At 41.2% G+C, this 72089-nt stretch overlaps 1 protein-coding gene and 1 pseudogene across 1 annotated transcript; both read left to right on the top strand.

Moving 5' to 3' along the window:
- Window positions 1-929: 929 nt before the first annotated feature.
- LOC137079165 (alpha-2,8-sialyltransferase 8E-like) lies at window positions 930-20478 on the top strand. Its single transcript, XM_067447128.1, has 7 exons — window positions 930-1046; window positions 11857-11937; window positions 12021-12107; window positions 14732-14876; window positions 19130-19242; window positions 19341-19424; window positions 19673-20478. Exons 1-7 carry the CDS (start codon window positions 940-942, stop codon window positions 20163-20165), a joined length of 1110 nt encoding a protein of 369 aa, XP_067303229.1. The 5' UTR covers window positions 930-939; the 3' UTR covers window positions 20166-20478.
- Window positions 8864-8980, top strand: LOC137080290 (5S ribosomal RNA; annotated as a pseudogene).
- Window positions 20479-72089: the final 51611 nt, after the last annotated feature.

A 72089-nucleotide genomic window follows, 5' to 3' on the forward strand; every position in this document is an offset into this window, starting at 1 on the left:
TTTCGGTAATCTCGTATGGACGCAGATATTTCTATAAACGAGGAAAAAAAGATCGGATTGGGAAAGCGCTGGCTTCGTGTGGACGGGGCCTAAGTTATTAGATCTTAGTAAATCCGATCTCGTTCAGTAACTGTTGATTACCGAGTAAGGCAGTATCTTAGTTGTAAATGTGATATTACTGATTACTTTCCACATCACATACTCCTTAGTCATACATATCCATATACTACTCATTAGTCCTTTATCACTTCCTTAATAACACTTTAGTATGGAGAACACACATTCACTATTAATATGACTTTTTCATCAATAAACTCATAATTTACTGCTTATTAATAGTTAGTAAGGTAGTTTTTGTAGCGTTTAAGTTTAGGTATTGGGTCAGATTCAGGGATGTAGAATAAGGTCATGAAGAAAAAGACATTAATATGAGCTTTATAAGGGCTAATAAACAGACAATATGCATAATAATAATAATAAGAAACTAGCTAATGTTTAATAACTGAACCTTAAAATAACGTGTTACCACTTCCTCCATAGTTACTTATTAATGACGGACCATTTTTCTAAAGTGTTAGCGGAATTTCCACCTTCGAAAATAATCTGAAACCTTTCTCGACAAGGGCAATACCAAAGTCAAACGAGAAGAACTGCATTTTCACAGACAGCATTGCACAACATTACAAGTCAAATTTTACAGGGTAAGTCATAAAGTTTGAGGGGTGGAGTTATGCAATTGGTATGTGTGTGTGTGTGTGTGTGTGTGTGTGTGTGTGTGTGTGTGTGTGTGTGTGTGTGTGTGTGTGTGTGTGTGTGTGTGTGTGTGTGTGTGTGTGTGTGTGTGTGTGTGTGTGTGTGAGTGATTCAGGGGTTTAAGGCGACACACACACACACACACACACATACCAATTCTCATGTACACACTCACTCGTGTCTCTGATGGCTTCTGTCTCTCTCCAGTGGATTTTCACAGTGATGATGGTCCTGATCATCTTTCAGGGTGTGTGTGTGATGTTTTACTATACAACTGACACACACTTTTCCAGGTAAGAGCATTTATTATCCCAATATTTTATTATAATCCAATAATGGCTATTTAAATGAATTCAGATTTGGCTCGTGTTGCTAGTTCTTAAGAAGCCCGTAACTCATGAAGTCTAAAGCCTTATTATGACAGTAATTGTTTCTCGTGGGGTCGTTTTATTATTTAAGCTGGACACACACTGTGTGATTTCAAATTTTATTTCAAAAACGACTTGTTTAACATAAAATAGGTTATCGGGGAAGATGGCCTACTTCTCTTTTTCCCTAGGCTATATGTGCCCCAATAGATATTATATTAAGAAGATAAAATACGACCGTTATCAGCGTACAGTAGTGTGTTATCAGCTAAAGCAGATGATCTTTCATTTCTGTGAATGAGGTTTAACTTTCACTTTCCTGTGATCTGTAATGAACGACTGACTGATTTTGAGACTTCACCAACATTGCGTGATATATACTCGCCTTCCTTTTTCTTCATCACCAAATGATAAATGATGGAATATGGTTCACAATTACTGTAATAATAAAACTAAGTAGGGGTGAGCAGGGCAAAACCGTAGTTAGTTAGTTGTACACTCTCAGAAAAATGTACAATTTTGTTTATAGGGAAAAAAAAACATTTAACTTCATTTAAAGGTACTTAGGTACAATTATACCATTGTTTCCTCAACTTAGAGGAGTCCTAGAGAGCTGCTGTCCTCCAAACATGTGTGTGTGTGTGTGTGTGTGTGTGTGTGTGTGTGTGTGTGTGTGTGTGTGTGTGTGTGTGTGTGTGTGTGTGATGGGTAGGTTTAGGGGCTGTGTGTGTGTGTGTGTGTGTGTGTGTGTGTGTGTGTGTGTGTGTGTGTGTGTGTGTGTGTGTGTGTGTGTGTGTGTGATGGGTAGGTTAAGTAGCAGTGTGTATGTGTGTGTGATGGGTAGGTTTAGGGGCAGTGTGTGTGTGTGTGTGTGTGTGTGTGTGTGTGTGTGTGTGTGTGTGTGTGTGTGTGTGTGTGTGTGTGTGTGTGATGGGTAGGTTTAGGGGCAGTGTGTGTGTGATGGGTAGGTTTAGGGGCAGTGTGTGCGTGTGCGTGTGCGTGTGCGTGTGCGTGTGTGTGTGCGCGTGTGTGTGCGTGTGTGTGTGTGTGTGTGTGTGTGTGTGATGGGTAGGTTTAGGGGCAGTGTGTGTGTGTGATGAGTAGGTTTAGGGACAGTGTGTGTGTGATGGGTAGGTTTAGAGGGAGTGTGTGTGTGATGGGTAGGTTTAGGGGCAGTGTTTGTGTGTGTGTGTGTGTGTGTGTGTGTGTGTGTGTGTGTGTGTGTGTGTGTGATGGGTAGGTTTAGGGACAGTGTCTGTAGGTTTCCACTGAATGAAGCCCTAGCTTGACGCTTTGTCCACTCTCTTCGTCCGAATCCACATCAATAAATCCACTGAACCACTTGTGTGAAAATGTATCTTTTTACTCGATTAGCAACAAAACCATAATCACAAGAACATTACAAAAAATAAAATGATTAATTAACGAGAGAGAGAAAAGGTCAAAAAACTGTGAGGCTCCACTCTCTCCTTGCCTGACTCCGATCACCGGCAAACTTTTTTCCTTTCTTCTCACCATTCTCGAGTCTTAAAGGTACATGCGTTTAAAGGGAAAAAACGCCAAAACGGTCCTATATTCCTCAAATATCACTAATGTATTATAAATGCACTCTAAGTTATACACACACATTTTAGATAATTACACAATTAACTCCTTGCATAACTGTAAATATTAACTGTATCAATCTAATGCAAATATCCCTTTCAATTTCCTCCACATAAATGAAAAAAGGTAAATTACTATATAACTATGTAAAATAAATAATGTATTAATTGCATTTAGGCTTCTACAGTGTCTGTGTGATGGGTAGGTTTAGAGGCTGTGTGTATGTGTGTGATGGGTAGATTTAGGGGCAGTGTGTGTGTGTGTGATGGGTAGATTTAGGGGCAGTGTGTGTGTGTGTGATGGGTAGATTTAGGGGCAGTGTGTGTGTGTGTGTGATGGGTAGGTTTAGGGGTAGTGTGTGTATGTGTGTGATGGGTAGATTTAGGGGCAGTGTGTGTGTGTGTGATGGGTAGATTTAGGGGCAGTGTGTGTGTGTGGTGGGTGGGTAGGTTTAGGGGTAGTGTGTGTATGTGTGTGATGGGTAGATTTAGGGGCAGTGTGTGTGTGTGTGATGGGTAGATTTAGGGGCAGTGTGTGTGTGGTGGGTAGGTTTAGTGGTAGTGTGTGTGTGATGGGTAGGTTTAGGGGTAGGGGCAGTGTAGGGTATAGAATAAAACAGCGGTAATAAACACGCTAAAAAGCAATTATTTATCTTGATAGTACGCCAAAATGGCATATGAATTGGCGTATCATGCATATGGCATTTCATGAGATCCGTCTGCTTACTGAGAGTTTCCAGAGGTTTAGAGGCTTTATTGAAAATGTTGGCTCACCATTATGGAGATCAGTGTTTCTTTTAATTGGTCTGCTTGACTTTTTTTGTTTTCAGTGTTAACAAAGCACATGATCTATTCAAATCAAAAGAAGCTGTAAACGAAAAATGTTTCACTAAACTCATCACTGACTAAAAATGTTAAAGGGGTCATAAATTAAAAAGATAAAGTTTCCCTTGAGCCTTTGATATATAAAAGACCATGGCAATATAAGAATATCCTGTTAGTTTATAGAGCTGAAAACTTCCTTGTTAGTCAAATAAAAGCTTTTATTGACAGCTTGCTCAACAAAAGATCAAGCTGTGAATGTACTTCCCTGTGACATTAGAGTCCAGACAAACGCTGAAATTCTGAAGCCCCGCCCACCAACTCGTGCCTGACATAATAAATATCACAGGTGCTAGAGCTAAACCGGATCGAGCTTCCAAGCAATACACATGCCGCATAAGCTTCATTCAGATTACAATATTAGCAATGGAATGCATCTGTAAGGTTGCCAGAATAATAATCATAAGCCCCGTTTCCACCAAAATTACACGGAACAATTTGTACCAGGAACTTTTTTTACAGGAACTTTTCTCCCCCCAGACCTGCAGCTGTCTGCGTTTCCACCGCGATCTAAAGTACCGTGAAGATTAGGCAGATTAGTCCGGTGATGTAGGACTGCGCGACTGCTCCTCCAAGTCAGTGACGGACAGTAATCATTTTTGCGCAACACTATAGCCACGTTTACAAGCACACTTTTTTTTCATTCCGATTGAAAGATTTAGTGGACTGTTTACATGAGACCTTATCTAAACCGATCTGGTGTTTACATGTGATGACTTTCAATCTGAGGACTAATACAGTATTATATAAGCTATTATTATTTGTTGTAAAGTGTAATAATCATCTCAGAAAAAAATCAATTCTTCTGTCAGGCGCAGTTAAAGTAAAAACTGCCTGGGGCAATATACGCTGTGTCATTACTCCAACATTATCTTCATAACTTACGAAATAAAAAGTTTACCCCTCAGAAATATGAGCTTTCCTCTCTCGTCAACATGAGCGCGGCGCGCGCTGTCACGTCATGTAAGGACACACACTCTAAAGTAATCGGTCAGGTCGTTTACTTGGTGAAAAACAGACTGTAAAAAAATGAATAACGAGTATTGAAGAGATTCAAGCTGTGCTGCTTTTGCTGGTTATGTATAACGTTAGGTTTACTAAAGAGGTAATTAACAACGACAGAAAAGAGCAGCATATTCAGAAAGCTTGTAAAGCTAGATTTAAAATGACAATGTATATTATTATCAGCTATTACGGACATTGAACGTGAGATGGCTGAGACGAACGCACGCCATCAGACAGAGAGCAAGAGTGATATTTACTGAACGCAGAACAAAAGACTTTTAAAATGCCGGTTGAAATAAAATGCTCAACCAATCAGCACGTTCAGCGCCCAAGTCCCGCCCTCGAAAGTTCCTGAACTTTGAAAAAGTACTACCTAGCGAGCAGGGCCGTTTGGAGGGGGAAATATTTACCCGGAACTTCATTTAGACCCTGCGGTCGAAACACACCGAGTACCACCCAAAGTTCCTGAGTAACGTTCCTGCGGTGGAAGCGGGGCTATACACTGTGTGTTAATAGGCCAGAGGAGAACTGCCCCACGACTGAGTCTGGTTTCTCCTTTATGCTCTGATGGAGTTTTGCCGCTGTCGCCTTTGGCTTTGCCTGCTCAGTTGGGGACACTCAAATTTCTATCTAAGTTTTAGACTAAATATTCAAATAAAATGTATTACTAAATTAACTGTATCAACTGCATATGATCTGCCCACATTGTCACTATTTGATAAATTTAGATGAGCTGATAACGTCACCATTTTCTCCAGAATGGCTGTACAGCGGAATCAAATTTTGTTGGAACATTGTCCTGTTTAACGCTGTGAAGCTGCTTTGAAACAATCGTCATTGTAAAAAGCGCTTCATAAATAAAGTTGACGTGACTTGACTTATGTGAGTAAATAGTGTTTTTTACCTGACCTAGAAAAGACAGAAGAGTTGCTGACCACTGTTGCAGATCTTTATAGATGCATTTGATTAATTAAGGGTAATTTGCTTCATATAGATCTTGCAATAATGAGGATATACACTGCACAGGCATAACACTAAATGGACTGCATTTATAAATGGACTGCATTTATATAGCGCTTTTATCCAAAGCGCTTTACATTTTTGCCTCACATTCACCCATTCATACACCGACGGCGGTGTCAGCCATGTAAGGCGCCATCCAGCTCGTCGGGAGCAGCTGGGGTTAGGTGTCTTGCTCATGGACACTTCGACACTTGGTCAGGTGGAACCGGGGATTGAACCACCAACCTTTAGGTTTGTAGACAACCTACATGAACCACTGAGCCACTGCCGCCCCTATGAGCACTATGAGCACTGACAGGTGAAGTGAGTAACACTGATGATCTCTTCATCGCGGCTCCTGTTAGTGGGTGGGATATATTAGGCAGCAAGTGAACATTTTGTCCTCAGAGTTGATGTGTGTGAAGCAGGAGAAATGGGCAAGCGTAAGGATTTGAGCGAGTTTGGCCAGATTGTGACGGCTAGACGACTGGGTCAGAGCATCTCCAAAACTGCAGCTCTTGTGGGCTGTTCCCGGTCTGCAGTGGTCAGTATCTATCAAAAGTGCTCCAAGGAAGGACCAGTGGAGAACCGGCCACAGGGTCATGGGCGGCCAAGGCTCATTGATGACCGTGGGGAGCGAAGGCTGGCCCGTGGGGTCCGATCAAACACACGAGCTACTGGAGCTCAAACTGCTCCAGAAGTTAATGCTGGTTCTGATAGAAAGCTGTCAGAATACACAGAGCAGCTCAGTTTGTTGCGTATGGGACCAGTCAGGGTGACCATGGTGGTCATTATGTTATGCCTGATTATTGTATAGATCCCCGGGTACTTGTTGCCCTCTTTGGGCCACTTAAAGCCACTCTGTTTTCTCACCCTCTCCGAAATTTGACCTCCAGTATTCAGTGCCTCAGTTTTGTTTATATAACCTAAATAGTGTCCAAACTTGGAAATGCGTTTTTTTGAGTTGGGGGATTGAGGGTTTGATATGTAAAGAACAGCATCAGCGTATAGCGAGATTTTATGCTACTCTCCTCCTAACACAATGCCTTTTATAACAGAAATTTCTCTTATGAGCTGGGCAAGAGGCTCTATGCCTATGGCAAATGATAATGGTGTACAGCCCTGTCTGCTACCTCGATCTAATTCGAAAACCTCTGATTTATACCCATTGAGTCTAGTTGAAGCTTGTGGTTTAGAGCAGCGGTCCTCAAACATGTGCTGGGGACAGCTTCACCTTTGTACGTCTCCCTCATTAGACACACCCAGTTCAAGTCTTGCAGGCTCAGAGTCAGGTTTGTTAGGAGTAGAATACATGCGATACGTGCAGTGGTGAGGGACATTATCCATTTAGTTTGGCAGGGTAAATTAAGGCACACCGGACATCTGGTCAGTTGTAGATTTGTTTTTTTCACTTCTGTGAGTGGCAATCTGGCTTGTGCAACATTGGCTGTGAAGTCGGGGAAGATGGCGACTTGTTTTCTGTTAACTGTAATGGTGCCAGCTGTCGCACTTTTTTATTTCTAGTAATGCATGCCAGGTTTTCATCCAAGGATTTTTTGCGAAAAAAGGTTTAGCATTAAAGGTCCCGTTCTTCTCGTGTTTTCGAAGCTTTGATTATGTTTACAGTGTGCAATATAACATGAGTTCATGTTTCGCGTGTAAAAAAACACAGTATTTTTCACACAATTGACTTATCTGTACGGCGCTGTTTCCTCTGTCCTAAAAATGGTGATTTCCTTGTTCTATGAAGTCCCTCCTTCAAAAACGCGTAACGAGTTCTGATTGGGCCAGCGCTTCCCGCGCTGTGATTGGACAGCAGCTTAGCGCACGTTGCCCGGAAAGGTCACGCCTCTTATGATAACGGGGAGATACGCGCGCTCAATGTTATTGCAAAAATGTCTATATTGCCTTATCAATTTGAGCCGGAATCAGACCCGGAGAATATCGAAGAGGATCAATTATAACCTGCTCAGGAGAGACTTTTGCTGGATGTTTCAGAATGGTAAGCTGTCTATTCAGTAGTTTAAACTGATCATTACACACACCAACAATCGATGGTGTCTGAATGAATTACTACACTTTTATATGCTAAGTTTTTCGGATTAGTTTCAATTACCATCTAACGTTAGTTAACAAAGCTAATTTAAAAAAAAAAAATTAAGTTAATTTTTCATCAAATTTGATAAAAAATGAGACAAACCTGATATTATTTTAAACTTGTATCTGTTATTTAAGAGTTGAGAGAGTAATTAAATGCGGTCTAACCAGCAGAAGACACGAGCCGTTGTCACAAAGTGTTACAATGAGGCCCTATTTAGAAATATGATATTATATTCGAAACTTTTATGAATTCTATTGAGAAACCACGAGGAAAGTGTGAATATGAGTCAGTGTTCAGAAATTATTAATAATTATGCTGTATCTCTGTTTAACGGTTTGTTGTCAAACTCAAAAAAGTTTAATTTAAAAAAAATGCCATTCATTTATAAGAAACAGTGAACTGTATTTTATTGACAAAATATTTTAGTTTGTTTTGATTAGATCAGATAACATTTTAAGCTGTCCTATGGCCATGTTTCAATGTTCCCTGCATGCCATGGCTTTGCTCCAGATGCCTCCGCTTCTGTTTTTATACCTGAGCTGTGGGGAGGAGCATGAGATCTCGCACACCAACGGCCATTGGCCCATTCTGTGAACACTTGTTGAGTTGATAGGACTCCCAGAAGTGATCCCAAATACGGCAGTGACGTCAGCGTACTCCAGGGAACGAGGGTTACATTACATTTTGAGAGGCCAATGATTTTCATGATGAAAAAATAAATACTGTAGCTGCTTGAATTGCTAAACAATCTTTAACTGTCTTGACACAACGTTTTAAGGTAAAAAGATTACCTGCCATTCATTAGATGAACAAAAGTATTTAAGTTGATTTTACCTGGAGTGGATTTGTTGAGTTAGATGCGATTAAGTTGCCTTTTTTAAGTTAGTTAGCTCAACTTTATTTATTTTTTTGAATGACATGGTATAACAATGACATGGTATAATCTTCCTGTTGGCGCTGTCATATCTGAGCACTAATATATCAAATATCTGGCTTTTCTCTTCAGATGGAATGAAGTTTGTCTGCATGAAATGGAAGTTGTATTTCCAGTAAAACAGCTTCTGGACTGAGTACAGAGATGGTACAGAGAGCGGCTGGTATCAGTGCACTGATGTGTTTACGCTTTGTCTTCAACATCAGTAATACCAACCAGCAGCCATATCACCCTGTAGCCCAAGACTGGTTTCCCACTGAAGCTAAGCAGGGCTGAGCCTGGTCAGTACCTGGATGGGAGACCAACTGGGAAAACCAGGTAGCTGCTGGTAGAGGCGTTAGTGAGGCCAGCAGGGGGTGCTCACCCTGTGGTCTGTGTGGGTCCTGACACCCCAGTATAGTGATGGGGACACTATACTTTCTAGCATCTGTAAAACCGCATTCTATCATCTTAAAAATATATCTAAATTACGGCACATGCTTTCAATGCAAAATGCTGAACAGTTAGTACATGCGTTCATGAGCTCAAGGCTAGATTATTGTAATGCTCTACTGGGTGGTTGCCCTGCTCGCTTAATAAACAAACTCCAGCTGGTCCAAACCGCAGCAGCTCGAGTTCTTACTAGAACCAGGAAGTATGATCATATTAGTCCAGTTCTGTCAACACTGCACTGGCTCCCTATTAAACATTGCATACATTTTAAAATCTTGCTTATTACTTACAAAGCACTAAATAGTTTAGCTCCCCGGTACTTAAGCGAGCTCTTAACGCATTATACCCCATCACGTCGATTGCGGTCTCAAAACTCTGGCCAGTTGATAATACCTAGAATATCTAAATCAACTGCAGGCGGTCGATCATTTTCCTATTTAGCTCCTAAATTGTGGAATAGTCTTCCTAGCATTGTTCGGGAAGCAGACACACTCTGTCAGTTTAAATCTAGACTAAAAACACATCTCTTTACTATGGCATACACATGGAACATTATTAACTTTCATTATTCAGATCAATTGACTGATTGTTAGGCTGCATTAACTAGGTCAGCCGGAACCGGGAACACTTCCCATAACACCTGATGTACTCGTTACATCATAAAAAGAGTGACATCTACGCTAATGTTAGTCTCTCTGTTTATCCCGAGGTTTATCCCGGATCTGGGCCCTGTCCGGATCGGATAGTGGACCTGCCTGGACATGACCAACGCATCCTGGAGTGTCTGCTGAGCCGTGTCAAATGGTGTCTCCTCCGAATTTGCCTCACTGGCACGTCATGCTCAAAACCCGTCTTCGGCGCAATAATTCCGATCTTTCATGTATTCATACTCTTGTGTAATTGACGCCCCATCCTAAATAAATCTGTCTCTTCCGTGATACCCTGAAAATTTTGAATAATCCGATCTAATATGATTTCCGACCTGTAAGGTTGCCAGAATAATAATCTTACACGGTGTGTTAATAGGCCAGAGGAGAACTGGCACCCCGACTGAGTCTGGTTTCTCCCAAGGTTTATTTTTCTCCATCATGCCCCGATGGAGTTTTGGTTCCTTGCCACTGTCGCCTTTGGCTTGGCTTGCTCAGTTGGGGACACTAAAAATATGATTAAAGTTATTCAACTTATTATACAAATAAAATATATGAATTAGGTCTTATTTAATTCTATAAACTATAATACTGATCTGCCAACATTGTCGCTATATGATAAATTAAAATAAGCTGATAACATCACTGTTTACTCCAGTACGGCTGTACAGCCAAATCTAATTTTGTCGCAATATTATCCTGTTTGACACTGTGAAGCTGCTTTGACACAATCGTGATTGTAAAAGCGCTATATAAATAAAGTTGATTGATTGATTGATTACTGTCAAAAGAGCACCGTCTTTCGGATGAGACGTTAAACCGAGGTCCTGACTCTCTGTGGTCATTAAAAATCCCAGGATGTCTTTCGGAAAAAGAGTAGGGGTGTAACCCCGGCATCCTGGCCAAATTTGCCCATTGGCCCCTGTCCATCATGGCCTCCTAATAATCCCCATATCCTGATTGGCTTCATCACTCAGTCTCCTCTCCACCAATCAGCTGGTGTGTGGTGGGCGTTCTGGCGCAATATGGCTGCCGTCGCATCATCCAGGTGGTGCTGCACATTGGTGGTGGTTGAGGAGATTCCCCCTTATATGTAAAGCGCTTTGAGTGCCTTGAAAAGCGCTATATAAATTGAACGCATTATCATTATAGCCTCGCTGTAGTAATCCTGAATCAACATTCATATCAAGCATCATCTCCTTGCATGGAATATTTAGGATTTTAATTGTTTTCGTTGCCATGTTCTTGCAGAAATTGTTGTCCTAAGCCCCTTTCACACTGCGATTCCGGCAAATACACGGATAATGCGACCCGGCATTTGTTCCCGGGCCGCTAGATTTGGTCCATTCACACTGCCAGCGAAATACCGTAATATGTGCGCTTTCACACACAACCCGTAACGGTCCCGGGTCGAGTTGACACGTGACATCCTGATGTGAAGTATAACGGCGAGCGATCTCCGCTTCAGCGCGGATAGTAAGGAGCTCCGTGGTCTCGACTTGTGTCCAGTTTGCGCTCATTTCTGTTTGTTTAATTTTAGTTTCTTTTGTATACGAACACTCTCTGCGTTTAAAACACCGACGAGCTCTTCTGGCACTGCAGGGTTGTGTTATTGAAGAAACAAGCTCTAGGAGTCGCACGATAACTACGTACACGCTGTGGCATTAGTTTCGGCTTTTGTTCACACAGCGCTCGTCCCGGGTCCAATCCCGCAATATTACTAGGTCCCCGACCCGGGTTCAGTTCGGTAATCCATTCCGGGACGTGGTTGCTTTCACACAGAAGGCGACCCGGCAATGCTCCGGGAATATTGCGGGTCCGACGTGCAGTGTGTAAGGGGCTTTAGTCTTTCCAGTTGTGCAACCTGCTCTTTAAGAAGAACTTCACCACTCTTGAAAAGACCCAAATAGAAACAATAGGGCCACAGAAAATCCTGTAAAGTTTACTATTGATTATCTTATAATTCAACCAGTAATGACACATCAAGAGTCCATTAAAGGGAAGAGGGTTCTTGAACTCGAAAAATGAAGAAATGAAGTAGATTGTGTGCAATATATCGATCCTTTAAGGCCATTAGACATAGAGTTGAAGAACAGCGAAAAAATGTCTTTTGCTCTTGTTCTTTCAGGGATGCAATGAATAAGTCACTTCATCTGCTGCGCTGCACAAAACTCAGAGACAAGTTTTCCGTGATCAAACCCGCCGAAAGGTGTGTGAAAATGAAGACCAACCAGCGTTACTTGTGTTTCACAGTATTGACAATTTAATTAAATGTCTTTGTTTCCCTCTCAGCATAGAATTCAAGAGTTTTACGGCTGAGCTAACAGATCTCATGAGCTGCCCGTACAAGTTCAACGAAACCGAGCAGGAGCTAAACAGGTAAGTGTTTTTAATAACTACATTCACGTGTAAGTGATTGACAGGTGCTTATCGTCCAAAATTGACATGCATTGCATTCAAGATTTACATTTTCCTCAAATTGCTGAATTGCCTGAGTATTGTACAGATTGTCTTTGTGTCATAATCTGCTTTTTGAGCTACAGGAAAAACTTGTATGCTCAGTTGCAAATTCCTTTAGTGTCTTTATCTCTCCATCTTTGCTCCAAAAATTGTAAGCAATACTGAATAATTTGGGTTCAAACAGCATGGACAGGGTTATTTGTGCGGCTGACCTTATTGCATATGCATTTGTTGGAGTTTCTCTTTCAGAGGCAATATTTATTGGAGTATTTAAGTGAATCACGCAAGATGATTTACTGAGGTTTGTGCTTGTCAATTTACTGGATTTTGTGCCATTATTTACCACCCAAAAAAAACATGTTTTAAACCAAATGCTAACTGGTAGATTGTGTTGGACATTTTGGAAATGATCCGGCTGCATCTGTTTACTTTAATGTACGCGTTGTCAGTAGATCACGCGCAGAACTTTCCACTTCCGCTTTTTAGGAAATATGCTCTTACAGTGCATCCGGAAAGTATTCACTTTTTCCACATTTCATGTTACAGCCTTATTTCAAAATGGATTAAATTCATTTTTTTTTTTTACCTCAATTCAACAAACAATACCTCATTATGACAACATGAAAGAAGTTTGTTTGAAATCTTTGAAAAAAAATCACATGTCCATTAGTATTCATAGCCTTTGCTCAATCCTTTGTTGATGCTCCGTTGGCACCAATTAGAGCCTCAAGTCTTTTTAAGTATGATGCTACAACCTTGGCACACTATTTTTGGCCAGTTTCTCGATACAGGCCCTCTCGAGCTCCATCAGGTTGGATGGTACCGTCGGTGCACAGCCATTTTCATATCTCTCCAAGAGATGTTCAATTGGGTCTGGACTATGGCTGGGTCACTCAAGGACACTCCCAGAGTTGTCCCGTAGCCAATTCTTTGTTATCCCGGCTTATATCATGTGTGCTTAGAGTCATTGTCCTGTTGTAAGATGAGCCTTCGCCCCATCTGAGGTCCAGAGCGCTCTGGAGCAGGTGTTCATCAAGGATGTCTCTGTACATTGTAGCATTCATCTTTCTCTCGATCCGGACTAGTCTCCCAGTTCCTGCGGCTGAAAAACACCCCCACAGCATTATGCTGCCACCACCATGCTTCACTGTAGGGATGGGATTGGCCAGCTGATGAGCGGTGTCTGGTTTCCTTCAGACATGACGCTTGCCATTCAGGCCAAAGAGTTCAATCTTTGTTTCATCAGACCAGAGTATTTTGTTCCTCATGGTCTGAAAGTCCTTCAGGTGCCTTTGGGCAAACTCCAGAAGGCCTTTTCCTGAGGAGTGGCTTCCGTCTCTCTCACGCGGGCCTGATTGGTGGAGAGCTGCAGAGACGGTTGTTCTTCAGGAAGGTTCTCCTCTCTCCACAGAGAAATGCGGGAGCTCTGTCAGACTGACCATCAGGTTCTTGGTGTCCTCCCTGATTAAGGCCCGTCTCCCCCGATCACTCAGTTTGGCTGATGGCAGATCTAGGAAGAGTCCGGGTGGCTCCAAACTTCTTCCATGTACAGATGATGAAGGACACTGAGCTCCTTCAAAGCTCCAGAAATGTTTCTGTGCCCTTCCTCAGATCTGTGCTTTGATACAATCCTGTCTCAGTTACTTCATGGCTTGGTTTGTGCTCTGACATGCACTGTTAACTGTGAGAGCTTATATAGACAGGTGTGTGCCTTTCCAAATCATGTCCAATCCACAGAATTGACCATAGGTGGGCTCCAATCAAGCTGTAGAAACATCTCAAGGAGGATACGTGGAAACTGGAGCACCTGACCTTATTTTTGAGTGGCATGGCAAAGGCTGTGAATACTGATGTGTGATTTTTTTCATTTTTTATTTTTAATAAATTTACACATATTTCAAACAGACTTTTTCTATATTGCAATTATGGGGTATTGTTTGTAGAATTGAGATTTTTTTTTGTGGAATAAGGCTGTAACAAAAGTGAAGTGCTGTGAATACTTTCCGGATGCGCTCTATCTGGCCCTTGTTATTTTAGGATAACAGAGTTTGATACTGTGTAGAAGAATTTTTTCAGGAACTTCCAAATATGGTTTGTTATGACCAAAGCCGGTCCTGACGTCTCTGGGGCTCTAAGCAAAATTCTCCTTGGGGTCGTGAGCCATGTAAACTATTTTGCCATTGGCACACAGTCACAAACCTGACACCCCAACGCTCCCACTACAACCCTCCCTCCTTTAATCTGTCCATCAAATAATAAGTAGAACAATAAAGAAGTACATGAGGGATAAACAAACAATATTTACTGAATAGAATATTTTCTATTGAATCTTAAGATAAATATTAACAAGTGAAAATGTTTAAATGTACTGAATTACCTGAATATTAACATTATTATACCTACGCTAATGCAAATCTCGCACTTCAATGTGCACTGGCTTGTTTAGTTACAGTTGAAGATGATTGTGCTCTCAAACTAGACTGACTGAAAGGTAACTAATGTGAATTCTTACCCCCCCCCCCCTCTCTTTGTGTTTATGACAGAGTCAGGCTGCAGTTTTGTTGTAACGCCACAGGATCGTTAATACTCACCAAACGCAACACAGCCATCAATCAAGCCATCCCATATGAAATGCGCACCAAAAAGACATACAAAATTAAAGCAGACCTTCACAGTATGCTGCCCGAGGTGTGTGTGCGTGTGTTTTGTGCTTGTTATTTTTCCCATATTGAGGTGATGTAACAAACTGGAATGTGTGCATGACCTTTGTAAAGAAAGAAAAGTCAGTGTTAATGTGGTCAAAATGCTTGCGCAACAGGGGTGGCCAAGATTGGAAGATGGATTTGTAATGCTTTCTTCAGGTATTGGTATGATCATTATCACCTTAACCCTTGAGCATCCTTATGGACATTTTTTGCCTTTTTTCAGTTTTTATTTTTTATTTTTATGCTAACTGCATAAAATTTGCCAGAGGTGTGTATTTTAATTTTAAAGACCTCCTCTCAGGCCCTTTTGGATAAAACTGCCCCCATTAAAACCCATTAATCCCATTGCCATTTAACTATAAAATGATGCAATCTTTGTTAAAAGGCTTTTATTGTTGGTAAGGCTTCAAAATTAAAATTTTGCTAATTTTTTACCAGATGGTGCTATTTTTTTTATTTTTTTTATAATAAAGCCAATTTGATAAATTATGCAGGTGTAACTGTGTGTTGGCATGAATGTCAGAGTGTGGCACAGCGAATCATCTGCCTCCATCTATTTCTATCCTCTGTATCCTCTTCTCTCAGACCGACTACCTTCATGTCCTCCTTCACTACATCCATAAACCTCCTCTTTGGTCTTCCTCTCGACCTCCTGCCTGGCAGCTCTAATAACCTCAGCATCCTTTTACCAATATATTACCTCTCCCTCCTCTGAACATGTCCAAACCATCTCAACCTAGCCTCTCTAACTTTGTCTCCAAAACATCTGACATGTGCTGTTCCTCTGATGTACTCATTCCTGATCCGATCCATCCTCGTCACTCCCAAAGAGAACCTCAACATCTTCAGCTCTGCTACCTCTAGCTCTTCCTCCTGTCTTTTCCTCAAACCATACAACATCGCTGGTCTCACTATAGTCCTGTACACCTTTCCTTTCATTCTTGCTGGTACTCTTTTATCACACAACAGACCTGACACTTTTCTCCACGCATTCTAACCTGCCTGCAGACGCTTCTTTACCTCTTTTCCACACTCCCCATTGCTCTGGACTGTTGACCCTAAGTACTTAAAATCCTGCACCTTCTTTACCTCTTCTCCCTGTGACCTCACTGTTCCACTTGGTTCCCTCTCATTCACACACATGTATTCTGTCTTGCTGCGACTAACCTTCCATCCTTCGGATGAGACATTAAACTGAGGTCCTGACTCTCTGTGGTCATTAAAAATCCCATGGCACTTCTCGTAAAAAGAGTAGGGGTGTAACCCCGGTGTCCTGGCCAAATTCCCTCGATTGGCCCTTACCAATCATGGCCTCCTAATAATCCCCATCCACTGAATTGGCTCTATCGCCCTCTCTCCTCTCCACCTATTGCTGGTGTGTAGCGAGCGCACTGGCGCCGTTGTACTGTGGCTGCCGTCACATCATCCAAGGGGAGCTAAACACTGGTGGTGGTTGAGGAGAGCCCCCTGACATGAGTGTGAAGCGCTTAGGGTGTACGTAGTACATATGAAAGCGCTATCTAAATGCCTCATTCATTCCTCTTCTCTCCAGAGCAAACCTCCACCTCTCTAGACTTTCCTCTCTAGACCTGCTCCCTGCCCTCACTACACATCACAATGTCATCCGCAAACATCATAGTTCATGGAGATTCCTGTCTGACATCATTTGACAGCCTGTCCATCACCACCGCAAACAAGAAGGGGCTCAGAGCCGATCCTTGATGCAGTCCCACCTTCTCCGTTAAGTCCTCGGTCTCACCTACGGCACACCTTACCCCGTCATACATATCCTGCACCACTCTAACATACTTCTCTGCCACTCCAGACCTCCTCATACAATACCACAGCTCCTCTCTTGGCACTCTGTCATATGCTTTTTCTAAATCTACAAAGACACAATGCAGCTCTTTCTGACCCTCTCAGTACTTCTCCATTAACATTCTCAAAGCAAGTAATGTATCTGTAGTGCTCTTTCTTGGCATGAAACCATACTGCTGCTCACAAATGTCCACTTCTCCCCGTAGCCTTGCTTCCACTACTCTTTCCCACAACTTCATTGTATGGCTCATCAGCTTAATACCTCTGTAGTTTCCAGAACTCTGCACATCTTCCTTGTTCTTAAAAATCGGCACCAAAACACTTCTCCTCCATTCCTCAGGCATCCTCTCACTCTCTAAGACCTCGTTGAACAGCCTGGTTAAAAACTCGACTGCCATCTCTCCTAGACACTTCCATACCTCCACTGGTATGTCATCAGGACCAACTGCCTTTCCTCTCTTCATCCTCTTCAAAGCTCTCCTAACTTCACCCTTGCTAATACTGTCTACTTCCTGGTCAACAATATTTGCCTCGACAACTCTTCTCTCCCTGTCATTTTCCTCATTCATCAGTTCCTCAGAGTACTCCTTCCATCTTTCCCTCACCCTCCTGTCACCTGTCAAAACATTTCCATCTCTATCTTTAATCACTCTAACCTGCTGCACATCCTTTCCATCTCTATCCCTCTGCCTTGCTAACCGATACACATCCCTCACACTTTCTTTACTATCTAACCTTGCATACATGTCCTCATACGCTCTCTGTTTGGCCTTTGCCACCTCTATCTTAACCTCACGCTGCATCACCCTATATTCCTGTCTACTTTCCTCCGTCCTCTCACTGTCCCACTTCTTCCTAGCTAACCTCTTCCTCTGGATACTCTCCTGGACTTCCTCATTCCACTACCAAGTCTCCTTGTCTTCTTTCCTCTTTCCAGATGACACACCTAGCAACTTTCTTCCTGTCTCCCTGATCACTTTGGCTGTAGTAGTCCAGTCACCCGGAAGCCCCTCCTGTCCACCTAAAGCTTGCCTCAACTCCTCCCTGAAAACCACACAGCACTCTTCCTTTTCCACCACTTCCAACTTCCACCACTTTGTCTTCTGCTCTGCCTTTACTCTCTTCATCTTACACACCACCATCCTATGCTGACTGGCTACACTCTCACCTACCACTACTTTACAATCGCTAATTCCCATCATATTACAGCGTCTACATAAGATATAGTCCACTTGTGTGCTCCTGCCACCTCTCTTATATGTCACCCTGTGTTCCTGCCGCTTTTGAAAGTGTTCACCACAGCCATCTCCCTACTTTTAGCAAAGTCTACCAACCTCTGTCCTTCTGGGTTCCTTTCCTGAAGACCAAATCTGCCCATCACTTCCTCGTCCCCACTATTACCTTCCCCAACATATCTATTCAAATCTGCCCCTACCACTACTCTCTCACCTCTGGGAACAGTCTGCATTACTTGCTGGCATCTAATGGGGAAAAAGTTAACAAAATCTTTCCGAGAGCTAATTTTTTGAGATATCAACCTTAAATTTGAAACAGCTTTTTTTTTTTTAGATGTATGGCTATGCTTTTCTAGCAGTTTTAGAGCTCAACATGTTTTAAAAACAAAACTTTTTTTGTTTACTTTTTAAACTTTTTTGACTACAACAATAATCTGCCAAGGGATTTTTATGAGAGTTTTTTGACATGGACATTTTTTGTTCACTTCTGACCTGTGTGAAACTTTTTTTAAACTGATGGACAAAGATACCCCTTTCTTTGGGGTAAAATAGAGATAAAGCTAAGAGATTATCAATGTGCTTCCACATGTATGTTATTCAGACACATGTTAACCAGATGCTTTTCCACACCTACAGTATCCAGTATCCAGACGAAAATGTTTTACTTTCTAAGCTATGTCGCTGCCACCCCACTGGGCACATTGAGCTCAGGTCTAACACGTGACCGTGACGTCTAAAGTCTAACACCTGTATAATATAGGATTTAGGTCAGACAGCTGGCAAGAGCATATACACATCAGTTCACCTCTCAGTTACCTAAGGTATCCACTAAAAAGTCAGCTCTTACACCCCATACGTGGTCCGAGTGTGAGTGTGTTCATGGTAAACCCTACACAAAGGGTTTACCATTTTTATTTAAAAAAAACATTTGGTCCGCTGAGGAAAACAGCTTATAAATTATATTAAGTGATGTTTCTGAACATGGTAGGTTTATGTGTAGGAATGGGATTTAGGGGTAGGAATAGTGTAGAAAGATTTGGGTTTGTACAGTATAAAAAACAGGTTGTCTATGGAGAGTCCCAGGAAACCACATATTCAAGTGTGTGTGTGTGTGTGTGTGTGTGTGTGTGTGTGTGTGTGTGTGTGTGTGTGTGTGTGTGTGTGTGTGTGTGTGTGTGTGCAGGACATTCCCTGGTCCGGTCAGCGTCTGGGTCGGTGTGCTGTGGTCGGCAGTGGTGGGATTCTGAAAAACAGCAGCTGTGGGAATGAGATTGACAGCGCAGACTTCGTCATACGGTAAACACATCCCATCATTCCTTGCTCCCTCACTGACAACAACACATCCGTAGGTATTCCGTCCTTCCTGTTAATATGATGTTTTCTCTCTCTTTCAGGTTTAATTTGGCTCATATTAATAACAGTGATGTTGGGTTGAAGACGGATTTGGTAACCATCAACCCCAGTCAGATTCGGACAGAGTCAGTGTTCACATCAAATCAATCAATCAATCAATCAATCAATCAATCAATCAATCAATCAATCAATCAATCAATCAATCAATCAATCAATCAATCAATCAATCAATCAATCAATCATCAATCAATCAATCAATCAATCAATCAATCATAAACAGCTTTAATTAACATTTTTAATTAAGACTTTTCAGATTCAGTTTAAGATCTCAGATTCTTGTTAGTACCGTTTCTTAAAAACTCTCTGTCTGTAGATACAAAGACCTGGAGACGAATCCGGATCCATTGGTGGAGCGGGTCAGTGTGTACGGAAACGCCCCCCTCATTATTCCCGCCTTTGCCTACACATTCTGCACACCAGATTCACTCAGAGCACTCAGAGTCCTGCAGCCAATCAGACCTCAGCAGCCGGTGTTTTTCTTCAGCCCCTATTACCTGGGGACAGTGGACCGGTACTGGAAGGGGCGTGGCCTGGAGGAGATCCGCCTCTCCTCAGGTTTTTTTTTAATCAGCACTGCACTTGAACTGTGTGAGCACGTGCACGTTTACGGATTCTGGCCGTTCGATATTGACTTGCAGGAGCGGCCGGTTCCGTATCATTATTACGATAACCTGACGGTGAACATCCGCAAGCACAAGATGCCGGAGGAGTTTGTGCGGCTTTTGCAGCTCCACATCCAGGGGGCGCTGACACTGCACCTGCAGCCCTGCTCCTCACCAGAGGCGGATCAAGAAAATAATTTATAGGGTGGACTAAGGACTGTGAGAGGTGGCAACACCAAAACAAAAAAGTGTACTACAACCTATACCATCTGCACTACATCTATACCAGCTGAGAATGCTCTGCATACACAAGCCATTTCAGAGAAATGAGTTTGTAGCAGAGATGAAAACTGGAGTCTGCGACTTGGACAAAAAAAAAAAGACTTGCAACTTGACTTGGACTCGTGAAATTTATATTTATTTTGTATGATTGCATGAACACTTTTGAATCATTTTCACGGATCAGTTTGTTTAGGTGGAGTGCGTTATTATATAATCTTATCACAAACGAGACACGCAGATAAAATGTTTTTCTTTGTGTTTTTTACTGAAATGCTTGTCCATGCACAAGTTTTGTTACCGCCGGCTCTGTTTAGGTGGAGTGCGTTATTATATAATCTTATCACAAACGAGACACGCAGATAAAATGTTTTTCTTTGTGTTGTTTACTGAAATGCTTGTCCATGCACAAGTTTTGTTACCGCCGGCTCTAATCCGAAGACTACATTATCCAGCATTGCTTGAGCTACAGCAAACTACGGCAACTCAAATAGCTCAAAATACACAGCATTTTTCCCCCCTTGTGGTGGTTCTAATGGTATCATTTTGTATAAAGTTGGAAAGTAATAGTAATGATTTAAGTAGTATTTTGTCTGTTTTGATAGTTCAACACACTGTTAATTATAACAACTAGCTGGGGGGGGGGAATGGTAAAAATAGAACAAGAGTTGAGACTTGACTTGGACCCTAAAGACTTGAGACTTGACTTGACTTAACTTGCACCTCAAAGACTTGAAACTGAGCATAAAAGCCACACAGCAAGCAGAGATACAGAGAGAACCTCAAATAATTGAGACTTGACTTGACATCAACCTCAAATACTTGAGACTTGACTTGGCTTGACTTGACATGAACCTCAAATACTTGAGACTTGACTTGACTTGACTTGAACCTCAAATACTTGAGACTTGGCTTGACCCTCAAATACTTGAGACTTGACTTGACTAGTCTTGGACCTCAAAGACTTAAAACTGAGGATAAAAGCCAAACAGTAAGCAGAGAGACTTGAGAATTGACTTGACTTGAACCTCAAATACTTGAAACTTGACATGACTTGACTTGAACCTCAAATACTTGAGACTTGACATGACTTGACTTGAACCTCAAATACTTGAGACTTGACTTGACTAGACTTAAACCTAAAAGACTTGAAACTTGACTTGACTTAACTTGGACCTCAAAGACTTGAAACTGAATATAAAAGCCAAGCAGCAAGCAGAGAGACTTGAGAATTGACTTGACTTGAACCTCAAATACTTGACTTAATTGACTTGACTAGACTTAAACCTCAAAGACTTGAAACTAAGGATAAAAGCCACACTGCAAGAAGAGAGACTTGAGAATTGACTTGACTAGACATAGAACACAAAGACTTAAAACTTGACTTGGCTTAACTTGGATCTCAAAGACTTGAAACTAAGGATAAAAGCCACACAGCAGGCAGAGAGACTTGAAACTTGGCTTGACTTGGACCTCAAAAACTTGAAACTTGACTTGAACCTCAAATACTTGAGACTGAGGATAAAAGCCACAGAGCAAGCAGTGATACTTGAAACTTGGCTTGACTTGGACCTCAAAAACTTGAAACTTGACTTGAACCTCAAATACTTGAGACTGAGGATAAAAGCCACACAGCAAGCAGGGGGACTTTGAGGTTTCCCTCCTCATGCAGATGACTTCTCTTCTGCCTGAGACAATATGCCAACTTTTTGTTTTCCTTTTATGTAAATTAGTTATTATTAACTGTTAATTGAACCGAAAGTATTAGATAGTTTCTGCCAAGAACGTGCTCTGGTATACCTTTTTTGCTGACCAGTTGATATATATATATATATATATATATATATATATATATATATATATATATATATATATATATATATATATATATATATATATATATATATATATATATATATATATATTCTGTTATTTTAGTTATTTAGAACCCTGCAGGGAGTTGCCATTTTCTTTGTACTGTAATTCATATTTTTCTGGGTGAGACTGGGAGATACTGATGGTCTTTTTTTGTTACAGGTAATATAAAAGATAAAAATTTTGTTAGCTCACCTTACTCTCTTTTGTGTTTCCCCTTTTTCGGTTTCAATAAATTTCAGTTTGACCTGTGGTTCCAGGCAGTCCGTTTTCACTGTTGCACAGCAGTTTCCTGTCTGCCTGGGGTGATTGCATTTATTGCTTCATAAAGCTTTGTTTTTAATCTCTTTTCTCTATCTTTCCATGCTGTTATATAATCTGACATTATTTAATATAGCTTGTCACATTAATTTAACTGTGGTGAGTCTAATTGCAAACACAGTGAGTAATGTCATCTTCTGTTATTGTCACTGCCTGCCACATGTAGTCTACAGCATATAGCCTTCTCTGTCAGCAGGGATGGTTTCACATGTGATAAATGCAGCGAGATAGTCCGATTGACGGAGAAGATTTCAGAATAAGAGACACACATCCAAACTTTAATCAAGAATAGTAAAAATGCAAGGGCTTTAGATGCTGCTATGGATATGACTAGCTTCATAAATTCTGTACATTGTTCGGTTCCGACTGTTGAGCCCATGCAGGAGGGCAACTGGGTGACTGTGAGGCGGCATAGTTGCAGATCAAAACACTGCTCTTCCATTCCAATTAGAAGATCAAACCAGTTCAATGATGCACCCACTGAGGATCCTGTTGAAAGGGGCCTAGTTATTGGTAATTCTATTACACGGAACGTGAAAATAAAGACACTAGCCACCATAGTCACATGTTTACCGGGAGCCAGAGCGCCTGACATCAAAGCAAATTTAAAAGTGCTGGATAATGCTAATTGTAAATTCACTAAGATTATTATTTATGTCAGCTCTAATACTGTCAAACTTCCTGTTGGAGATCACTAAAATTAACATTTAAGAGGTGTGTGAACTCGCAAGTAAAATGTCAGAGACTATAATATGCTCTGGCCCCCTTCCTGTTCGCCAGATTGATGAGATTACAGCAAACTGTCCTCACTCAGTGGCTGGCTGTCTAAGTGGTGTCTGCAGAGTAATAAAGGGTTCATAGACAATACAGGTTTTTTGCATTTTGTGGAAAGAAAGCATCATTGCACACAAAAAGGCATCAAAACTGCTAGATGTGCTTATTTTTAGACTCTCTTAGAAGATAACACAAAAGCCATAGGTATTTATTTGATCCTGTGGCTAAATTGACAAGAAATAAACGTTTCCAAACAGCAAAATTACACTCATTCACTGCTATAGGAGAGGAAGAATTCTCTAAACTCATTAAATCATCTAAATCAACAACGTGTGCTCGACCCTATACCGACTAAGCTACTGAAAGAGATGCTTCCAGAGGTCATAGATCCTCTTCTTAATATCATTACTTAATATTTGTCATTATGATATATAACTTTTAAAAACTTTTCAGTTTGCTATTATTAAATCTCTTAATTAAAAAAACTGTAGTGAGACACTAGTCAAGGTCTTTTACCTTGACCGAATGAGAACACACCACACAGGAGGCTATCCAGTCATTTAGAATGAATGTAAAGAGGGGAGAGTTGGCCAGCTGATTTATCTGAAAGATTGGTGAGATTTCTAACTTGTAGAGCCTCTTCCGTCCTTCGGATGAGACGTTAAACCGAGGTCCTGACTCTCTGTGGTCATTAAAAATCCCATGGCACTTCTCGTAAAAGAGTAGGGGTGTAACCCCGGTGTCCTGGCCAGATTCCCTTGATTGGCCCTTACCAATCATGGCCTCCTAATAATCCCCATCCACTGAATTGGCTCTATCACCCTCTCTCCTCTCCACCTTTCGCTGGTGTGTGGTGAGCGCACTGGCGCCGTTGTACTGTGGCTGCCGTCGCATCATCCAAGTGGATGCTGCACACTGGTGGTGGTTGAGGAGAGACCCCTGACATGAGTGTGAAGCGCTTTGGGTGTACAGTTGTACATTTGAAAGCGCTATATAAATGCCTCATTCATTCATTCATTCATTCTGTAGCCTGATGTGGTCATACTCAATTCTAGTCAGAATATGAGTCTGATTCTGCTCTGACCTTAATTGGAAAGACCTATAAGCAATCAGAGCAACGGAGTAAATGATGTATGTTGAGCGACGTAGTGGGAAGTTTGGATCATTTTATGGACTCGGATCTTTGAATCTCGTTCAGCAATATGAACAAATCTTTTTTCAAGTCATTTTGTTTATTTCAGCAGAATATAACTCAAATATCATGTGTTAAATTCCCCAACACATCTAGTACTTATGCGAGTATTGATCACATTTGGAATAAAAAACAAATTATAAGCTAATGCAGCAAAGGCCAAACTTTAAGAAATTATTAATTAATTTCTTAGCTGGATCTTCGGGCTATGCAGTCTGCTAGAATCCGAATCCTCACCTCTGAACCCAAGACGTTATTTCTTTTGTCACTTCATATTTAATCACGTCGGTGCCCTGGAAAGATTAGTAATGTTACAGCTCTCCTGCCTTCGGGTTTTTCGCTGTTAGTCCCGTCATCAGTGTCTGATCCGGGCCGGGACAGCCCCATATGCAATGCATGCAGTCCTGAAAACAGAACTGATTAGTTCACCTCTCGAGTCTTCGGGTTCAAGTCCTTTATTCTCACAGCCCAATCGGCTGAATGCAGAAGATCCTGTCCAGAACCGATGGCCTGTAGCGCATGCAACACAAAATTAACCAATCGCTCTCTGAGACAACTTGTTGTTCCCAAGTCATAGTAAAGATTAGTTGAAAAAGAACAAATCGTTCATGAATGACGCATCACTAACATATAGTTATCAACAGAACTCACAGTCGCTGCATAAGCATTAGGAATGAGTGGTTGAGCATACCTTTAGCACACTAGACTTGCAGAGCTTGCAAAGCCCGGCAGGTCGATCAGTCTCATTCTAGTCCATTCTTGTTCTGTTATTCTCTCTCTCTCTCTCTCTCTCTCTCTCTCTCTCTCTCTCTCTCTCTCTCTTGTTGACATCTGAAGGGTGGCGTGCGCGTCGAACGTGCATGTGTGTGTGCGCAGTTCGCGCTTATATTGTCTGATCTTGCGGGCTATGTGTGCTATAAAAATAATAGACTAATCAGTCGATGAGAAATAAAACATTGTGTTTGTTTGATAAAGGCGTTTACGAGCCCTGTGATCAAGAAAATCATTCTGGTTGTCGCTTCTCCCTCATTCTCTCCTCTCCGTCATGCGAACTGACAGGCGAGCTGAAGCTCATTAAATATGCAAATCTTATCCAATCCTAGCCATGGGCGTTAACTTCCAAGTCCCCAGTGACACGCCCATCAAAACCCAGCGTTCAGGAGAGAGCCTCAAACCCAGTGTAGAAAATAGCCTATTACTGATGAGTTATGATGGTTTTGAATGTAAAAACCACACAAACGTCATTAGTTGACCTCAGACAAATGTATAAAAAATAAAAAAGCCAGTTCATGACAACTTTAAAACTCAAGAGTTTTACGCATGAACTGATAGATTTCATGAGCTACCCATACAAATCAAACAAAAGTGAGTGGGACAGAACAAAACTTTAATGTCTTTAGATTCACGCTTATGCATTTGGCAAGTTTTTTTGTTTTCAAAGCAACTTAAACTCCATTCAAGGTTTACATTTCTGAAGTGGCCGTATTGTCTGGGGAATCTGTGTGCCGTAATCTGCTATTTGAGCTACAGGAACAACTTGTATGTTCAGTTGCACATTCTTTTAGTGCCTTTATCTCTCCGTCTTTGTATGCCAATGAAAAGTGAAGTTGTTGAGCAGTAATACCAGTGCAAATATTTGGGCCATTCTACAGAATTGGTGCAAAATGCTATCCCAGAACCAAAAAACACATTTAAAAAACATTTAACTATTTAAATCTTAGATGCTTACCAAAATCATTCTATTATCTATTGAATCCCACAATAATAAATCAAATTTTAAGCCTTATATATATAAAATCATAATTTATTGGTTACTTGGGAGGTGGCTGTCCCGAACCCTAACCCCTAAATTTCTCAAAAACTTATTAAAATGATAGAAATATTTTTTTCATAATTTTTTCCCATTGGGGGTTAGGGTTAGATATTGTTTTTTAAAAATATAATTTTGATATAAAAAAAATGTTTTTATATATTTTTTAAAAATCATAATGCAAAACTTTTTCACGTCACTACCGTGTGTTTTAGAATGATTTTAACTACTGAAAATATCCTTGTGTCCCTCTCTTACTTAGAGGTAAATGTTTTCAAAAGTCTGAAAATCTGTGTGTAACTTTAAAGAACATAACAGCTTTTTTTTTTTTAAATTAAGCAATTTAATTTCAGCCATGTGCTGATTAGCATCTTTGAGCTAGCCTCAAAAGTGTCTAAAATTGTCACAACCGAAACTTCACCACACGTGACTGTTTGAGTAGTAACATTACTGTTCTGGTAGTGACAAAAGATAACACGTAATCCTTTATTGGGGGAAAATAAACAACATTTTAGGACAGTTACGCAAATCATTTGTGTTAAGTATGTGAGTTAAAATTATGTGACCTGATTGCTACCACTGTCACTACCGAAAACATGCAGTCATGACAGAAACATGCACTCTAAAAAATGCTGGGTTAAACACAACCCAAGTTGGGTTGAAAATGGACAAACCCAGCAATTGGGTTGTTTCAACCCAGTGATTGGGTTGTTTTAACCCAGCAGTTAGGTTAAATGTTTGCTTAATTCAACCCATTCACTGGGTTAAAACAAACCATTTGCTGGGTTAGAACAACCCAATCCCCGGGCTAAAACAACCCATTTGCTGGGTCAAAACAACCCAATCGATGGGTTAAAACAACCAAATCACTGGGTTAAAACAACTCAATCACTGGGTTAAAACAACCTATTCGCTGGGTTAAAACAACCCCTTCTCTGGCCTAAATAAACTCAGTCGCTGGGCTAAAACAGCCCATTCTCTGGCCTAAATAAACTCAATCGCTGGGCTAAAAAAGCCCATTCTCTGGCCTAAATAAACCCAATCTCTGGGCTAAAACAGCCCATTATCTAGCCTAAATAAACCCAATCACTGGGCTAAAACAGCCCATTCTCTGGCCTAAATAAACCCAATCTCTGGGCTAAAACAGCCCATTCTCTGGCCTAAATAAACCCAATCGCTGGGTTAAAACATTCCATTCTCTTGATTAAAACAACCCATTCTCCGGCCTAAATAAACCCAATCGCTGGGTTAAAACATTCCATTCTCTGGATTAAAACAACCCATTCTCTGGCCTAAATAAACCCAATCGCTGGGCTAAAACAGCCCAATTGCTGGGTTAAAACAGCCCATTCTCTGGATTAAAACAACCCATTCTCTGGCCTAAATAAACCCAATCTCTGGGCTAAAACAGCCCATTATCTGGCCTAAATAAACCCAATCACTGGGCTAAAACAGCCCATTCTCTGGCCTAAATAAACCCAATCGCTGGGCTAAAACAGCCCAATTGCTGGGTTAAAACAGCCCATTCTCTGGATTAAAACAACCCATTCTCTGGCCTAAATAAACCCAATCTCTGGGCTAAAACAGCCCATTATCTGGCCTAAATAAACCCAATCACTGGGCTAAAACAGCCCATTCTCTGGCCTAAATAAACCCAATCTCTGGGCTAAAACAGCCCATTCTCTGGCCTAAATAAACCCAATCGCTGGGTTAAAACAGCCCAATCGCTGGGTTAAAACATTCCATTCTCTGGATTAAAACAACCCATTCTCTGGCCTAAATAAACCCAATCGCTGGATTAAAACATTCCATTCTCTGGATTAAAACAACCCATTCTCTGGCCTAAATAAACCCAATCGCTGGGCTAAAACAGCCCAATTGCTGGGTTAAAACAGCCCATTCTCTGGATTAAAACAACCCATTCTCTGGCCTAAATAAACCCAATCACTGGGCTAAAACAACCCATTTTCTGGCCTAAATAAACCCAATCGCTGGGCTAAAACAGCCCAATCGCTGGGTTAAAACAGCCCATTCTCTGGATTAAAACAACCCATTCTCTGGCCTAAATAAACCCAATCACTGGGCTAAAACAACCCATTCTCTGGCCTAAATAAACCCAATCGCTGGGCTAAAACAGCCCAATCGCTGGGTTAAAACAGCCCATTCTCTGGATTAAAACAACCCATTCTCTGGCCTAAATAAACCCAATCGCTGGGTTAAAACATTCCATTCTCTGGATTAAAACAACCCATTCTCTGGCCTAAATAAACCCAATCGCTGGGTTAAAACATTCCATTCTCTGGATTAAAACAACCCATTCTCTGGCCTAAATAAACCCAATCGCTGGGCTAAAACAACCCATTCTCTGGCCTAAATAAACCCAATCACTGGGCTAAAACAACCCATTCTCTGGCCGCTGGGCTAAAACAGCCCAATTGCTGGGTTAAAACAGCCCATTCTCTGGATTAAAACAACCCATTCTCTGGTCTAAATAAACCCAATCACTGGGCTAAAACAACCCATTCTCTGGCCTAAGTAAACCCAATCGCTGGGCTAAAACAGCCCAATCGCTGGGTTAAAACAGCCCATTCTCTGGATTAAAACAACCCATTCTCTGGCCTAAATAAACCCAATCGCTGAGTTAAAACATTCCTTTCTCTGGATTAAAACAACCCATTCTCTGGCCTAAATAAACCCAATCGCTGGGTTAAAACATTCCATTCTCTGGATTAAAACAACCCATTCACAGGATTAAAACAACCTATTCACAGGATTAAAACAACCTATTCGCTGGGTTAAAACAACCCAATCCCTGTGTAAAAACAACCCAATTTCTGTGTTTGTCCATTTTCATCCCAACTTGGGTTGTTTTTAACCCAGCATTTTTTTAGAATGTGAGATGTTTTGTCAAAAATAAAGTATATTGAATTACCCACATAAGAGGGGATATGTCTCACGACCTTGCTTAAAGGGGGGGTGAAACACTCAGTTTCAGTCAGTGTCATGTCAATCTTGAGTACCTATAGAGTAGCATTGCATCCTGCATATCTCCGAAAAGTCTTTATTTTTTTTATAATTATATAAGAAAGATGCGCTGTTCCGAGTCTTTCCGAAAAAAGCCGAGCGGGTGGGGGCGTGTCGTGTGAGCGGAGCTAAATAATGACGTGTGCTCGCTGCTGCTATTGTGTTGAGTGCGTCGAGTGCGTCGTAAAGCTGTCATCCCTAACAGCGGGGAAAAAACTTTATTCAAAATAAAAATATGGCTTTTAATCAGATACAGCCATACATCTATGATCCGGAATCAGACCCAGAGGCTGCAGTTGAACAGGAGCAGCAGCAAAAACGACTAGAGCAGGACGTCTCTATGTGGTACGATATACACTAACTATATAATATGCTTAGCGACTTGTGTTATTTACATATTTATACTTGAATTATATCGTCGTATTTTTGTCTTTGAAGGTGTACATGTGGGAAGTGCAGTTGTGCACGTGTGTTTGTGTGTTTACGCGTGGTTTGTGTAGACAGGTTAAGTTAGTGTTTACATAGATAGACACGGAATAGTAGCGCATTTGAATGAAGAAGCGCGCTTATTTAGTTCAACATATTTCCCCACTCTTTGTGTATTGTTGAGTGCTTTTACAATACACAAACATAAAGTTACACATATAGTGGCCAGCTAAACAAATGTACACGCACTACACATCGCATGCTCCATTGATCAATTTCTATATATAGTAATATATATAGTAACTATACATGATCATGTTTGGGCTACTTGATGAGCATAGACACAGACATTTGAAGCAGTCTCACTCACCGCCCGCGGTTCTAACGTTGGGACTGCTCCATCCTTCAGCATTAGGCTATTGGAAAATCCGGCGTCATGCTGGGCCATGTTTATGAAACAGTCGGCACCGAAATGCAGCGAACAGATATAAACATTCGCGCAACTCAGTTGCTGATCCGGAAAAGCAAATTACATCCACTGTTGCCTTAACGCGGGGTTTTGGGGGAATCTGTGCAGGACTGTCTTGGTCTGGCAACCAAAAACGCACTTTTTGATGTCATTGTTAATTGTGCACATTACCTGTGCAGCGCAGCCTACGAGCCAGCGCTTTGATGGGCATAGCCTGTTGCTTTCGCTCTCTCCCTCTCTCTCTCTCCCTCTCTCTCTCTCACACGCTTCCGGTAGAATTGTCCGTAAGGCCCATACAAGGAAATTCCGCCCCCACTAACGTCAATGGGGACGCATGATCGCAAAAAACTTGCCGAAACTTATGACTAACCGGAAGTAGTATTTTTGACAAAGAAATACTCCCATCAAACGTCCACCTTAACTTTTGAAACTTTGTCCATGTTTAGTATGGGATTCCATGTCTTTAACAGTGTAAAAAGATCAGTATGCATGAAACAGCATTTCACCCCCCCTTTAACGTTCCAGGCAAACGTATAGTCCAGGCAAAGTAGTGTTTTACGAGAGACAATTTTTTTTAGCATTGATCATTTCTATAAAGTGTCCAACATACTAAAAGTCCTCAGAAATCCTAGTTGAGGAAATATGTTAAATTCTCATCAAGATGTGTACCAGTAAGGCCAGGCAACAATACACCCCAATGGGGGCTATTTTTCTACTTTACTCGTATAAAATTAAAACTTTACACAATGAAAGTACCCAAGAAAAGTACTTTTTTGTTTTGTTTTACAAGTTTCTTTGAAAATTAATTTTACTATGCAAATGAGTTATACACTAATCAAATATGCCCAAAATATATACCCACAAAAGCTTAATTTTTCCTTTGTTCCTACCACAATAAAACTTTACATAGTGAAAGCTCATGAAAAGTATCTTTTTTGGTATTACAAGTTTCGTTTTAAGTACATTTGAATATGCACATGAGCTCCACACGTATTGAATATGTCCTAATTTGCTCAGTAGGCCCAATGTTTATCTAATCATTCTACTGCCAAAGGGTGATGGCAATGCCGCTTTTAGACAGGCAGGCAACCTGAAACTAAACTGCCTGGCCTGTTTGGTATAAATCAAGGTTCCTGATATGCCTGTAGGAGCCATGTTAATGCAATGAATATTTTGTCCATGGGGGGTCGCTCTAATCACATGTTATATGTGAAGCACTGGATTAATGATGGACAGGTGTGTTTGGTCGCAGGAAGGCAAACAGTTTTTAACTGTGCTTTTGCGCACAGATGGGTGATAACCGATGGTGCACATGAAATATGGACAAAGTGATTGTTCTAGCTGCAAGGGATGAAGAACAGCAATGAACAATAGCTTACAGGAAGCTGACTGGAAACAGTAATTTATTAGAGTAAAATAAAGAGACACGTATGCGTTCGACATCTGTGTGTATGGACTTCATTGCACGTGTAGGCCTACTTAACATGCTTACTTCTGACACAAACACCAACGGCCCAAAGGAAGGCCGTAATATTAGTCAAAAACTGCGCTTATAAGTGAGCATTGGAGTTAAAGGACCTGCTACTGTGATCAGCTGATTCGTTGCAAGTGACCCGTGAGAGGGACGCGGACGACACTTTTAGAAACGAAGGGTTCATTAATCTCAACGCAACGTGTCTGCTTCGCGGACATTGGATTTCGTCATGGAAACCTGAGGACGAGCTGTGGAGAATCTGCTGTTTCTGCTGGATTGACTTCTCTGCTCCTGGATGAATGGTTGATGTTGGGATACAGCATCAGCGCTGGATTAAAGGTACTGATACAACAAACGTTTAATGGCCATTAATTCTGTGTGTACAAAGTTCGCGTAAATCCAATGCATTGGAGGCAAAAGGGTTAAAAACAGTTTAGTCTGCTTGACGTAAACGTGTAATTTGGACGCGGGAAAATCTGCTGTATAGAACAACAGCCTCTTAAAGGGGGGGTGAAATGCTGTTTCATGCATACTGATCTTTTTACACTGTTAAAGACTTGGAATCCCATACTAAACATAGACAAAGTTTCAAAAGTTAAGGTGGACGTTTGATGGGAGTATTTCTTTGTCAAAAATACTACTTCCGGTTAGTCATAAGGTTCGGCAATTTTTTTCCGATCATGGGTCCACTTGACGTTAAAGTTTCGGAATTTCCTTGTATGGGCCTTACGGACAATTCTACCGGAAGAGCGTGAGAGAGCGTGAGAGAGAGAGGGAAAGCAACAGGCTACGCCCATCAAAGCGCTGGCTCGTAGGCTGCGCTGCACAGGTGATGTGCCTTCAAGAAATTAACAATGACATCAAAAAGTGCGTTTTTGGTTGCCAGACCAAGACAGTCCTGTACAGATTGCCAAAAAACCCCCGCGTTAAGGCAGCGGTGGATGGAATTTGCTTTTCCGGATCAGCAACTGAGTTGCGCGAATGTTTATATCTGTTCGCTGCATTTCGGTGCCGACTGTTTCATAAACAAGGCCCAGCTCGACGCCGGATTTTCCGATCGCCTAATGCTGAAGGATGGAGCAGTCCCAACGATAAAGGTCCCAACGTTAGAACCGCAGGCGGTGAGTGAGACTGCTTCAAATGTCTGTGTTTTTGCCTAAGCTCATCAAGTAGCCCAAACATGATCACGTATAGTTAATTGATCAATGGAGCATGCGATGTGTAGTGCGTGTACATTTGTTTAGCTGGCCACTATATGTGTAACTTTATGTTTGTGTATTGTAAAAGCACTCCAAACAACAATACACAAAGAGTGGGGAAATATGTTGAACTAAATAAGCGCGCTTCTTCATTCAAATGCGCTACTATTCCGTGTCTTTCTATGTAAACACTAACTTAACCTGCCGTGCAAAACCAGTCCGCTTACTAACGTTACAATTGTCTACACAAACCACACACACACACACACACACACACACACACACATGCACAACTGCACTTCCCACATGTACACCTTCAAAGACAAAAATACGACGATATAATTCAAGTATAAATATGTAAATAACACAAGCCGCTAAGCATATTATATAGTTAGTGTATAACTTGTACCACATAGAGACGTCCTGCTCTAGTCGTTTTTGCTGCTGCTCCTGTTCAACTGCAGCCTCTGGGTCTGATTCCGGATCATAGATGTATGGCTGGATCTGATTAAAAGCCATATTTTTATTTTGAATAAAGTTTTTTCCTGCTGTTAGGGATGACACAGCTTTACGACGCACTCAACACAACAGCGGCGCGCACTCGTCATTATTTAGCTCCGCTCACACGATACGCCCCCACCCGCTCGGCTTTTTTCGGAAAGACTCGGAACAGCGCATCTTTCTTATATAATTATTAAAAAAAATAAAGACTTTTCGGAGATATGCAGGATGCAATGCTACTCTATAGGTACTCAAGATTGACATGACACTGACTGAAACTGAGTGTTTCACCCCCCCTTTAATGAAAAAGCCTGACGGACAATTAAACTTTCACCAAAGGCTTTGATGGAAAAACTTGACGCATTACAAAGGCTGGGAAAAGTAAAACTGAGTAAAGCGCACAAAATGATTGAGACTATTAAAAGGTTGATGCCAGATAAAGAATATGAGTCTGAGGTACGAACTTTGTATGATAACTTCAATGATTTGTGTTTGGAGGTTAAGAATGTACATGAATCATTGCTGACTGTATTACCTGACAATGAAATTGAGAAACATGATATATGGTTCAAGGCAAAAATGATTCCTATTAAACTCCGAGGACCCTGTACAGGGTCGGGAATGATATCGTCATGTATTTACTTTCCATTTTAAATGTCTGTGGAGGAGCTATGATGTCATATGTGATACCATTTGAAAGCTTAGAGTTTCTACTTTCTGGAGATATGCATCACTTTGGCATTTGTTTTTTACACAAAGTAATGTATTTACACTAAATTACTCTGTGATTTTGCCGACCCAAATTGAACTCACCCAGCATTTTGCTATATGGAGAAACATAGAAGAAAGTTATACAGTCTGAATTCGAACGAAATATGTATTTTTTTTTATCTATGTTTATCATAAGATTGTGACAAGAAGATACAATATAATATAATTATGCAATATTCCACCACTATGTTAAAATTTAGAGTTTTTTTCTGTAAAATGAGACCATTTTTATCAATTTACTCCAATGTATGTGGGTGGGGCGCTCTTTTAAATTCAGATATTCCTAATTCTCAACAAAAAAAAAAAGCAAAATGTGCTGCAGAGCTGAAGTGGTTAAAAACAATAACACATCTTACCGTTCTAAAACTTTTGACAGGTAGTGTATTTCATATCGCTTTAATTTGCTGCTCAAGAAATATCTTGCACCTAAAGACATTGGTAAGCCAAAAACATTCATTCATTATTCATTAATAATTCCTCATTTTATGTTGTTCCAAACCCTGTAAAAAAGCACTAAGGCATTTTCAGATTCGTTTGTGTTTGCCAGAAGAAAGAAAGTCTTTGGTCTGATATGAGAGTGAGTTTATGATGAGGCTGTGCTTGTTCCTCTCCAGCACAAGGTGGCGCCATCTGCAAACATTAGATTATATTTGTGCTCAACACACTGGAAAACCTACTTCAATATTCAGCCAGAGGACACTGCTGGAGATTCAAATGCAAAGCACAATGCAATGGACATTTTCAGAGCAAACTGAATTAAAACTAAACACATTTGATTCTAGCTTCATGCTTCCTATTTTTAACAACACTTGTATGTTGAGTGCCACTGTTTTGAAACGATACATTTCTAGTTTCAACATCATATATTCTTCAGGCATTCCCCTTTAAACACAATAAACATGAACTGTTGGAAAAGTGACGCATTTGGTTTCGGCTTTTGAAAATGGGTAAACTTCATCAATTTGTACATGGAGCTGCGTTTAGATCACATTATCTCTGGAACTGAACCATACTGGGCCTTAAAAATATGGATACTAAAAGAAAAGTTTGTTGAAAACCAAACTACATAAGGATATTCAGATCTCTTTAATACTTCTTGAGTTACAGGCATGAAAACTTGAGGCAAAAGACACAATAAGTGTTTTTTTCCCATTTTTAGACAGTCACCGTTGGCATATAATAAAACACAGATTAATATAGTCGACAGGTTTCACTAATAGATCTACCAGTCTCTGAGTGAGAATACAATAACAATGCCGCCATCTTTCTAAAGTCATTTTTAAGCTCCTGTAATTCGGCTCCAGATCTCAGATGAAAATTGTAATTTTTGACCCTCCTCTACAAAACCGTGATTACTCAGTCAGTATTTAGACATCGCACTTCATATTTTGGCGTTCCCAAAATCGTCAGGAAAAAAATAGCACCAAACTGAGCCGGAGAAGTTTCTAAAATGTGGTAGTTTTCTGTTTTTCTCATAAAACTGGACTAGCGTTGGAGAATTTCTGCTATTAAATGGATAGGTTTATTTTTTTAATAATTTAAATCTTGTGTAAAAAATGTATTTTAAGAACTGAACTCTGAAAGGTTCTTTGAGATATTAAAATGGTGGTTCTACGGCATCACTGCGAAAAAGAGTGTAGCAACTAAAATTAAAATTAAACTGAACAGATTTATGGTGTTAGCGATCAACACATCTTAACTTGGTTAAATGATGCTTGTCATCTGAGTGCCCCCCCCCCCCCCCCCCCCAAAAAAAAAAAGTAGGTGCTTTTTGATTTTTGTTTTTGTCTCCATAAATTCATTTTTGAAAGTGTCAAAGGCCCTGTGTGCTCGAGGACCCTGCAGACAGTTTGGGCTGCTTCCACAAAATTATAACAGCTTACACAACATATACTTACATGTTTTTAAAATTTAGCAGTGCTTTGTGTAACTTTAAAGGGTTTCCTGTAAAATGACACCAACATTTTGAACCTAGACCACTGTGTGTGTGTATGGGAGGCTTTTCAATTTGGGTCGGCCAAATCCCGGTGGAAATGGCACCAGAGTAATTTAGTGTAAATACATTACTTTGTGTAAAACAAATACCAAAGTGATGCATATCTCCAGAAAGTAGAAAGACTAAGCTTTCCAATGGTACCACTTGACACCATGGTTCCTCCAGATATATACAAATATATACAGTCTTGTTCAAAATAATAGCAGTACAATGTGACTAACCAGAATAATCAAGGTTTTTAGTATATTTTTTTATTGCTACGTGGCAAACAAGTTACCAGTAGGTTCAGTAGATTGTCAGAAAACAAACAAGACCCAGCATTCATGATATGCACGCTCTTAAGGCTGTGCAATTGGGCAATTAGTTGAAAGGGGTGTGTTCAAAAAAATAGCAGTGTCTACCTTTGACTGTACAAACTCAAAACTATTTTGTACAAACATTTTTTTTTTCTGGGATTTAGCAATCCTGTGAATCACTAAACTAATATTTAGTTGTATGACCACAGTTTTTTAAAACTGCTTGACATCTGTGTGGCATGGAGTCAACCAACTTGTGGCACCTCTCAGCTGTTATTCCACTCCATGATTCTTTAACAACATTCCACAATTCTTTCACATTTCTTGGTTTTGCTTCAGAAACAGCATTTTTGATATCACCCCACAAGTTCTCAATTGGATTAAGGTCTGGAGATTGGGCTGGCCACTCCATAACATTAATTTTGTTGGTTTGGAACCAAGACTTTGCCCGTTTACTAGTGTGTTTTGGGTCATTGTCTTGTTGAAACAACCGTTTCAAGGGCATGTCCTCTTCAGCATAGGGCAACATGACCTCTTCAAGTATTTTAACATATGCAAACTGATCCATGATCCCTGGTATGCGATAAATAGGCCCAACACCATAGTAGGAGAAACATGCCCATATCATGATGCTTGCACCTCCATGCTTCACTGTCTTCACTGTGTACTGTGGCTTGAATTCAGAGTTTGGGGGTCGTCTCACAAACTGCCTGTGGCCCTTGGACCCAAAAAGAACAATTTTACTCTCATCAGTCCACAAAATGTTCCTCCATTTCTCTTTAGGCCAGTTGATGTGTTCTTTGGCAAATTGTAACCTCTTCTGCACATGCCTTTTTTTTAACAGAGGGACTTTGCGGGGGATTCTTGAAAATAGATTAGCTTCACACAGACGTCTTCTAACTGTCACAGTACTTACAGGTAACTCCAGACTGTCTTTGATCATCCTGGAGGTGATCATTGGCTGAGCCTTTGCCATTCTGGTTATTCTTCTATCCATTTTGATGGTTGTCTTCCGTTTTCTTCCACGTCTCTCTGGTTTTGCTCTCCATTTTAAGGCATTGGAGATCATTTTAGCTGAACAGCCTATCATTTTTTGCACCTCTTTATAGGTTTTCCCCTCTCTAATCAACTTTTTAATCAAAGTACGCTGTTCTTCTGAACAATGTCTTGAACGACCCATTTTCCTCAGCTTTCAAATGCATGTTCAACAAGTGTTGGCTTCATCCTTAAATAGGGGCCACCTGATTCACACCTGTTTCTTCACAAAATTGATGACCTCAGTGATTGAATGCCACACTGCTATTTTTTTGAACACACCCCTTTCAACTAATTGCCCAATTGCACAGCCTTAAGAGCGTGCATATCATGAATGCTGGGTCTCATTTGTTTTCTGAGAATCTACTGAACCTACTGGTAACTTGTTTGCCACGTAGCAATAAAAAATATACTAAAAACCTTGATTATTCTGGTTAGTCACATTGTACTGCTATTATTTTGAACAAGACTGTACATGATAATGTCATTCCCGTCCCTGTACAGGGTCCGCGGAGTTAAGGTGGTTAGGACAATAACAAAGTGTACAGATCACTGTGTTAAATGTTTTGAGAACAGTTACCTGAGTTTGGAGAAATGTTTGACTTTTGTCAGCTGTGCTCATCATTATTCAGCATCACAATGAAAATGTGTTGGCAAGTTGTGTCTAAACAGGTGAAAAGTGCTTATGGTTTTGCCAAAAGAGTGATTGATTCAATCAGTGTGTTCAGGCAACTCAGCATTTGGTTCAGACAATAGGGTTTAGTGTTTTAGCAATTGAGAAACTGTAGCAGACTCACACCACGCTCAAGGAAAGACTTCCTAGAATGAGCATCAGTCACATGGTCCATCCTGACAGGAAAAGCCTCTAAAGGCCTCTATATGAGGTGTGAGATTCCCTATAGCGGTGTGAAGTTGGACTCCTGGACTCATCCGCCTACTGTAACCTTCCCCTGATGATTTACTTTAATGCACTGACGTCTGTCCATTAAAGGGTTAGTTCACCCAAAAATGAAATGTCTGTCATTAACTCCTCCCCCTAATGTCGCTCCACACCCGTAAGACCTCCGTTCATCTTCACACACAGTTTAAGATATTTTATATTTAGTCCGAGAGCGTATGCAAGTGTATGCACACTATACTGTCCATGTCCAGAAAGGGAATAAAAACATCATCACAGTAGTCCATATGAGACATCAGTGGGTTAATTAGAGTCTCTTGAAGCATCCAAAATACATTTGGGTCCAAAAATAACAAAAACTACGACTTTATTCAGCATTGGCTTCTCTTCCGTGTTTGTGTTCAATCCTCAAATAAAGATTCAAACGGTTATGAATCAGCGAATCGATTCATGATTCGCGTGTCAAACTGCTGAAGTCACGTGACATTGGCGTTCCGAATCATGAATCATTTCGCTGATTCATAACCGTTTGAAACTTTATTTGAGGATTAAAAACAAACCCTAGAGAGATCTGCTCTCTGGAATCTTGACTGTGATTGGTAAATGGTGGCATTCAGTGTTCAATTCAATGCTGTATATCTGTGTTTGTTTCATTCAAAGTGTTTTGTTTTCTCCTACCACAGGTTTACATGTATCCAACATCAAAATTAATTTAGTTTCTTATAATATACATTACACATCACCTCTCTATCTCTGCTCTGATTGGTCAGATGGCCAGTGGTGGAATGTAAGGAAGTACAAAATACTTCGTTACTTTACTTAAGTAGAATCAATAGTGCATACTTTTTACTTTTACTTTGTTACATTTTGCAGCAAATATTTTACTTTCTACTCCACTACATTTCTACAGCGTTTCGTTACATTTTCTGATCAGTTTCAGGGCTCGAGATTAAGGTTTGTTCGGATAATTAATGGATAATAATCGGCTAATGTAAGAACTGACGGTTGCGCTGTTGACAATCGCGCAGCCTCTCGAGGAGAAATGGAAACAAACCAACGCCGCTCGTACAGAGAAACTCAGTAACATACTGCAGTAAATATTCAAAATGTGAAGGTTTTTATATTTTATAACCTATAATACAGTTAAAAACATCACATGACACGACCAAGAGTGTGTTTTCCTGAATACCATCACCACTGAAAATGTGACACTGATTTCATGAGTTCCTTAAACAATTCATTAAAATTAGTCACTTACATTTTAGATGCAATATAAACTACTTTTGTTCTATTACAGCAGCGAAAATATTTCCAAGATCAGATCATTTTTCCACATCAGAACCACAACGCAATGAACGAATCAGCCGTTTGAACGAACCGACTCAATGACTCGCTCATTAAGACCTGCTGCCACCTACTGGTAGTTTAGTTTCATGTTTAAACATTCTTTCCAACGTTTCTTATTGTATTAAAAATATATTGGTGTAACTGGTCTGTTCTCTGTGTTGTGTTGTTGTTAATTAAGTACAGGACAGCACTCGCGATTTCACTGATCTTTTATCTGTAAAACATAGAAAGAAGCAGCCTCTTTGAGTGAGATTGCCCTGTTTCTTTCTCTCCCATGAGATTACAATATCAAAAGGGTTAACAATGAAAAACATGAACATGAGAAATTTCACACTATTGGAAACATACCTGTAAAACATAGAAAGAAGCAGCCTCTTTGAGTGAGATTGCCCTGTTTCTTTCTATAAAATAAATGTGTTGTACATTTAATCACCATGTGCTCACTTCCATATATATAGACAAAAATATAACTCAAAAAGAGTAAAATGATAAAAATAATCACACAGAAATGTAAAATAACACTTTACACACAAGTTTGGGTGAAAATATAGATATGACAGCAATAATTGGGATAAAGATGGAAGAAGATTATCAGGAGAATTGACAGATACCCACCTCTCCCATGAGATTACAATATCAAAAGGGGAGAGGAGGGGGCAGAGCAGGAAGTTAAGGCATCTTGTGATCTCACAGCACTTAAAGGGGAAACACTCATTTTCAACAGGTAACCACATAGACATATTAATGAACAAATTTTGTGTTAATTATTCCTAACGGTACACATTTATCAGAGTAATTTCTATACCTGTTACACTCACCCCCCAGAATTTACACAAAATTTAGAGTACAACACAAAAAGCATAGGTCATGAGTATCACTTAGTCTACACTTTAAGAAAACAGTGAAGACTATCAACATAGAAAGCTACCCAACTAAGGGATACAAATATGAAAGAAGTTGGCCAAACCTCAAAACATGTTGTAGACATATGCAAAGTGCCCATTACACTTTGAAAAGAAACTCAAGACCATATGTTTAAACAGGATATACATGAGAAAATACTGGAAATTACAGTATTAGAAAGTGTGCAATACAATACACCAATTTAAACATGAATAACAGGAGATAAAGACTCCGCACCAAGCAATGTTTCAAGCTGAACCATAGATTCAATAAGTCTGCATACTGGTTTGATTATTCTCCCAAACCTGGAATAAGGACCACCTGCATTTAAATCAGCTACAGGATCACACCTAAGGGGTTCACTTGCAGGGACATACGTTAGGGGTGAATCAGCACCAGCACCAGCCACAGTATTGTCATCAGTCACTGACACAGCAACTTGTGCATTGGGCTCCTCTTGATTGGACAACTGAGAATGCACCCATGAAGATGTGCGGTTATCCCCACAAGTAGCAACATCGGAGATGTTTGACATAGATTCTGCACGTGAGAGTTCCACAGCCTCATTCATCCCATCATCATCATGCCCAGCAGACTTAAGCTCAGCAACATAGGAGGTCTCACCACTGTGTGTTTCACTGCTTAGACCACCACAGCCTTCTGCATCAGACATATGTGAAGGTGCACTGCGGGAAAGTGTTTCTGCATTTTCTTGACCAGAACCAACAATTTCTGTCTCAGGCAGAGGGAGGAAGTTTACTTGAAGGAGAAGGTTTCGATGCACTATTCTCTCATTCCCAGCCCTGTCACGGATCTTATAGACATGTATGGCAGGCTTTGAGGCAACAACAGTGTACATGACTGGCTCCCATTTGTCAGCAAGTTTTCGTTTTCCTCTACAACCCTTGTTAGCCACAAGCACCTGGTCACCGACGGCTAGAGGTAAGCCTTTAGCTCTTTTGTTGTACTGGCTGGACTGGTGTTTTTGTTCTACAACAGCATTCTTCTGCGCTAACATCAAGGCAGACTGAAGGTCGCTGACAAGAGATTTGACATACTTGTCGTAGTCACAGATTGACTTGTCCTGTAGAACACTCTGGAACATGAGGTCAACTGGCAACCTTGGTACCCTACCAAACATTAGGTAAAAAGGGGCAAACCCTGTTGTTTCGTGTGCTGTGCAGTTGTACACAAATGTCATGGTCTGTACCAACTGCGGCCACTTCTGTTTAGGCCTTGGTGGAAGAGATCTCAGCATATTCCCTAATGTCCTGTTGAAACGTTCGGTACCACCATTCCCCATCGGGTGGTAAGGGGTGGTTCTCGACTTGTCAACTCCAGCCAGTTCAAGAAGCTCTGCAATTAACTCGCTCTCAAAGGTAGCCCCCTGGTCAGAATGGATGCGTTGGGGAAATCCATAAATACAGAAAAAGTTGTCCCAGAGTTTCTTAGCTACTCTTTTTGCTGTCTGGTCCTGGCATGGAAATGCGTGCGCCAGCTTAGTGAAGTGATCGGTGATAACTAAAACATCCACAGATTTGTTGTTTCTATCTTCAGCAGACCAAAAGTCGATGCATACGAGCTCCAGTGGGGCTGTGGTTTTAATACTCTCCAAAATGGCTCTCGCTGAAGGCTCTGGAGTTTTGCTGAGGACACACCTGGGACATTTCTTCACATAATCCCGCACATCACGCTCCATATCAGGCCAGAAAAACCTCTGACGAGCTAAAGACAGAGTACGAGGCTGCCCTTGATGACCAGCCAGGTCATGAATACCCAAAAGTGCTTCGGATTTCAAGGAGTCAGGTAAAACGAGTTGGAACTTCTTGTGCTTGGTGAGCGGGTCTTTAATAGCTCTGTACAAGATTCCATTAAGCACAGAAAGTTTGTCCCAATGCTTCAGAATTCGCAGCACGCACTGGTTTTCATTGGCACGTTCACGTCTTGATGGTCTGCGCTTTCTGCCGACAGAATAAGACACTCTAGCAATGACAGAGTCCTTGTGCTGATGTGTTTGCAAGTCCGTCAGTGAAAGGGAATGGAACACTTCCTCGTCTCCACCAATTAAAGAGTTCAGATGTCCAGCAAGTGATGTTGCTCTACATTCAGTTCCTGTTTCCCATTCTTCACAGGAGGACAAAATGGAAGACACGTCATCAGCGGACATTGATGTATCCAGCCCAACATCAAGGGCACCAAATCTCAATGTCTGCGGTTGGCAGGTAAGACGGAACACCTCTTGCACATTTCCATCCTCTACGCTTTGCGCTTGTCTCAGCAGTTCAGAATAAGGTTCGGACAGAAGTCGCTGACTCACTGGCTTGACGAACGGGTCACGACTGAGCGCATCCGCCACAACATTCAATCTTCCAGGGACGTACTTGATCTTAAAGTTGTACGGGGCAAGTTTTGAAACCCAGCGCTGCTCACACGCGTCCAACTTCGGCTTGGTCATTATGTATGTCAGCGGATTATTATCCGTCCATACGGTGAACTCATGACCCTTAAGCCAGTGACTGAACTTGTCACACACCACCCACTTCAGAGCCAAGAATTCTAATCTGTGCGCAGGATATTTTGTTTGGCTGCGACTCAAAGCCTTGCTAGCAAACGCTACTGGTCTTGCCTTGTCCTCACCAGCAGGGATCTGAGAGAGTACTGCACCTATGCCATCCAGTGAGGCGTCAGTACAGAGAAGAAAAGGATGCTCAAAATCAGGATGAGCCAGCACAACACTGTCAACTAGAGCTCTTTTTAACTCTTCAAATGCCACATCACAGTCAGGGGTCCAGTCCTGCGGTGTCAACTCCCGAAAAGTGCCTGCTCTCTTGTGACTACCTGCAGCTTTCACTGAGCGTTTCTGGCCAGCAGTTAAGTTGAATAAGGGTCTGGCTATACGTGAGCAACTCGGGATAAAGGATTGGTAGTATAGGACCATGCCAAGGAACGATCTGATTTTCTTTTGTGAAGGTGTGGTTCCGTTTTCCTTCATCAAGTCCTCCTTCTGAAAAGCCGAGATGACTTTGACTTTCTCCTCATCAACTGAAACACCAGAACCGTCAATCACATGGCCCAGGAACTTTACAGATTTTCTTAAAAAGTGACACTTTTTCGGTGCAAGCTTCAGGTTGCTAGTTCTCAATCGAGAAAACACAATCTCCAAACGCTTCAATGCCTCCTCTTCAGAAGGTGCAAAGACTAATAAGTCATCGAGGTAACAGAGTAGGCTGGAAAAGTTAAGGTCACCGAAAATGCTGAGCATCATGCGCATGAAAGACGCAGGGCTGTTGCAAAGGCCTTGAGGAAGACGATTATACTCGTACAGGCCCATTGGTGTTGTGAAGGCAGTATATCGTCGGTCAGACACATGGAGTGGGATGTTATAAAATCCAGACGTTAAGTCCATGGTGCTGAAAAGGGCATTACCACCCAAGGCTGCGAGACAGTCAGCTTGATGGGGTAGAGGGTGGGCGTCCTTCACAGTTTTAGCATTTAGCCAACGAAAATCGGTGCAGACCCTCAGATTACCGTCTTTTTTCCAGACCATCACTAAGGGAGATGCATACTCACTGACAGATTTTCTAATAATGGCCTTTTCCTCCATTTCAGAAAGAACTTCTCTCAACTTTTGATAGTGGGCTGGAGGTATGCGACGATAGGGCAGGCGGAATGGGCGCTCATCATAAAGATGGATCCTGTGCACAAAATCCTTTACCTCTCCACAATCCAGTTTATCCTTGGAGAAAACATCACGATAGGACAGAATAAGACTAGCCAACTCCTCTTTCCACGACTTGGACACTTCACATGCATCAATGTCAATGTCCTCCAAACCGTACTCACGCAGTAACTGCACAGGGTCAACAGATGGAATGGGCTTGGGGAAAGCTGCAACAGGAACATCTTGAGGTCTGCACATACCTTGTGTGACAGTAACATCCTCCACTGCCAAACAAGGAGACACATCCGCCAGCTTGGCGTTACGACGAAGAGTTATTGGAGACTGGGTGGGGTTCAGAATTTTCATCGGCACCCATCGATCCCCCCACATAGGAGTCACTAGACGTCCGACAAGAACATGACGTGGTGCTGAACGAGAAGTAGTGGGCTCAACTATGACTGTGCTTCCTGGTGAAATATTAGTGTTAGCTGGTAGTTTTCCCCAGACTAGATGCTCACGGCTGGGAAGCAAAGTAACTGCTTGACAAAGCTTTACTGTTCCAAGCTTATCAGGCTGTTGAGGACCAGACCAACGAGAAATACAGCTCAAAAGTTCAAGAAATTCTTCACACTTAGGGTTGCCGTTCTGACAGGAAATTACTTCCCAGTACTTCTTTTCAGCTTTCATCTTCTGAATAACACATTTGATGACGTTACTGCCGATGATGAATTCATCCTTCTGCCCAGGCACTACTAAGGTGGGTACGTTGAACTTAAACCCATACACCTCTATTTCTAGGTTATACGTGCACTTAGGCTGAATAGTAAGACCACCACAGCCCACTAGGACACACCCTCCATCGGCACACAACTTAGATTCGCCTTCTGTACTCAGGGTGCAAGCCATACTGCCAGAATCAAGCATCCCATTCAGAACAGACTGGCCACAGACAGTCACAGGAGCATAAAACAGTTCACTAGCTCCATCAATTTTCTGAGATCCCACATACAGCACTGTTTTTTCAGGTGGCAACAATTTGCAACTATTTACAAAAATTTCATGTGGGTCTGACTCATCCTTCAGGGGAAGTACGCCACCGCCCATGTTGCCCCCTTCCAAACATGGGCTATTTAGTTTAACTGAGTGGCCGGAGAAAGCGGCTCAAAGCCTGTCGTCTTGGGACAATTATTCTTAAAATGTCCAGGTTTGAAACAGCTACGACAAAGCCTCTCACGCATACAATGAGTGTGTGTAGTGTGCTCTTTAGATCGACATACTCTACACACCGAGCTCAAACTGGGCTTGGGGTTTGCGGTTCTGGCATGACATCCAGAATTGGACGAGGACAGTGAGGCAGTGCAGAGAGATAGAACTTTGTCCATCATGCCAACCAGCTGCTGCATACTGTCATTAGGTGTAAAAGAGACAGCGTTGGGGTTGAGCTGACTTTTTGAACATGACTGACCTGAGGAGAGTTCAGGCTGTTTGGGAGAACTGGATACAGGATCGTCACAGACAGTCACAGTGTTCTGGTGGCAGTTGGACACAGGTGAGTAGCATGGGGTACGAACAGTAGCTCTCTTCAAGTTCCTGCGGTGACAATCCAGTCGCTCTTGAACCTCAGCAGCACTCCACTGCTCAGCAGGCTTGAACTGAAAAGACAAAGCAAGGCCAGGATCTGGACAGTGAGAGACAAACATCATTACAGCTTCAGCTGCAGGATCCTCAACGCACTTGTTGCGCCTACGCAAACACTCATCAGCCACATCGATTGCCTTATTCAGCCTTATCCAGTAGTCCATTGGACTCTCGTCTGCCTTGGGGAGAGTACTGTAAAAGTCAGCCATAGGCATGTTAGAGTAAGACAACTCGCTGAAATTGCGTTTCAGTATGTCGAACACTGCATTTGGGAGCTCACTGGCACTCAGTTCAGGGCAGCTTCGCAGGGACACTTTAACCACATCTCTCGCTTTGCCGGCCAATCTGCTTGTGATAAGATCAGAAACATCAGTTTGCGTTCTGCATTTCATTCTGTTCAAATAACTGTACATCATGTCTTCCCATTCGTGCACAGTAAATGAATCACTCTTATCGCCTCTGAAGAATGGCGGAGGAGGTGCATCTTGCTGTACTATCACCTTCAGGTTAGATGTATCAATGCACTCGCTGGAGTGCTGAGAACGGCAAGGTGCAGTAGACTGTACTGGGCTGGGCTGGTGCACAATATTAAGGCTGGCAGAAATACTTTCCCCTATTTTCTGGGCCAGATCAGAAATTATGCCCCCTAATGACTCAGGAGTAATGACACGTTCACTATTCGGGTATGTGATTGGGGTGGAGCTAGCTGCTGGACCTACAGAAGCACCGATCGCTGAATCAGCTGTGTGCACACGATCAAGCCCCACATTAGCTAACGCTCTCCCTCTCCCATAAAAACGTGTAAATTCAGACTCCATCTCATTGTGATATATTTCTGGTCCACCACCTCTGCCCAATGGAAAAGTGACATTAGATTGTTTAACAGGACTGAAATCGTCTTTGCTTGTATCCTCAAACATGTCTCAACTGTAAAGTGGAACAGATAAATCATGAAAAGGTGACTGAGAAATGTATATGCCACAGACAGCAAAACTTTAACCAATTGATAATAGTTCAGCTATGCTTCACATCAAAATTAAGACAAAAAAAACTGAAACACTCTTTTCTTGACAAAAATGAAATATTTCTGTTGTCAAAATCAGTTATTCTGCACTTTTTCTTATTTAAAATGCATCAACAATCATGTATTATATACTGTTCAGATAAAGGATACGTTCCATGGAGGTCACTGAAGCGCAATGCGTCAAAGTCTGTGCCATCCACGATCGGAAAAAAAAAAAGTGCTCCGGAGAAAGAAGAAAAAAAGTCAATCAGGAAGTCAGTAAAACTCGACCGTTGCTTTAAGATGCAATACAGTTTGTTCCGCGATGTCACACGCTGCTCGTCTCATACACATGCGCCCTCTATGCGCGAGCACGGAGCCACCACGAGCGATGACGATGATGACGAAGATCGGCGAAGCACGAGCCGTCACGCAACCACGGCGATCTGCGAAGTGCTGATCTGATGACCCGAAATGTTCACGGCACCAAGTGTAACTGGTCTGTTCTCTGTGTTGTGTTGTTGTTAATTAAGTACAGGACAGCACTCGCGATTTCACTGATCTTTTATCTGTAAAACATAGAAAGAAGCAGCCTCTTTGAGTGAGATTGCCCTGTTTCTTTCTCTCCCATGAGATTACAATATCAAAAGGGTTAACAATGAAAAACATGAACATGAGAAATTTCACACTATTGGAAACATACCTGTAAAACATAGAAAGAAGCAGCCTCTTTGAGTGAGATTGCCCTGTTTCTTTCTATAAAATAAATGTGTTGTACATTTAATCACCATGTGCTCACTTCCATATATATAGACAAAAATATAACTCAAAAAGAGTAAAATGATAAAAATAATCACACAGAAATGTAAAATAACACTTTACACACAAGTTTGGGTGAAAATATAGATATGACAGCAATAATTGGGATAAAGATGGAAGAAGATTATCAGGAGAATTGACAGATACCCACCTCTCCCATGAGATTACAATATCAAAAGGGGAGAGGAGGGGGCAGAGCAGGAAGTTAAGGCATCTTGTGATCTCACAGCACTTAAAGGGGAAACACTCATTTTCAACAGGTAACCACATAGACATATTAATGAACAAATTTTGTGTTAATTATTCCTAACGGTACACATTTATCAGAGTAATTTCTATACCTGTTACATTGGCCTGGTTAAAACAATCTCATTACATTATTTAATGCAGTTGTAATTTGTCAGTGTAAATTATTTAATTTAACAACCATATAGGCTAGCGTTATTCTAATTTAATTTATTGATCAAATTTAAGAATATAAAAGGAAACTGAAGAATATCCTATATTTAAGATTAATCCTCATAAATATGAAAATTTAAATACATCAAAGCTGATGAAAATGTTACTTCTGAATATTGATATTTAACTCTGCAGATCGCCTGATATTGTGAGTCAGAATGTGAACTGGGCAACAGATGATACGCACAATTAGCCGACATTAACCCAAAACTAACTTAATCAAAACGCCACAGCCCATACTGTTTTCTTCTTTTTAATTATTAGAATATAGACATTAAGAGAATAAATTGTTATACAAGTACTTTTAATACTAAAAGTACAATTAAAATCAAGTACTTTTTTACTTTTACTTAAGTAGGATTGTCGTTGTAGTACTTCTACTTTTACTTAAGTACTGAGATTCAGTACTTCCTCCACCACTGCTGATGGCTATCTGTTGTGATGGGTCTACAACCCGATTCCAAAAAAGTTGGGACTTTACTAATTGTGAATAAAAACAATGCGATGATGTGGACATTTCAAATTTCAATATTCTATTCAGAATGCAGCATAGATGACAAATGTTTAAACTGAGAAAATGTATAATTTCTAGGGGAAAATAAGTTTTTTTTTTTGGCATCAACACATCTCTAAAAAGTCTGGCCAAGGTCATGTTTACCGCTGTGTGTCATCCCCTCTTCTTTTTATATCAGTCTGCAAACGTCTGGGGACTGAGACGAGCTGCTCAAGTTTAGGAATAGGAATGTTGTCCCATTCTTGTCTAATACAGGCTTCTAGTTGCTCAACTGTCTTAGGTCTTCTTTATCGCATCTTCCTCTTTATGATGCGCCAAATGTTTTCTAATGGTGAAAGATCTGGACTGCAGGCTGGCCATTTCAGTGCCGGATCCTTCTTCTGCTTCTTCTTCATGATGTTGTAACTGATGCAGTATGTGGTCTGGCATTGTCATGTTGGAGAATGCAAGGTCTTCCCTGAAAGAGACGACGTCTGGATGGAGCAGATGTTGCTCTAGAACTTGGATAGACCTTTCAGCATTGATGGCCTTTCCAGATGTGTAAGCTGCCCATGCCACACACGCTCATGAACCCCAGACCATCAGAGATCAGCTTCTGAACTGAGCGCTGAGAACAGCTTGGGGTGTCCTTGTCCTCTTTAGTCCAGATGGCGTCCCAGTTTTCCAAAAAGAACTTTAACTTTTGATTCGTCTTTTGATTCGTCTGACCCCAGATCAGTTTTCCACTTTGCCACAGTCCATTTTAAACGAGCCTTGGCCCAGAGCAAACGCCTGCGCTTCTGGATCTTGTTTAGATATGGCTTCTTCTTTGACCTGTAGAGTTTTAGCCGGTGACGGCGAATGGCACAGTGGATTGTGTTCACCAATGTTTTCTGGAAGTATTCCTGAGCCCATGTTGTGATGTCCATTACAGTAGCATTCCTGTATGTGATGCAGTGCCGTCTAAGGGCTGAAGATCACGGGCATTCAGTTTGGTTTAGACCCTTGACCCTTACGCACAGAGATTGTTCCAGATTCTCTGAATCTTTGGATGATATTATGCGCTGTAGATGATGATAACTTTCTCTGGGAAACTCCTTTCTGATATTGCTCGGCTATTGTCCGCCGCAGCATTGGGGGAATTGGTGATCCTCTGCCCATTTCGTCTTCTGAGAGACACTGCCACTCTGAGAGGCTCTTTTATACCCAATCAGGTTGCCAATTGACCTAATAAGTTGCAAATTGGTCCTCCAGCTGTTCCACATTGAACTTTTCCGGCCTCTTATTGCTACCTGTCCTAACTTTTGTGGAATGTATAGCTCTCATGAAATCCAAAATGAGCCGATATTTGGCATGACATTTGAAAATGTCTCACTTTCAACATTTGATCTATATTCTATTGTGAATAATATAACTTTATGAGATTTGTAAATTATTGCATCCCTTTTTTATTCACAATTTGTGCAGTGTCCCATCAACTCTTGCTCTGATTTGTCAGATGGCCCAGTATGTTGTGATTGGTCTACTCTGCTGTAATTGGTTTGACGGTCTGCTGTGATTTGTCAGAAATCAAACACTAATTATCTTATCTGACTCTCATCTCTTGACACACAGTGAAACCAACTGTAACGATGGTGTAGGTTTTACCGTATCGATCTCATTAAAGTGGACTTGTTTTGGCAACAGAAAACAGCCTCCAAATGAACAACACAAACCAAACTCTTCCGGTCTCAGATACAACTACAGTGTTTGAGGGTGGGGCAAAAGAGACTGCAAATTTGTTACAAACCTATGTAGGTTCGAGCAGGAAACAAGTCTGGAAAAACTTAGTCTCTGTGTGTACATGTAAACACATCCTTGTCCCAGGTGAGGGTCATTCTGAGGCTGTTGCCCCAGGGCAGGTTCAGCAGGGTCAGTTTTAGTGCAAAGCCTTCGTGCCCTGCTGAGAAACCCTCTGACCTGACCATCAACCTGACCTGCTAAACTCACCAACGCCTAAAGATCCCAAACCACAGCTGCACTTCACTATCAGAGGCATCTTTAACTTTCTGACGCATGAAATATTACCCGAGAAGAAAATATATATATTTTTGGATGATATTCGGTTTGTTGGAAGGTGAAGAAAACAAACCATTCAGTCTCAGAAATAGATAACACAATATAGGCACGCAAGTTTATTTATATAGCACATTTCATACACAGCGGCTTTACACAGAAATGGAATTAAAATATGCATGAGAAAATAAGGACCCACTTTATATTAGGTGGCCTTAACTACTATTTACTAACATTGTAAATAATCATTTAAGTAAAGTAAACACATTATTAGATGGTTTAAGCTAGTCATGTTCCATCCATACTAGCATACGACTGCCTTGAGCTCATTTAAAGACTTGTTTAAAAGTTACAAAAGCTCCTATCAATGTCGAAATCACACTTAAAAAAGAAAGGTTCATTCATTGTGTTGTAAAAACATATTTCTAAAAAAGGACTTCGGGACCCACTTTATATTAGGTGGCCTTAACTACTATGTACTAACATTGTAATTAATCATTTGATACAATGCACTTATTGTGTACATGCATGTTTTTACATTGTACTTACATTTAAAAAAATTACCTGCATGTAATTACATCTGCAATTAATTTCTGTAGTTACATTTGTAATTACACTTTTGGCACTTCCCTTACACCTAACCCTACCCTTAAACTGACCCACACCTGTCCCTAACCCTACCCTTAAACTGACCCACACCTGTCCCTAACTCTACCCTTAAACTGACCCACACCTGTCCCTAACTCTACCCTTAAACTGACCCACACCTGACCCTAACCCTACCCTTAAACTGACCCACACCTGTCCCTAACTCTACCCTTAAACTGACCCACACCTGTCCCTAACTCTACCCTTAAACTGACCCACACCTGTCCCTAACCCTACCCTTAAACTGACCCACACCTGTCCCTAACCCTACCCTTAAACTGACCCACACCTGTCCCTAACTCTACCCTTAAACTGACCCACACCTGACCCTAACTCTACCCTTAAACTGACCAACACCTGACCCTAACTCTACCCTTAAACTGACCCACACCTGTCCCTAACCCTACCCTTAAACTGACCCACACCTGTCCCTAACTCTACCCTTAAACTGACCCACACCTGTCCCTAACTCTACCCTTAAACTGACCCACCTGTCCCTAACTCTACCCTTAAACTGACCCACACCTGTCCCTAACTCTACCCTTAAACTGACCAACACCTGTCCCTAACTCTACCCTTAAACTGACCCACACCTGTCCCTAACCCAACCCTTAAACTGACCCACACCTGTCCCTAACTCTACCCTTAAACTGACCCACACCTGACCCTAACTCTAACCTTAAACCGACCCACACCTGTCCCTAACTCTACCCTTAAACTGACCCACACCTGACCCTAACTCTACCCTTAAACTGACCAACACCTGTCCCTAACTCTACCCTTAAACTGACCAACACCTGTCCCTAACTCTACCCTTAAACTGACCCACACCTGTCCCTAACTCTACCCTTAAACTGACCCACACCTGTCCCTAACTCTACCCTTAAACTGACCCACACCTGTCCCTAACTCTACCCTTAAACTGACCCACACCTGACCCTAACTCTACCCTTAAACTGACCAACACCTGTCCCTAACTCTACCCTTAAACTGACCCACACCTGTTCCTAACTCTACCCTTAAACTGACCCACACCTGTCCCTAACCCTACCCTTAAACTGACCCACACCTTTCCCTAACTCTACCTTTAAACTGACCCACACCTGACCCTAACTCTACCCTTAAACTGACCCACACCTGTCCCTAACCCTACCCTTAAACTGACCCACACCTGACCCTAACTCTACCCTTAAACTGACCCACACCTGTCCCTAACTCTCCCCTTAAACTGACCCACACCTGTCCCTAACCCTACCCTTAAACTGACCCACACCTGTCCCTAACTCTACCCTTAAACTGACCCACTCTTGTCCCTAACTCTACCCTTAAACTGACCCACACCTGTCCCTAACCCTACCCTTAAACTGACCCACACCTGTCCCTAACCCTACCCTTAAATTGACCCACACCTGTCCCTAACCCTACCCTTAAATTGACCCACACCTGTCCCCGACTCTACCCTTAAACTGACCCACACCTGTCCCCAACTCTGCCCTTAAACTGACCCACACCTGTCCCTAACTCTACTCTTAAACTGACCCACACCTGACCCTAACTCTACCCTTAAACTGACCGACACCTGTCCCTAACTCTACCCTTAAACTGACCCACACCTGACCCTAGCTCTACCCTTAAACTGACCCACACCTGTCCCTAACCCTACCCTTAAACTGACCCACACCTGACCCTAACTCTACCCTTAAACTGACCCACACCTGTCCCTAACTCTCCCCTTAAACTGACCCACACCTGTCCCTAACCCTACCCTTAAACTGACCCACACCTGTCCCTAACTCTACCCTTAAACTGACCCACTCTTGTCCCTAACTCTATCCTTAAACTGACCCACACCTGTCCCTAACTCTACCCTTAAACTGACCCACACCTGTCCCTAACTCTACCCTTAAACTTACCCACACCTGTCCCTAACCCTACCCTTAAACTGACCCACACCTGAACCTAACTCTACCCTTAAACTGACCCACACCTGTCCCTAACTCTACCCTTAAACTGACCCACACCTGTCCCTAACTCTACCCTTAAACTGACCAACACCTGTCCCTAACCCTACCCTTAAACTGACCCACAGCTGACCCTAACTCTACCCTTAAACTGACCCACACCTGTCCCTAACCCTACCCTTAAACTGACCCACACCTGTCCCTAACCCTACCCTTAAACTGACCCACACCTGAACCTAACTCTACCCTTAAACTGACCCACACCTGTCCCTAACTCTACCCTTAAACTGACCCACACCTGACCCTAACTCTACCCTTAAACTGACCCACACCTGTCCCTAACTCTACCCTTAAACTGAACCACACCTGACCCTAACTCTACCCTTAAACTGACCCACACCTGACCCTAACTCTACCCTTAAACTGACCCACACCTGTCCCTAACTCTGTGGCAGATGTAAGTACATAGTACTTAAGGCCAGCTCATGAAAAGTGGGGCCAAAAAAGAAAAAAATAGTATAACCTGAATTGAAGATGTAAGGTCATGAAACCTGAAATATAAATGGAAGGACAGATTTCATCAAATGAATTAATGTGACAAAATTCAGCTGACATCACAAAGCCCACTTATTGCTTTTATTCACAGATGGTTCTTCAGTTTTTGTTCTGTACTGTGATAGAATGTGTTCTAGCCTGATGGTTTATGTGTGTTGCATCAAGAAATGGGATTTCATGAATGAAATGCCAGCGTAGCACGTAAAAATGTATCTAAGCAATATGAGGATTCGCAGGAATCTTTTAGGGGAGTCGCAGACCTCTCAATGTCATTTAAATGCAAACATGAACGTGTCAAATATTTTGTGATTTCTATGTGCATTCATTTGCATGTTAAGGAGTTAATGCTGGCTGCTCAAAGCAATATTTTAAAGACTTCCTGTCTTCATTATGCAATGTTCAAACTGTTAGTGCTTTTATACACTGAGAGAATGAACGGGATGAGGCAGGTCACAGCAGTAATGCATCATGTTTTCTGCTCTGGGTTAGTTCTGTAATGCAGCACATTTGCACCTCCCAATGTAGAGGTTTTTTTTTGTGGGGGGTTAGCGAATGGATGCTTTTATTTAGCAATGACTCAAACTGACAGTAAACAGTAAAAAAAGACCTAGACAGCAGTAGCAATTCTTGGACCCCGGTCCCTCACACCCACGTTTTCTCGGGGGAAAAGGTAAACTAAGCCTAAAATCTTTAAAGACTTAGTCAGCTTACAGTGTTCTCTTTCATAATACTGCATTTTACCTTTGACAAGAAATGCCACAAGCAAACATCAGAGTGAGCATGAGATTATCACGAATAATTATTTCAATGGAATATGGTGACAACTGGCCACAAAACCATCAAATTAAACATTTAATGTCATGTTGGAACAGGAAGGGGCCGTCCCCAAACTGTTCCCACAATGTTTGGAGCATGACATTTTCCAAAATGTCTTGGTGAAGCGTTAAGAGTTCCTTTCATTGGAACAAAGGGGCCAACCCCTGAAAAACAACCCCACCCCATAATCCCCCCCGCCACCAAACTTTACACTTGGCACAATGCAGTCAGGCAAGTCCCGTTCTCCTGGCGACCGCCAAACCCAGACTCGTCCATGTGATTGTCAGACTGAAGCGTGATTGGTCGCTCAGAGAACGCGTCTCACTGCTCTAGAGTCCAGTGGTGGCTGCTTTACTCCACTGCATCCCACGCTTTGCATTGCTCTTGGTGATGTGAGGCTTGGATGAGCTGCTCGGCCATGCAAACCCATTCCATGAAGCTCTCTGCGCTGTTCTTGAGCTCATCTGAAGGCCACAGAAGTTTGGAGGTCTGGATATATATATATACACAACGATGGGCAATTGCTCAAACAACAAGGCATATGCTTAAAATTTTGCAACTCCATATTGCACACAGTAAAGAACTGGGATCAGGTTGTTAAGTGTTCTGAATGTGGCAGCATTACCCACATTGCAGCGCGTTATCCAGGCCCAGCACCTCGCAAAAGAACCAAAAATCCACAACATCAGATGATCACAAATCGAGTGAGGACGAACCTGTGGAATCTAAGGTTTCCTTCCTGTATTTTAGAGAAGTAAAGTTGATGAGAAAACAGCTCTGTCAGAAACAAAATTTATGGATTGCCCACTCCCAGTCAAGCAGCCAAGGCAAAATCTTCAGAACTATCATCCACAAGATGATGAATGCTCCAATTCACTTCTACGATTGTTCAGGAGGAAGCCTGAAGGTGATTATACACGGGCAACTTTCTGAGCAATGTTACTGGGCACTTTCCCATTGAGATTGGACAACAAATTTCTATCTGGATTCTTAAGATCGGTCATGGGCCCTGTCTCTCACCTGATTGAAATTGCTCAAATTTGCCCTGTGTCGTCAAAAAAGACTTTGCAGCCTTTATGGAGAGATTATTCCAAAATGATCTCACAGAAATAGCTCCTTCATTTTGATCCCAATGAACAGTGCTGGTATTCGGCATATACCATCCAAAAAAGCCACCCCAAATCCAAGTTAGTCTGACTCGAGTGCTCAATACGAATGTGCGTCACTGAACAAGGTTCTCTTGGTCATGTCGCCTTCTCTGTAGGCATACAACATGATCCACTGCTTTAAAGATCGACCTGCAGACAGGAACCGCCTCAGGCTCCTCTGATTCCCCAGAAAATTAGGTGATGCAACCCGTATTAAGGTACACGCATTTGGGAACGGTCCCTCTCCGGCAGTGGCCATTTTCTTCGCGCAGCTTAAGTAGGAGACTAACTTTATTTATACAGCACTTTTACAATGATGATTGTTTCAAAGCAGCTTCACAGTGTTAAACTGGACAATATTTCAACAAAATTTGATTTGGCTAGTTTGATTTGGATAGTTTATAGAATTAACTATGACCTAATTAATGCATTTAATTTGTATATTTAGTTGAATAACTTTGATCATAATGTTAGTGTCCCCAACTGAGCGAGCCAAGCCAAAGGCGACCAAAGGAACCAAAACTCCATCAGGGCATGATGGAGAAAAATAAACCTTTTGAGAAACCAGACTCAGTCGGGGTGCTAGTTCTTCTCTGGCCTATTATTAAACAGTGTATAATTATTATTCTGCCAACCCTACGTCATAAATCATATGAGATAGAAATATTCTAAATTTTGGGTATCACGCAAGAGACGGGTTCATTTAGGATGGCACGTCGATTACACAAGAGTATGAATACTTGAAAGATCGGAGTTATTGCGCGGAGACTAGTTTATTGAGGATGACGTGCCGGTGAGGCAAATTCAAAGGAGACACCAACTTGACGCAGATCGACCATCCAATCCGGCCGACTGCAGTAAACCTCGGGATAAACAGAGAGACTCGGAGAAGAGGAATTCGGCCAAAACGCTCTTTGAGTAAAACTTTTACGACAGATTGAAATCCTTACCCTCCTCAGAGATGGCAATTGACCTGTTTAGTTAGTTAGTTTTTTTTCTATATGTTCCTATTTCAGTTTAATTTGAACGTTTGTGATTTTGTTGTGTTATTGCCACTTTTTAATGACTTTTTAATGTCTACATTGTTTTATAATTTTGTTTGTTATATTTTAGTACATCAAGTTAAACTATATGGGACATGCTACTTTATTATTTTACTGTATTTTGGTTAGCGTACCCACAAAGATGAGTTTACTTTGTAGTTTTAGTTTAGCTATAATAACAGGATGTGACATCATTTTGGAGGGAAAACCACAGCTCAGGCATCAGTAAGTACTATACTTGGATATGATTGTAATGGGGTTCGTTGATGGAAGGAAGGAGGCGGGAACCGGCGAACGTTCAACAAACTTTAATTCAAAATAAATAAACAAAACGAAAGTAAACCGCGGGCAGCCCCTCACGGACACATAACAAACCATAAACAAAACTCAACATAAAATCCAGGCCTAGTCCTCTCTCGTCTTCCGCTGCCTTCGCTCCTCCTTTTATGCTCCCGTCACTCAGCTGCGAGACGAGACCGGTGTGTCGCCCAGCCGGCACTCATTAGCACTCGTCACCGGCCCGCTCTCGCGGTCCCTCAGCCCGCTGCTTGCCACAATGATGAATTCTGTGATGTTTTTTCCTTAGTTGTTTATGCAAAAAACGTTTGAACAGAAATATTTAGAAAAGTTGAACAGATGTTAAACATGCAATTAAACGGTCAATCTGTCAATTACTAATGCTTTGGCAACCTTCCATGTCACATTTATGAAGTTATAATTAATAAAGTGATACATTTTTAACGTTAGTTTTAATGCAGGGCGTTTTAGAGATGGGGAGCAACAGGAGCATTTGTTTAAAGCAACAACACAAGAAAACATTCATGCGCAAGGAGATAAAGACAAAAACATGGACAACAAATGAACAAGGAACAGGTGAGGGTAATCAATAACCATCGCAACAAACTAACGAAGGCTAACGAAAAAATAGACTTCAAAATAAAAGTTTAAACAGCCTTGACCAATCGAGGCATGGGCAGCATGGTTAGCAGCAGCTCCTTTAAGTCCTGTAAATTGCGAGGTGGGGCCTCAATGGATCGGACTTGTTTGTTCATCACATCCCACAGATGCTCGGTTGGATTGAGATCTGGGGAATCTGGAGGCCAAATCCCATTTGTGCTTTGTGTCAGGAGCATTATCCTGCTGGAAGAGCCACAGCCACCAGAATACCGTTTCCATGAAAAGCTGAACATGGTCTCAGCAATGCTTAGGTAGGTGGAGCGTGTCAAAGTAACATCCACATGGATGGAGGACCCAAGGTTTCCCAGCAGAACATTGGCCAAAGCATCACACTGCCTCCGCCGGCTCGCCTTCTTCCCATAGTGCATCCTGGGGCCATGTGTTCCTCAGGTAAGCCACACACACACACACCCGGCCATCCACGTGATGTAGAAGAACACGTGATTCCTCAGACCAGGCCACCTTCTTCCATCGCTCCGTGGTCCAGTTCTGATGCTCACGTGCCACTGTTGGTGCTTTCAGCGGGGTCAGGGGTCAGAGGTCACCCTGAATGGTCAGCGGCTATGCCGCCCCATACGCAGCAAACTGAGATGCTCTGTGTATTCTGACAGCTTTCTATCAGAACCAGCATTAACTTGTGGAGCAGTTTGAGCTCCAGTAGCTCGTCTGTTTGATCGGACCCCACGGGCCAGCCTTCACTCCCCACGTGCATCAATGAGCCTTGGCCGCCCATGACCCTGTGGCCGGTTCTCCACTGGTCCTGCCTTGGAGCACTTTTGATAGATACTGACCACTGCAGACCGGGAACAGCCCCAGAGCTGCCAACTCTCACGCATTGGCCGTGAGACACACGCATTTGAATGGTTTCACACGCTCACACGCCACACTCTTGATTTCTCACGCTGAAGTGTCAACCCTGTCGGTCAAATGCCTGAAAGATAAGTTTATCTATAGATCTACCTGATGAGCCACTCGTAATCGATTTGTTATGCTTTCGGTGAGGGGGTTCAAGATAAATGTAACTAAATAAGTGTAGCGCGACCAAAAGCTACATTCCGTTTTGAGTTCTGACGAGAAGCTAACTTCTAGTCTCTAGCTCTAGCTAACTATGGTCGCAAGTTCCATCATTAACGTTAAACGAGTCGGTGTTTCCCGAAACATTGTTCCAACAAACGTTTGCAAACTGCATCACAAAGTTGGTTGGAATGACAGCTCTCGACCTGTGATTAGAAGCAGAGTTTCTTGGTTTCATGACATGTGGACTTAAATGTCCATTTTTTAACGAAACAATTCGTAACGAAAATAAATAGTCAAGCAGAGCGGTTCTGTTTGTGCTTCATCACTGCATGTGTTGTGTGAGTAACCTGCATCTTTAGCCTAATCTCATATGAGTATCTCATTTAAGTTGCATACATTTTGTTCTTGCACTGATGTTAAATGTGTAGCCATTTTGCACTTTGACAGCCAGTTTGAGATATAGGCTATATTTCAGAATTTCCCATTGAAATGACTGGGAAAAAGTGTTCCAATAAACCCGAATTCACCCCATGCATACTCTGTGAAATCATAATTACATTGCATTATGTTGCTTGGAACCCCAAATATTACAACATTCTTCATTAACAGCTATTCAGTTATTTGTAACAATCTCATTGTAAAAAAAGAAGAAGAATAAAGTAGTTTCAATATTGCTAGCTACTTTTTCCTTTTTCTTCCCTGTATAAAGTATGCTGTAGGTTGATGATGTATAATCAATTTGTTCTATTTAGAGAAAATCATGGCTCTAGTCAGGGGGCGTAACTTCAGTGCAAACCTACCCACATCGGGGTACTGGCGACAAAGTGACTCCACATGATATTGTGACACTCACATTTCAAATGAAATGCACTGGTTTCAGATTCGAAAATCACACGCCATTCGCACTCAACCGCCACGCTTAGGATACTGACCACCTTTTCATCAGAGCACGTGAGCGAAGCAGACTGGTGTGACGCTGCGCTAGATATTCCATTGTATGCCAGTGCGCTCCACTCACACTTCCCTCTAAAATGTGAATTGTTTGATTTAAAAGTAGCAATTTCAAGCTTTCTTTAGACGTATGTTTCATGTTTATGTCATGTGATAAGTATTCAGTGAGTTCCAGATTCTCTCGCAGACAGAAAGTGCACCGTTTTTATTTTACAAAAGCACAAAGTTTTGTTGTTATTGTAAGTTTATTATAAATTATGTCTCACATTTATCTGTATGACCAAAAATGATATCCGCTATCATGATTAGTGAGGGGAAAAAAAACATCCGAACTCGCCGGCGCGATTGACGAGCGTAACGAAACCTCTTGCCTGTTTCCGGGGCCTTCCAGTTAAGCTGAAATGATAGGCTAAGTCTGTCCGTTTTTAATACATTTCTTGGATACATGTTTTAATTAGGCCTATAGATAGTTATTATATGTGTGCCTTTAAAGCAATAGGCTATGCTATATTTTATAAAGTGTAATAGATGTAACTTGTCTGGAGTGCTATATTGCAGAGCTGGTGCAAACGTATCCATATTGATATGATCAGATCAGACGCTTTCTCTTTAAAATGTCGAATTTGTTGTTGTTTTTTTATTGTTGTTTTTTTTTAATAATAATTGCACAGCACATATTCACATATAGGCGATTCATCTAAACGGTGTCGGGATGTTCATTAACCGTATAACGCTGTGAAGTTAGCCAGTTTTTTTTAACCCCAAAGCAAAGTAGAATACGAGCGTGTGTGTTGGAGAGAGATGCACGAAAAAATAACTATACCAAACTAAGCTACTGATTTTAGTTGGTCTAAATCATGGGCGGCCAACTAAAATGCTCTAAATAAATTCTATTTGTAGCCTTAAATTAAATAGCTCAGTATTTTTTTCTGCCTGTATTGGGCATAAGATTAGTAGCCTAATGAATGTGTGCATATTGTGAATTTATTTAATAAACATAATTACCTTTCCCAGTAGCCTTCAATAAATTAACGTGTCTGCGAAAATGATTCATAAAACATAAATATCAGTTAACCAGATTTACTTTCTTCACTGACGAAAAGTGTCCCTGACATGGTTTTTAAGCTATTTTTATCAATTTTTTTTGGTCTTCAGAACATATTAAAATGCACATATGTAGATCATAGAAATCAAAATTTTCTCGGGGGTGCATGCCCCCGAACCCCCCTAACTAACTCACATTTGGAATCTCAGTGATTATAAAACTATGCCTTTATTATGATTGAGGGATGTAGGTCCTATACAGAATAAAGCCTTAATATTTGATTTATAAGTAGCAATAAACAGCCAATATTGCAATATAGAATTGGACGCTAAACTAAAGTGTTACCATTTTTGTAATACCCTCACTGGCCTCACTGGGCCCGTCATTACTAAGTTATGCCACTGTCTCTAGTGCTTTAAAATGTGTGTGTCTATAGGATGTATATATAAACCGTCATATAGATGCAAAAAACAAACAAACAATAGTACCCCATTCAAATGCTGATGCATATATAGAGAGCGCTATTATTAATATTATTTATTTTTGCAATTTATTTTTGCAATTTCTGCTTTGTACGGCAACATTTTGGTTGGCACCACCAAATCTCACTCTAAGTTTTTTTGAAAAGTTGGCAGCTCTGCAGCCCACAAGAGCTGCAGTTTTGGAGATGCTCTGACCCAGTCGTCTAGCCGTCACGATTTGGCCCTTGTCAAACTCGCTCAAATCCGTCAGCTTGCCCATTTCTCCTGCTTCTAACACATCAACTCTTGAGGACAAAATGTTCACTTGCATAATGTTATGCCTGATCAGTGAATGACACCTGTATCTTTTCATAGAAAATGCATTCATCTCTATTTTAAAAAGTCTTGTTTTGTCTGCCAGGTATGTGAACCAAAACCTTCAAGAGACGGATTATGTCGTCTGCTATGTATATAGATAGACTTTAGGCTATTTAGGGAGCCATGTCTGATTTTTCAGAGCGGAATAACGTGAACACACATCACATGGTAATTATGACTTCTGAACCTGTAAGCAGGCACATCTGAAGGCAGCTGGAAGAGGTCATGTGTGTCCTTTTAATGAGACTCCATGCAAGAAACGCGTCTGCTGACCTGACCACATGAAGCACTTCAGCAGTTAGAGGTCAGAGAGCTAATCTCTTAAACAAAGATGCTAGCTGAGAGTGTAATCCTGGCTTCTGTCCTGGAGTTCCCTCAGCCGCTATCGCCCTACGCTCATATTAGCATGTAGTTACAGAACTAGGAACACACGTCAGTCACTTCCGCCAGGCGTTCTGATCTTACTAATCATAGCAGAAATTAATTGGACTAGCATTGGAGAATTTCTGCTATTAAGTGGATAGATTTGTTGGCGGAGCTGTTTCTTACTTTAAAAAAATATTTAAATCTTTAGATTTTCTTCATAATACAAATGGAAAGGTCGCTGAAAGGTTCGAGGAACCAAAATGGTCGTTCTACAACATCACGGTGAAAGATTGTAGCAACTGATGCTAAAATTAAACTGAACAGATTTATGGTGTTAGCGATCAACACATCTTAACTTGGTTAAATGATGCTTGTCATCTGAGTATTTCTCTCTCTCTCTCTTCTTCCGCCTGGCCTTCACCTCAGTGTTCCTGGCCTCTCAGCTGTTCCTGTTGTTACTGGGGTAATAATAGCTGTCAGCTGCAGGTCCTGGTTGATGGCGCGGGCAGGAGACGCCGGAAACCCAAACTCACATAACCTCAGTGTAATCCCTGGTGAATGACAAACACTGAACGAAACAAACATCGAAACTCTTTCATATTTCCATTAACTACATCAGCTCAACAATAATATGCAAAATAATAAACATTTCTCTTGAATTTTGAGCCAGTAATTCACCTCACAAAAAGCATGCTAATTTTGCTGCAACTGAACTGCAAACCCAATTCCAAAGAAGTTGTGAGACTACAAATTGTGAATAAGGAAGGAAGAATGAAAAGGAATACAAAAATTTACAAATCTCATAAACTCGTATATTTGATTCACAATAGAATACAGATAACAGATGTTTAAAGTGAGACATTTTGAAATATCATACCAAATATCGGCTCATTTTTGATTTCATGAGAGCTACAGATTCCAAAAAAGTTAGGACAGGTAGCAATAAGAGGCCTGAAAAGTTATATAAGGAACATATAAGGAACAGCTGTAGGACCAATTTGCAACTTATTAGGTCAAATGGCAACATGATGGGGTATAAAGAGCCTCTCACTCGGACTAAAGAGGACAAGGACACCCCAAGCTGTTCTCAGCGCTCAGTTCAGAAGCTGCATCTCTGATGGTCTGGGGTTCATGAGTGTGTGTGGCATGGGCAGCTTACACATCTGGAAAGGCCATCAATGCTGAAAGGTCTATCCAAGTTCTAGAGCAACATCTGCTCCATCTAGACGTCGTCTCTTTCAGGGAAGACCTTGCATTCTCCAACATGACAATGCCAGACCACATACTGCATCAATTACAACATCATGAAGAAGAAGCAGAAGAAGGATCCGGCACTGAAATGGCCAGCCAGCAGTCCAGATCTTTCACCATTAGAAAACATTTGGCGCATCATAAAGAGGAAGATGCGATAAAGAAGACCTAAGACAGTTGAGCAACTAGAAGCCTGTATTAGACAAGAATGGGACAACATTCCTATTCCTAAACTTGAGCAGCTCGTCTCCTCAGTCCCCAGACGTTTGCAGACTGATATAAAAAGAAGAGGGGATGACACACAGCGGTAAACACGGCCTTGGCACAACTTTTTTGAGATGTGTTGATGCCTTGAAATTTAAAATCAACGTATTTTCCCTTAAAATTATACATTTTCTCAGTTTAAACATTTGATATGTAATCAATGTCGTATTATGAATAAAATGTTGGAAATTGAAACTTCCACATGAATGCATTCTGTTGTTATTCACAATTTTTACATTCTCCCAACTTTTTTTGGAATCAGGTTTGTATATTTAATGTCACTTGGGTTGTATTTTCTTTGATTTTGTTGTTTTGTTCATACTTGTTTAGGACGAGGGTGTCCTCTACATGACAGATAATCTGGTTCAAAAGGAGATTGAATGGACACACAACATTTTGACATTAACAGAAAAGATATGGTAAGGACAATCATTACTCCAGTCTTCAGTGTCACATGATCCTTCGGGAGTCATTCTAATATGCTGATATGCTGCTCAAGAAATGGGCCAAATGGCAAAGATGTGAAGGCTCCAATTATATCTGTTAGTTATCTTCTACTTCTTTCTCCAGCCCATAGAACTACTTTTTGGAAAATTATGAAATTTGGCACACAGATAGAAGCCAGTCCATGCATTAACCACAACAATTTTGGAGTCTCTAACTCAATCCCTCTAGCACCACCAACTGTCCAAAGTTGAGCTTATCAGTATGCTAATAACTTTTGAACTAAGTTCTAAAGTAGTCAATTTCCATCATGAAAATTTTCCGCCATTTTGAATTTGTTCTAGATGGTTCATCCAATTTTCACCAAAACGGGCTCAGATCATCTACAAATCATGCTGGCAATAAGTTATGAAAAGCTTTTTGATAAACTGAACTGTTCTTGAAGAAAGCACTAATGAATTAGATGAAGAGCATGCCAAATTGGATTGAGGATATATCTCCGCAACACTTTAAGATATTGAGATGAATATTGGTGCATGTCATTACAAGCATTATCAGAGGCCACATTCAGCATTTCAGCACAGCGCCACCTACTGGTCAGGAGATATGAAAAAAATTGCTATTTTTGCTTATAACTTCTGAATGGTTTGTCCAAAATTATAAAACTTTTTTTTTTTTATTCATGTCATCATACTGAGTTGAAAGATACCCAATTTTCCCATTCAGCCATTTTAAAATCTTTTTGATATTCCCTACCATTGTCGTATAATGTGCAAATTAATTTGACAAACAGCACGCCAAATTGGATGTGAGGCTATATCTCTGCAATGCTTTCACGTATTGGGATGAATATTGGTGCATGTCTTCACAAGCATGACCTGAGGCTACATGCAGTGTTTCAGCACAGCTCCACCTACTGGTCAGCAGATATGAAAATTACTCTTTTTGCTTATCACCTTTGATCGGTTTGCCTCTTTAATTCAGTGCCCAATTTGAATGATACTCAGTTTTCCCATTTCAGCAATGTTGGGCATCAGCCATTTTGAATTTTTTCCTAAAATGCTGTACTTTATAATTGCATTAGTGTGTCGTTATGAAACTCGGTATGTGTCATCAGGACGCAGCCCTGAACATAATCAAAAATAATTGCATATTTTAATCAAACCAGTCTTGATAGATTCCCTGGGTCATACCGAGAACAATAATCCAGGTTAAGCCATTTTATGTCAAACTTGCTGTCTGCCATTTTGATTTTCTCTTCTTTCAGACTCGTCCTAGACTGTTGGGCATATTTTTACCAAAATTGGCTCAGATCATTCCGGTAAAAAGCTATTAAGAACTTTTTGATAGACCAAACCGTACTTGAATAACACGGCAACAAATTTGATGGCACTCTGCCAAACTCTGCAATGCTTTGCCATATTGACACCAAACTTTGTACGTGCCATTGTCTCCTCACACTGACCACACAACACTAATTTGGCAACTGCGCCACCTACTGGTCAATAATGATAAGTAATTTAATTATATTATTAGTTCAGTTCAGTTTTATGCATCTGTTCAGGAAATTTAAGGAAATTTAATTTGCACAGGTGTCACACACATAATTTATACAATCACACACATCATTACAATTACAATTGATTTAACATAGAAATAGCAGTCGGTATGAATGAGTGTTTAAATCTCTTCGTTCTCCCCCCTATTGCTCTATATCTACGACCTGATGGAAGTACCACAAACTCTCTATATAATGAACGGGAAGAGGAATTAATGATCACATAGGCTTTTTTAACAATGCACTCTTTAAAAATGTCTTGAACTGATATCTGTGTAACTCCAATAATGATTCAATAGTGATTGTATTTGTGATTTTTCAGCCATTTTGACCAACAACAAAAAAAACATCTTTAATCATGTCTCACAACTCTACATTGCAAAGGTGCTATTTTTGTAAATGCACCGCTGATGTTCTTTATTAGGAGCAGTAATGCATCTTTGGCTACAGGGCAACGGATAGAGATCTTTTATAGATCACACATGGGAAAAATAAGGATTCCCAGAAGACACACACACACACTTTAGGTGGAAAATGACGTTTCGGCAGTTCTAAAGCTAAACCTGTGAATGATTTGAGGACTGTTGTGTCGCCTCCAGCTGTCTGCTGAAAGCCCAGAACATGCCCATGACTCTACACGAGAACATACGCCTGTCGCACAGCTTTCTCGCTTAGATCAGCAGAGTTAAACCAGGCCAAATATGAGCTGTGTCTTTAAAAGGAACAATATGTCAGCTCACAAAGCCAACAAATAATCCCATACTGTATTGACATGTACCATCCCAAACTTTCAAGCTTCGTTGCTGTTTGGATGGAAAGCACTGTGGGCGTCTACGATTGAACTTGAGAAGTATGTAATCATAGTAAACACAATAAACCACGTTTAAAGCTTGGAAACGAGTCTCGAATGACGACTCCAACAAACACCAGGCTATTTTTGTGCTGTTGAGTAATAGATGACATGTGAGGATGATGGAGCCAACAGAGAAGACTTTACTGGGAGATAATTGGCCACTTTCGCTGTTGCGTTTAAATCGAAACAGGATCTTGATCGTGGCGATTGGGTATTTGCATTTGGCACGTTGCATAAAGGGTTTTATGAGTAAATCCATCACAAAGTGTTTTGTTTATGCATTTTGAAACAATGGGACGATGACACTTGTATGTAAAAACGCTCCTGTTGTAGATCATTAGATCATATTAATGTAAATACAATCACGTGTGTAAATCATTTCAACTTAAATTAGATCAACATGACTTAAAAAAATAACAAAAATGTAAAAAAAAATGCTTAAATTAACCTAGTTAAAGCAATTAAAAAAAAAAACATGTGACCCGTCACGGAAACCAGGGACACAAGTCGGCAGCACAACTTTCGCACAAAATGCAAAAGAAGCATTTTTTATTTTGTGATTTTGGTTTTTTTGCAGAATCTGTTAGTTGAGATCACGAAGAAGCCTCTCCGTTTTTGAGAAAGCAGTATTGGTGTATTTAAAAGCGTACATTTTGAGGTTGAAATCGGCTTGTTTTCGGAGATTCTAGCACGCAGTAGGGGCGTGTCATTGTCTGTGTGTATTTCCATACGGGATAAGCCGGCTTTTGTTTTTGTTATTGTCCCCGCCCTCCGAGGGAAGCATGGCTACTTATAATGCAGCGCTCTGGCCGGCTCTAGCTGATAGCAACATTCAATGAAGATGGACGCCGCAAAGATGATCGCAGACGAGCTGAACCATGGGTGTTACACCGAAAATGTTTCGAAGCACTTCTTCGACAAGCCGGATGCTTATGAAAAAGCACTCACAGACTCTGAAGAAGATCAGAGCGACGATGAAAGCGGCATAATAAGACTGTATAATTCCCCTTATCTACAACTGAGCGAAGAAGAGGAAGAATGTATCAGACAGGCGTCAGACGAGTTGGACCGTAAGCTATCAGAGGCTATATCGATATTAACATTTGATGGGGATAAAGACAGAGAAATGGGAAAAATCCGTAACTTTGACTGTAAATGCTATACGAGGAGAAAAGAGAGCTCTGCATGGGAGACAGTCCTGTAGCCGTAAGCTTTCTCCAGACATTATGTACAACACACGGCTGGATTCTTTAGCTGCGTAAAAAGAGTGGCAGGACATGCGAAATATTGGACATTTAGAGAAAACAGACGCACAGCGCAAATTTCAGAGATGGTTACATCCACAAAGAAGACCCCGACAAAGAGAAAGTGTGCCCGAGCGACTTATTTCATTGGAGGCGTCGAGATCTGCAAGAATACTTTTCTGTTTCAAATCTGGTGAGTTTCATTCTAAGAACACGTAGCCTACACGTTATCTCATGTTTAGTCCATGTTTAGACCTTCCCATATCTACCTATTGTTATTAGCTAGCTCAGTTTTAATTGTAATCGTTAGCATCGTATCCCTTGCCAAAAACCACCATTACTATAATGGCCTTTTAAGCCCCGTTTCCACCAAAATTACCCGGAACAATTTGTACCAGGAACTTTTCTACAGGAACTTTTCTTTTAAGTTTGCTTTTATGGCTCATATGAGAATATGAATGTAAAACAAACAGCTCAATTTTCTTCAGATGCCCAAACTAAGCAAAAATGTGCAATTTGGTGCAAATGCTGATATTTATATGGACAAAAAAGTGAAATGAAACAATGGGATGAACAAATAAAGCATGATGATTATATTTAATAAGGATTTTTCTAATAAATAAGTTTTAGATAATCAATTAAACCTCAGTTTCTTCAGTCTAGTTGAAATATTACCAACAAAATCAAAATGATCCTTGTGTTTACTGGAGAAGGACACGTGAAGCATGAGTTGAGAGAGGACGTAATTATACTAAATGCATTTTACTTGCTTAAAAAGTCAAAACTATAAAACAGATGGAATAAAAAATGTTAGAAATTTGTTTGCGACAACAAGTTTGATCCTGTTGATCATTTATAAAATTGCACAACAAACATGTGACCCTGGAGCTCAAACCAGTCACAGGTATATCTGCCAACAATATAGTGTCAAAACTATCAATTTTTCTTTTATGCCAAAAATCATTAGGCTATTATCATGTTCCATGAAGATATTTTGTAAATTCCCTACAGTAAATATATCATAAATGTATTATTAGTAGTATTAATATGCATTGCTAAGGACTTAATTTGGACAACATTAAAGGAGATTTCCTCAATATTTATAGTTTTTTGCTAGCCTGGCTCTGCCCTCCTACGTACTTCCGCTCAATTTTCATTTTCCTTCAGTACTCCGTCTGGGACTGCTGTGTAGTCTTAGGTTTTCTCCGAACAAATTTTTACCGGTCCAATCAGCGAACAGAGGGAGTGTCTGAGAACGATGACGTTGATGTCGAGCGCTAGTTTGAGATGTAGTTCAGTAATGGCGGCGGAGAAAGATGCAAACTAAACCATTCATTGCATTGTGGCACCGCTGCGGAAAATCCAGAAGTTAAAGCCGGAGCAATAACAGTCTTTGCTGGAGTTTATTGTTGGTCCTCCAACAGGGTAAATTCGGGAAAAGTTAGATTTTCCAGATCGCTTCGTTAGTGATGAAGGAGTTGCTGAAGCTATTCGGACGGTAACTGTTTCTCGTGGGGTCGGAAGGTATTGCCATCATTTAAGTTACAGGGGCTAGTCAGTTATTTTATTGCCGTCCGTCTCTCACCACCCGCGTAAAAATCCCCGGCCGAGTTACCGACTGCTTTTGACAAATGCAAGGTCGTGTTGATGTAACAGCTGTCCGAATCTGAGTTTTCAACAATATATCACTTCAAAATCTCTGTTTGTAATCATTTTTGACCACTGCAGAACACCGTACGGTTGCTTTGCTGTTATTAGGATGCTTTTCTAGACTTGTATTTCCTTAAAATGCTGGCAAGTATTTAGAAGAGCAATATATTTCATTACCGCTCAAACAAATTAAAATAAAAGCACTTAAACATTTGAATTGCTCCGTTATTTATAGCAGCATTTATTATCATACCAAGTATATGACATTTTATTTACAGCACAATCATGTTACGGACCACGTGAGCGCCGCGTTCCCGATCACAAAGCTCTCCTCTCCCCCGTGGCGTGAATAAATCACAATCCGAATGCACGAGTTTTAGGTTTTATCCTATAGTTTTAATACTGAGGTGGCGTGCACATGTGCACTTTTATTTTGTCGGATTTCCACGAGTGAAACAGGCGAAGGGCGCATCACGACCAAACGTCAGCGATTGATTGGTTAAGGCAGATCCAGAGTGGCTCAGGGCAGATCCAATAGTTTTAAATCTCAACAGAGTACCCGCCTTCGCGGAAATAAACCCTTGTCAATGGAGAGTGGCCAGACTCTATGTACAAATGAAATGTATAAGAGTCTGGTAAAACCAGGCTAGTTTTTTGCACCCTCAGAATTCAAATATTGTCCTATCCTAACAAACCAAAAAATCAATGTAAAGATTATTCATTCAGCTTCAGATAATGTATAAATCTCAATTTCAAAAAATGTACCCTTATGGCTAGTTTTGTGGTCCAGGGTCACATATGATACAGACTTCCTGGGGTTATGGATGAATGTTTATTAAAAACTCCAACCTAATCAACCAACTGTATGAAGAACCATAACAGAGATTTCACAAGCACCACTGATAAATGTCATCAATGTTATTTATCAAACAATGTTGTAAATGCATTTATTTGAGTTGATTTGATCGTTTTTCACCCTGTTGAAATCATTGTGAAGATCCAGACTCTCCTGTATCCCCTAATCTCACCGCATCTCTGCTTCCGGACGGGTTCTGTTCCCGGCAGGATATAAACACACACATCAACACACTCCTCCCCCCGGAATCGTTTTAGTTCAGTTGCTGCTAATTTCTCCCAGATTCTCGTGTTTTGTTTAGCTGACGAGGAGAGAAAAACCTCTGGAAGAATCCAGTCATGAGCTTTATACCCCACAGGTCAGGGTTTGCTCATTGATTTGAAAGTCTCTGATGGTAACTTTTCTCATCTGTTTGGTGATATTAGTATTAGAGGGATTTTTGAATTACTACCCAAAAATGTATATTCATAAAGCCATTATTTACTAACCTTTATACAGGACCTTCTCAAAAAAAAAGTAGCATATTGTGATAAAGTTCATTATTTTCCATAATGTAATGATAAAAATTAAACTTTCATATATTTTAGATTCATTGCACACCAACTGAAATATTTCAGGTCTTTTATTGTTTTAATACTGATGATTTTTGGCATACAGCTCATGAAAACCCTAAATTCCTATCTCAAAAAATTAGCATATTTCATCCGACCAATAAAAGAAAAGTGTTTTTAATACAAAAAAATGTCAACCTTCAAATAATGATGTTCAGTTCTGCACTCAACACTTGGTGGGGAATCGTTTAGCAGAAATGACTGCTTCAGTGCGGCGTGGCGTGGAGGCGATCAGCCTGTGGCACTGCTGAGGTGTTCTGGAGGCCCAGGATGCTTCGATAGCGGCCTTAAGCTCATCCAGAGTGTTGGGTCTCGCGTCTCTCAACTTTCTCTTCACAATATCCCACAGATTCTCTATGGGGTTCAGGTCAGGAGAGTTGAGCACAGTAATACCATGGTCAGTAAACCATTTACCAGTGGTTTTGGCACTGTGAGCAGGTGCCAGGTCGTGCTGAAAAACCAAATCTTCATCTCCATAAAGCTTTTCAGCAGATGGAAGCCTGAAGTGCTCCAAAATCTCCTGATAGCGAGCTGCACTGACCCTGCCCTTGATAAAACACAGTGGACCAACACCAGCAGCTGACATGGCACCCCAGACCATCACTGACTGTGGGGGCTTGACACTGGACTTCAGGCATTTTGGCATTTCCTGCTCCCCAGTCTTCCTCCAGACTCTGGCACCTTGATTTCCCAATGACATGCAAAATTTGCTTTCATCCGAAAAAAGCCCTTTGGACCCCTGAGCAACAGTCCAGTGCTGCTTCTCTGTAGCCCAAAAGTGTCTTGACCTGGGGAATGCGGCACCTGCAGCCCATTTCCTGCTCACGCCTGTGCACGGCGGCTCTGGATGTTTCTACTCCAGACTCAGTCCTCTGCTTCCGCAGGTCCCCCAAGGTCTGGAATCAGTCCTTCTCCACAATCTTCCTCAGGGTCCGCTCACCTCTTCTTGTTGTGCAGCGTTTTTTGCCACACTTTTTCCTTCCCACAGACTTCCCACTGAGGTGCGTTGATACAGCACTCTGGGAACAGCCTATTCGTTCAGAAATGTCTTTCTGTGTCTTCCCCTCTCGCTTGAGGGTGTCAATGATGGCCTTCTGGACCGCAGTCAGGTCGGCAGTCTTACCCATGATTGCGGTTTTGAGTAATGAACCAGGCTGGGAGTTTTTAAAAGCCTCAGGAATCTTTTGCAGGTGTTTAGAGTTCATTAGTTGATTCAGATGATTAGGTTAAGAGCTCGTTTAGAGAACCTTTTCATGATATGCTAATTTTTTTAGATTTTTCATGAGCTGTGCCAAAATCATCAGTATTAAAACAATAAAAGACCTGAAATATT

This window comes from Pseudorasbora parva, chromosome 6, assembly GCF_024679245.1.
Source record: "Pseudorasbora parva isolate DD20220531a chromosome 6, ASM2467924v1, whole genome shotgun sequence".
Classification (NCBI taxonomy): domain Eukaryota; kingdom Metazoa; phylum Chordata; class Actinopteri; order Cypriniformes; family Gobionidae; genus Pseudorasbora; species Pseudorasbora parva.

Coding starts and splice junctions, on each gene's coding strand:
- LOC137079165 (XM_067447128.1), top strand. CDS start 940: ATGGCTTCTGTCTCTCTCCAGTGGATTTTCACAGTGATGATGGTCCTG. Junction 14,877..19,129: donor TTCACAGTATGCTGCCCGAG/GTGTGTGTGCGT, acceptor GTGTGTGTGCAG/GACATTCCCTGGTCCGGTCA. Junction 19,425..19,672: donor CCCAGTCAGATTCGGACAGA/GTCAGTGTTCAC, acceptor CTCTGTCTGTAG/ATACAAAGACCTGGAGACGA.